The 72,089-nt window shown below is 38.2% G+C and overlaps 2 protein-coding genes across 2 annotated transcripts in view; both read left to right on the forward strand.

The window, feature by feature from the left end:
* LOC124156827 (protein rogdi) overlaps positions 1 to 9,342 on the forward strand; it is a 13,539-nt gene extending 4,197 nt beyond the window's left edge. The window contains exons 4-7 of the mRNA XM_046531333.1: positions 2,274 to 2,431; positions 2,653 to 2,773; positions 6,659 to 6,868; positions 8,598 to 9,342. Coding sequence (XP_046387289.1) covers positions 2,274 to 2,431; positions 2,653 to 2,773; positions 6,659 to 6,868; positions 8,598 to 8,666 — 558 coding nt within the window. The 3' untranslated portion in view covers positions 8,667 to 9,342. The remainder of the gene's footprint in view (positions 1 to 2,273; positions 2,432 to 2,652; positions 2,774 to 6,658; positions 6,869 to 8,597) is intronic.
* Positions 9,343 to 25,241: 15,899 nt separating this feature from the next.
* Positions 25,242 to 51,948, forward strand: LOC124156840. Its single transcript, XM_046531337.1, has 7 exons — positions 25,242 to 25,691; positions 25,775 to 26,016; positions 41,787 to 42,148; positions 43,506 to 43,782; positions 46,093 to 46,410; positions 47,006 to 47,170; positions 51,139 to 51,948. Exons 1-7 carry the CDS (start codon positions 25,652 to 25,654, stop codon positions 51,418 to 51,420), a joined length of 1,686 nt encoding a protein of 561 aa, XP_046387293.1. The 5' UTR covers positions 25,242 to 25,651; the 3' UTR covers positions 51,421 to 51,948.
* The last annotated feature ends 20,141 nt before the right edge of the window (positions 51,949 to 72,089 follow it).

Raw genomic sequence — 72,089 nt, forward strand, 5'->3', positions numbered from 1 at the left:
AATTCTCAACTACCGAATATCTAGTAAAAGGGAGGTTTTCTGGAATTTTGCTAACTTAACGTTTTCTGTTGCCTCGGCGAAACAAGGGATTTATGAGCCTTTAAAAAGCCTCCTATGCGCACATTTTGGATTTCGAGGTCATTCAAAAAAGTAGAATCTTATTTTAGTATGCGTACAAGTCGATGGTGATTCAACTCGATGATAACACCAGATTCGTTGTCATATATCCGCGGCCTTATGCAGGTCGAATGGAGCCGGGAGAAGTTGCTTACGCGGCGCGCTGATCACCTTGACTCCAACTCGCCTTGTTTCTCGGCAGCTTTTAATAAAATTTGGTTGGAGCTTGAATAACGATTAGCTAAACTCTGTTAAGTGAAAAGGTTTAACCTTCAACAGAACTGGATTTCATCCGAAAAATTGTCAGTGCCTCTGGAGGTTGGCAATTTCGTCAGGGTTATGATGTCGAAGTCAACCACCAACCACCTGCCGGATTTTCGTATTTTTCCGCGCTCATCTATTCTACCGTGAGTATGCGGTGATTTTTTTTCCCAGCATGAGCGATTTATTTAGAGTCATGGACCGTGATAGTTCGTCATAACTCCGATTGTCATTCTCTTTTGACATTAATTAGCACCAGATAAATATTTTTGAATCGACAGCGATATCAACCAGCCGCATGTCGATAAATTGGCTCCGGGATATCTAAATTACGATGTAAAATAATGTTATTCCGTAGGGAAAGAATGCTCTCACTCACGGTCATGACAGGGGAAACACTTCCTCTGTTCTTTCGCTGTTCCTCCGTGGAAACTGACCTTGGAATGGATTATAGAAAGAATCTTCTAGTGAACTGCGCAATTGATATTGGGCCTCCTCTTTTGAACAGAGAAAGTAGCCGACTGAAAAAATATTGGGCTAATAATCGACTGCCCGTAGGGAGTAGAGTTGAAAGGGGCATAAGCCATCAATTGAAAACATAACGAGAAAACCATTATTGTAGCGGCCCTCGGAGGATAACTCGTGTCATCAGTCGTCACGTATCATCGAAGTCAAGTTCAAGAAGTGAAGGATAAGGTAGTTCGAGGTTATTAAGGGATGACTTTGCTCCATTAGATCGGATCTAATACAAAAAGTACCTGGTGTTTGGATCAGAAGGGGAGCGAAACGTTACGAGAAGACAAACCACCCAACTTGTGAGTTGAAGGTCGCAGCGCTGCGCTCGCGGAAGAAAGCAGTTGAAGAAGCGTTCCCCGGTAGATTCTATCGACTCTTGGTAAACTTTCATGAGACTGTTCTTGTTGATGAGCATAAATTCAAAGATTTGGATGAACCGTCATGAAAAAACGTTAAATTGGGCAAAAAAATCTTGAGCGGGACAAATTTTTACGACCATAAATGCGGAAAAACGCAAAATGCGGAAACACTAAATACGGATAATTTTTACATTGTCCTAATAGGGAATGAACCGGGACCCAAAAAAATAAACGCTAAATGCGGAAAAACCTTAAATGCGAAGACCTTAAATCCGGATCCGACTGTATTTAAGGCAATCTGAGATCCTATGGCTCTGTTGGGAGTTTTATTTATGTTGTTAGCAGCTCTAGATATTGCTTATGCAAGCAGTAACTTCTCAGCTCTGGATTCAGGTAGTATGCAGCTAACAAACATGACAAACACCTTCCCTCTGATCCCTTGCTCACATATGCATTGGCATCACCCTCAGAACGAGGCATTATGGCTTCTTCTTCTTCTTTGTCCCACTGAATACAGCTTGCCACTGATACTTTGCCATTGGCATCTTTCTTCACCCTTTGCTACTTGAGAGCAAGCCACATAGGGTACCGTCTTACCTCATGACCAAATTTTTTGCATGAGTTGCTCTTCTTCTGGCTATGTTCTGCTTTCCTTTTACTTGGCGAATGGTCACCAGTTCCATTGTCATGCTTATCCTTGTTACACCATAGTCCATATCTACACAGCCCTGATGGCCAGTTGCATGGATAAGATTATGTTGGTGAAAAATTATTCTCTTAAGTGCAATCTATCTCCTCTTATTTTGTTGACATTGTTATAGAGACTCAAGTTGTAGTGTACATAATTGTCCATGCAGTGGCATGTGTCATTGGTTGAAGGAAATAAATTGATAGTCTGTGTATGCTGCTTGATGCCTTCTATTGAGATCACCCTTCTTTGCATTGTTGGACTAAATTCTAAAGTGATTTGAAATGTAAGTTTCGCAGTGTTAATTGGCATATTTTTCCTTTCCTGTTCAGGATATAAGTTTGAAAGTGCAGAAACAGCCCAATGTCATATATCGCACAAGCATCCAGCACGAAAACCCATGGAAGTTGCAGCAAGTGCAGGATGCAGGGAACCATTTGCAACAAGCTATCCTCCACATTGAGAATGTGGACAAGGACTACGTTTTCAGGTCTGTCTATCTAATGTGGATGGTTTCTATTAATATTGTTGTGCAATTGGCTGTAATTTTACAATGTTTTCTTGTTTTCTCTCTATGATTAGTTATTAGATAATAATTAGTTATAATAATATTATAATAATTAGTTATTAGGGTTTTTTAGATAATTTTCTTTGTACTTAAGTTGTAAATCAGTTAATCTTCATTTGGCTCATTACATTCAATTTTTTCAGGTCTTCTGAAGAAGTCCTTCATACTCTGGGAAATATATTAGGCTGTCTTCAAAGAGGCCGATCCAGTTTAATTGTTCCACGAAAGAAAACCATTGATGATTTGATGAACAGCCGAAATATGGTGAGACTATCATACTAATTTTATCAGGGTTGATTGATTTAAATCACTTTGATTTAAATCCCGATTTAAATCACTTGATTTTTATTTTTTTAAATCAGGTGATTTAAATCATAATGTGATCTATATCTTTGATTCTTACAGAGTCAAGAAAAGGAAGCTGTAAGTGTATAATTTGGATTTTTATTTCTTAATTAATACAATGAATCGACAGTTATCAGCACAATGGTGGCTCTTTAACACTAGAAGGACGGCAGGGGTCATTTGACCCATTTTCAGAATTCAAATTTATTTTTCTCTTATTAAAATATTTTTTTAAATTTTGAAACTTTTTGACTTTGTTCATTTTGGTCTATATTTTGATAAATTAGTGAAAACTCAACAATAATGTTTTGTTTTAAATTTTTATGACGTGTTATACCTAGAAGGACGGCTAGGGGCATTTGACCCACAACTGGTTTTCGCGCTATTTTCTTGCCCGTGGCCACTTTAGTGCCATGTATATCATATAATCAGCAACTGGCTAGTGTGGTAGATGATTTGCTTCATTTTGAATATGGAAGTACCCGGTTCAATGCCAGTTTCGTCCCAAGGGCTCCTATCTGTATGCGAAAACCTAGGCATAGCGACTTGTTGTGCACAATCTTTCGATATTTTTTGGGCAGCAAAGAGAAATAAAACCTTTTCAATCCTTGATTTGCGTAAATTCATGTAATTATGATATTTAATTTTGTTTTATTCATTGTTCAATGATTATTGTATTACCCACACCGGAAAATCGTCACGTATCCCAAGAATTGTTTTCCGTCGTCCAAGATTCAGAGCTCTTAGAGACATTATTTTCAATATCGACTCATCAGGTTTACGAATAACTTTAATTTTTCTGGCCTGACGGCACTGTCACTTGACCTAGCCCCTTTGCCGTGTGTCCAGCATTAGTGCCGCCTGACCCCATCGGGGTTTGGGGCGGGTTAACTGCACGCTGCGTCCTGGGGAAAAATCCTGTCTCTTTTTGAGAGAGCGGAGGAATGGGTGGACTGTAAAATTCTACTGTAAATACTACCCTTGGAATCCGCACGTAGGTCGGAAAAGAAGCATTACTGCAAGTTCCTGGAAGATTCAAATCAGGATACGGTTGGCGGTTGAGTCCCTGCCTTTCGAATGGCAATTAGCATTACTTCTGATAATTTTGTCCTTTTGTATGAATTTCTAATGCTCTCCAGCTCTCTATACCTCCAATGTACCTAGAGAAGATTCTACCATAATGCACTTTCGTTTGTAGATTTTTTTGCATGCATATCAGTAGTGAGTTGAGGAAGAAAGTCGAGAAATATATCAAGAAAAGAGAATCGTCGCGATTCAAATAGCTGTTGGGAATATTGAAGATCAGTCTGGAAGTGAATTGTAAACATCAGTTCAAGGACATTCTGACCAATCCATCAACATCTGCCTGTGATGGAAGCGACGAAGTCCAAGATAGTGAATCCGATGGCGACTTTGGCGTGATAGCAAATGCACAGCTCTATTCAACAAAATGCAGTTTTCCTTTTATGAGGTAAATTCCAAATAAACCAGACAAATTTGGAATCGAGTACTGGGTTTTGTCAGATGTGAAATGAAAATACAGCCTAAATGAATTACCATACTGTGGCAAAGATGATGATTGGCCATCAAATCAAGTGTTAGGGAAATAAATAGTTACTAAAGTGACCGTAACGTACAAGAATTCAGGAATAAATTTAACTTGTAACAATTATTTTCCATCCATCCAGCTGGCAGGAAGTCATAAAAAAATGGAAAACTTCTCTTGCATGGACGATCTGAAAAAAAAAGGCGTGACGCACAAATATCCATGACCCCTAAAATAGCCATGTAATCCATTCAACACGAGTGTTCAAAAATACCTTAGGCCATACTCTTACGTAGAATCAGGCAAACTAGAACAATAATGTACTTTCACTTAGCAGCATGATCTCGAACGACATTATTTCCGAAACGACTAAAAGAATACCAGAGACCATCCTATTTCATAATAAAAACAAAGTGGGAGTAGATATGATGGATAGCATGTATAAATTTATTTACGCGTCTCCAAATCCAACAGCCATATCTCCACGGGCACAAAAAAGAAAAAGGTGCCAAATACCATCAAATTGAATCATTGCACCAATTTCCTTTCCATTTTCCTAATTCCTTTTCATGTGCAAATGGCTGTTGTGCTAACACCCCCTGCCACACGCTTTTAAGCGGCTTGCGGGTTAGTTTGTAGATTTAGATGTAGATGAATAAATTGTCCAATGAACACATTCAGCGCAAAAAAATATTTTGTGGAAACAGCGCTGAAAAAATACTGTCTGTCTGAGATTTACAACAAAGTAATAATTTTTAATAATTTTAATGCAAATTTTGTAAACCCAGTACCCCTATTGTTTAAACATGTAACACAACTTTTGTATTAAGGGTATGTATTTTCATTATTTGATTTGCAATCGACTATTACATACGGTTTAATTCATGATTCTTTAAAATAATTGTTATTAACTTTTGACGATGGAAATAATATTTAATAATGCTAAATAGTGTTTTTAATGAACTGATTCAATAATTAATACGATTTAACTGAATAATGGTTGAAAATTAGGCGTTTTATTCCAAAATACATTTTAGGGGTCAAATGACCCCTAGCCGTCCTTCTAGGTAGCGCGAAACCCCTGTCCTCCTAGTGTTAAATAGAAATGATACTGTAGGAATGCATGTAACATGTAAATAAAAAAAATGGCTTTGGTTAGAATACTAGTGTATCCGTTGAAAAAAAATTGTTTTCTGATTTAACTTCTAAGCGTAGGTACCATACAAAGTTGCAATTACAGAATTTTTCTTAACTTCATATGCTTTAGAACTGCATAATATTGCACATTTGATACTTGCAATGGCAATTTTATATTATGCTGGTGTAATTTTTAATTTGATACCATTGGCATTTCCATAGTTCTCTCCCCTGATTGACTAAATGTTGTATTAAGTTTAGAGTATGTTGCCTCTTATTGTTTCTGCAAACGATCATTCTCCAATATGCTGCCCAAATAGTTAGTTTTGCAAATAACTGAATTTTTGATAAATGAAGAATTATAAAAATCTCATTTAAATCAATAAAATCCTATTTAAATCATTAAAATCTGATTTAAATAAAAAAAATCAACAAAAATGATTTTTTTTAAAATCGTGATTTTTATCAACCCTGAATTTTATGCTTTCAATTTCAATTAAAGCAGCAGTGCATACCTATCTTCTTTCTCATGGGGGTTATTTTTAAAATCCTCTTCTTGGAGATGCAGCACATATATTCTCCAATTGTTCAACTTATAAATGGGAGCCCCAGTGTTGGCCATGTAATCTCTATTTATTTAGTTCTGAATTATCGACTGTGGAAAGATTTCACATATTAGGAAGTCAAGAAGGGAATTGGCATAGAACTTAAGTATTATGAATTTTTTAATCCTTGCTGATTCATAGACTTGACTTACTCCCAGTTGCATGTGGCCATGGAGTCAGTAATGTCCGTGTAAAACTGCTACGATGCTACCAAAATTTACTGTTTGTCAAAAACACTTGGTGAAAATACTCACTTTATTCAGTAAAAAATATTGATGATGTGAAATAAATGCTCCAGCTTATATTATGGACAGTTACAAATTAGTAACACTGTTAAGATATGGATTAAAGAGCTACCAAGAGCAATGCCTCAATTCTGTTTGCCCACATTTTACCAAATCGATAACAGCTCTTTTTAGGTTCAACATATGGAGTGGAAGCTTACAGCTTTTATATAGTGGATCAATCATCACTGTTATGATGTATAAAATTTTGTATATGGTTCTCCTATTTCAGAAATCCTTGGTCCCAAATTTACCAGAGAACTTGGCAGTTAGCTTCTACATACAAAGTCATAAGCTGATATTTGCAGTCTACCACGTCGGCACTGCACATGGAGCAATGAAATTTGACACTTTCCAGTCAGAGTGTTCGCTGCCCTGGTTAAGTGAGGTCCTAGTCTTGTTTACTGTTGGTTTACAGATGTGCCAGCAACTCAAGGATAAAGTAAGTGCTCCTCTTTCTCTCTTTCTTATGTTTATGAATGCTACAGGCGTACAGATATGATCAGAAACTATATGTTTCAAACAATCTAGTCTGCACCCATTCTCTGCAACTTTTTGTATGTTGGAGGTGTATTGGAGTATGAAGAGGAAAGGAAGTTGCATTTGGGGTTCCTTAATGTTGTGAGAGTGGTATATTATTATGGATTCTACAATTAATCGTGCTGGTCCCCACTAACTGCTTAGTCTGTGGTAATTTTACTTTTTCATATCCATTATTGCTATCTTAGTTATCCTCAGAATATTTGGCAGTTATAAAATAAGCTGCAGATTAGTTATATAGGCGACTTCAATACCATTTAAACAATCAATTCTCGTATATACAAGTATTTTAATGCATTAACTGAGGTGAAATCTTCAACTATGTGACAAGGTATGTAGTGTCTGAATATGAGGTCTGATTGTACTTTATAATTTTCATCTAATATTTTGAGTATTAAAAAAGTGATTGGTCTTAAAAACAGGACAATATAAGGCCTACTGAGGGAGAGTGATGGGCCAAATTAAGAGATTGGATCTAATGAAATTGGACAAAATAAAAAGGATGGCTCTTTGGCAAGTGTAGATTAATATTCTTGCAGTATCCAATTGGCCAACTCTGAAACTTGAGCTCTTAAAAAGTGTCATGCATCCTTTCCCACTATGACCAATCCTTGACTTAGGATTGCCAGAGCAGCCAACATGATAGGTTTCTTCCTTGCAAAAGTTATCACTTCACATGCTCACCATATTCTTAAATCTTACCAATTCAAAATTTTAACTTTATTATTAATTATTTGTCCTAGCATTCACATGAGATTTGATGCTGAAACATTTGTCTCTGACATTATATCATTAAGTAGTCTCTTATTTTTTTTTAATTTAAAATGTAATTTTACATGTACACCACAAGGTGGATATGTAATACTTTTCTTCCATACATGTATTTTGTTCCATGGAATCTCCCCTCATCATGACCTCCGAGTGAGGAAAAATGCCCAATACACGGCCTAATTTAGAGGAAAAACCCAGATCCACATCATACTACACTTATCATTATTTTGCTATGGAAATACTGCACATATTGCGACTTAATAAGTGATTTTATTATGGCAATGTAAATATTACATGTTCCCCATTATTTCAGTATAAATATTCTTCATTAATTTGGTTGCTGTGCTAGAGTAAGATACTAGTAAATTCTTGAGTAGAATTTGGGATTTCATAGGATTACAGTCTTATACCTTTGTGAAGTGAAAGGGAAAATTAGGACGTAGGCAAATTTGAAAAAACAAAATGCTGCAGCTTTTGCTTCTGAAAAGGCCCTACCAAAGATCCTTTGTGAATTTGATTTAATACAAATTGATTACTGTTAGAATTCAAAGGTAATGGTTTATATCCCTATGGGCAACAGCTGATAGTCATGTGATGTCATCTCTATTGGCCACAGTTTTCTAGGAGCGTCAGATGTTTCAAAATTTGAATGGATCACGGTTTCTAGCTATCCCCTAAATGTAAATATATATCTAGTACTTTATGAGATGAATAATGCAATTGATGGCATGTGCAGTCCTTTTGGTAGTCTTTGAACTATTGAGAGTCATGAGAATATTTTGTTTGACATTTATTTTGCCTGTGCTAAACATACACAACTATTCCCAACTTCATGTTTGCTTCTCATTCATTTATTACAGATATGTGTCTTCTCTCAGTATAAGGACTTTTCTGTTGAATCAAGATCCACCTCTGCCATGTCTTGGTGAAGTAGTCTGAGGAAAAATAATATTGTGAAATATTATCCTTGTGTGAAAACTACTTTAATTCCATTTTCTGTTTTGCAATTATTTATTCTATTTATATGATTGTTTTAAAGTTTTTTAAAGCCTTGTTTCCATCAGCTACATTCCTGTCATTGATTTTTTTATGCTGGAGCAAATTATTTCATGTTTTCCAGGCACCAGTGATTATGTTGAGAGAAAAATGACTTTAGCAAACGTATCATTTAGAATCGTAATGAGCTGCTAGTCATTACTGGAAATTAAACATTTTTATGTTTTTTAATTGAAAAAATGATTAATGAATTACTGTGATGTACATTGTGACGATTTCAAAGGGCAATAATTACCTATTTGTTACCAATCCCACTGGAATATTGTTGTTATTCATAATGCAATCGAGTTTTGTCTGTAAACAAGGATGCAATGTTAGGAACAAAGTAATATTTGTTGTTTAGTCTTAGGACTGTTTAGATTCCTCTATAACCGTAACTGCTCTGTGAGCATTTTGCTAGTTGAAATATTCCTCTTAATAAATGGAAGTGTATTGACCTCTTTGTGGTTATTTGTGGACAGTCGATGTCTTTACTCCTCAAAAACAAGTGTTTGTCATTTTTGAAGCTGTTATAAATGTTGAAAGAAAATAAAGCCAAAATGCTGCAAATCCTTTGAACTTATCCCTGATCCCTTACTTCTTTTGTTAATGAGTGATATTTGTGGGTGAATTGTTCTCATCAATGAGACGACTGGTACCCTAATGTGCCAGGTGCTCTACGGACCTGAAGTGTGAATAATATGTTACATTTTTCATGTTCGAGAATGTCTCTTTTTTGATTGGTTCTGATGCATGATTGCCATGGAGATATTGGCTCAAGTGCAGTCCCCAGCCGAAAGCAAATGGTAGTTTTGATGCCATAGTGAGAGTCATTCGCTCTTTGTGCAACCATTTTGATGTTTTCCCTTAATCTGCTCACCACCAGTTTGCCCGTGCTATATTGATGACTCCACCTATGAAAGGCTTCTTGCTTAGATGGGCACTTGTGTTGTGCAGTCATCGTCTTGGCCTCAAGTGTGTGTGCAAGAGAATGCGCTGCCATTTTGCGTTGCTTGTGAGGCTCTGTGCAAATGCTGACATCTGCGTGGAAGAGCAAGAGTCTCGTGTCAGTTGGATGTTGTTTATGTACTAGCAACGTTTAATGTGACTGATCTTGAGGAATCAAATTGATGAGACCTACTTGTGCCATGATGATGAATTCACCCATCATAAATCACTGGTTTGCCAGTTTTATGTAAGGGAGCTCATAGAAGTTGTTAGCAAGGAAGTGAGATTCAAGTCCTCAGAAACCATAGGGTATATCAAATTTCAAGTCCAAGAGATGTGATGCAAGCTGTGAATTTTGTTGTATGGTTAGTTCCTTGCTTACTGACAAACTGGAAATTAGACTTTTCATGATGCAGAATAGAATTGCTTGCTTGCTTTTATACTTGTACATTATTACAACAGTGGCTTAAATGCATTAATATATGTTTTTTGCTTAACATTATTCCCCTGCTATGTATGTACTTTCAGTTGATTCCATTATTAGTTGAATTCAAAGTTCATGAGGTCTTGTGTAAGACTTCATCCATATCTATGGCTTTTTCATATCAAATTTTCATCTCCTTAGAACATTTCTAGTGCCCTTCTGAAGCCCATTTTTCATATTTCTACAGCTATTCTCCACTAATTTCTCAGTTTGATGTAATCCTATCTTGCTCTCCGCTACTTCTAGAAACGCATGTTAATTTCTTGGCTCCTTTCGTTTCCCTAATTGCCATGAGTTATTACATAACTGATTTCTTGAATTTCAGATGGCATTCCGTCGTCACTATATTGTGATCACTGTTGATATATGCCCCTAAGTAGTTTTTGCAATCCATTATCTGATTCGCAAACCTCTTCTTCATTAAAATATGGTCAAGTTAAAATCTTTTCCCTCCTGGCCTTTTTTTGCTTATTTATATCTTCTTGGCATTTGATTCTTATACTGAGTGTTGGTGTTGTTATACAGTATTTTTCTGTTATACTCCCATCCTGGTCTTTGCTGATGATAGCATTCCAATCACCTGAAACGATAAGGTTTTCTTCCCTCTTCACCTATTTGATTACTTCTGTGAGTCTTCAACTTCTTCATCCTCATAGGCATGTAAACCTGTACCGCTGTGGTATCTGCTGCTTTAGTCTCTAACTTTTACCTATTCTCTCGTAATGTAGGAAGATTTCCCCACACATTCCATCACTCATGTTGAGGATAATCCCAACCACAGCATCAACGTTTAGAGATCCTTCATGTGTATAGTCCTATCATTTCCATTCCATAAGTCTCCCTCTTCGGGCTACTTTTTGCCCCGCTCTCCCCTTTTTGTTGATTTCTGCTACATTGAGGTTCAATTTTTTGTTATCCACCTTAGGGTTTTCTAGCCTACCTTAGGTTCTAAGTAACCTCATGTTCCACCTATACTCATAACATTATCACAGTTGACAAATGTGTCCTCTTGGGTATTCCCTTCCTGTAGATCCAAATGAGAACTTGTTTACCTTTGGTATATGTTACTTGAGAGAATTCCATCATGTCTAATATTTAAAAAATTGAAGTGGATGCAAAAACTCAGGATTATAATGATTTGGCTTCCACATTGCAGTACTACAGCCATTCAAGTAAACGTTATCATGCCTGAAATGAAATGAGTGTTGCTGTACTGACCGGTGTTGTCTCCTTCACTGAAATGGAGAAGACCTGCTGCCCTCTTCCCCACATGATGACCCCATCGCCAAATCACAGCATCTTCAAAGGGTTAATTTATCACTCTTACAGCCAATCTTACCCAGGATAGACCCTTACCACCTCGGAATGCCCTCACTTTTTATCCAGATCTACTTATTCAACAAGTAAATTTACAAGCATTTTTACTTATTCAACAAGCAAGTTAACTTGCTTATATTAAAGCTAACCTCTATATCTAGAGGTCAATTCAGCATCTGAAATGTGGTGAATTTACTCTTTGATTTGAATGTTGTTTTTTAGTTGGCTTAATACGTCTTCCATTTTTTTTTGCTTTGGTAGTTCGCACTTTTGAATGAAGAAGTGTTTGGTAGCCTCACTTTTATATAGAAGTAATATTAAAATGGATTTAAAAGTAATTTAAATCATAGTGATATTCTATCTAGAAAGAAGATAATAATAATAAAGTCGAAATAGATTCAGATTCAAACTAGATCGTTTTTTCCAAAAACAGTATAAATTGCACTAAAAATTAGAAAATGAGGTTTTCATCACACTGAGAATAAAGCGTAGCTGCTAATCTTACTCACCTACCACTCTTCTGCACTCATTTCTAATTAACCAACTCAGCAACCTCCCTATATATTCTCCAAGTGATAGGCAAAACGCTTCATTTTTACTTATTAGTGCATTTTATACTGTTTTTGGAAAAGGCATGTTTTTTTTAACCTTTTTTACCATATTTTTATTTTTTTATTGCTCTATCCATTTTATTTACTCAAGACTTCATAATGTTAAATTCTACATTTGTATACTAAAAGTATAGAAAGCATTATAACTACAGAAAACATATGAACAAAAAAACTATAGAAAGCATCAGTTGTTTTTTTCTAGAAAATAAACTATATAGGCTGAATGAAGACCTAATTCCATGAATAATAGAGCCTTGAAAACCCCGTCCAGAAGTCTTTGATAGCTCAATTTTTTACGCTTTATTTTCGTCAGGTGATCTAAAAGTGAATGTGTGATTGGATAAGCCGCCTATAAAATGTTTCTCATTGGCACAATACGGGTCCATTATCTTGACCCACGTAAGGTCATCCCACGCCCTGGGAAATAGCGACAGTGAATATGTAAAGAAGGAATGGTTTGTATTATTGTTATTTAAGCGAATTTGTTATTGAAACGAGGTGGAATAGTTAAAGTAACAATAATGATTTAATTTAACAATATGAAAATAATGTATTTTAGATATAATGGGTGAAAATAAGACTTTATCATATTTGTGTAGACAAAGCTTTATTGGGTTATTCATGAATACATAAAAGCGACAAAGATTTGAAAACAAGCGTACAAGTAGAGGTAAGCAATCAATATATATGTAACGTACCATTGCAACCCGTTTACAGCAAATGTATGTTAACAATAACACTGTAATTACTAGGGCGCTATTCCAAAAACAGACCCCTTGGGAAACGAGAAATCAGGTAAACTTTGACATTGGATGTTACATAGCATAAAGACAAGGCACGAATGAAATTATTCCTTAATGGAATGGGAAATATTATAATCTGTGAAGGGGATCATTAAAAACATCGTAGTATTACGATAAAGAAACAGAAGACATTATATAAACTGGAGCGCTATCGGAATGACGCCTCGTCGAAAAAAGTGATTGCAGGCCATATGTCACTGGGTCATTCATTTGAACACCTATACGAATAATCTAAAACAACGAACTTCATAAGAAAGAAGAAATAACAAAATTTATTAAACATAGGATCCCCATAACCATTCAGCTCACATAGAAAAACCAATTTTTTTTTTTAAATAGGGCGCTATTACATTTCGACACCGAAGAAATCCTCAGTAGGGGTTAACATTTACACTGACACATTCAAAAAGGTAAAAAGCGAATTTTATTCAAAACGCAAACCTAATTGTGATATGCAATGACGAAATAAAGACACAGCCGGAGCAGTTTCTAAAATTGGAATTAACGAAGTAGGAAAATAAATAATAATAATTGACCTACCAACAAATCGAAGTAAAAGTTTCAATGGGTAATTTTTTTTAAATTGCAGGGAATTTTTTTGTCCGAACTCCTCTAAAATACGATAAAAAAACATCGAAGATTACAAAGCGTCCATAGACCAAATCGTTTAATAATAAATACAGTAACCTGGAGTCAACAAATACTAGGGCGCCCACCAGGGGCGGATCCAGGATTTTTTCCTGGGAGGGGCACAAGGATACCTCGCAATACAAAACGAATGCAATGATAATGGGACCGTATTAAAAATCTTGCATATTTTTGAGGGTCTGGGGGGGCACGTGCCCCCGTGCCCCCCCCCCCCCTGGATCCGCCTATGGCGCCCACACGAAATCACGCCCATGAAAAAGGATTGAACAGGCTTGGAAGTCATTTTTTACTAACGACTGTGACGTACCTAGAGCTGAGATAAAGCATACATAACAGAAAAGACATACGAGACCAAATGGAAAAAATGAAAAATAATCATATAACATCACTTAGCCTCTTTAAAAACTAAACTTGGGCTTGCACAACCCACAGTCTCCGCACCAAATCAAATTCAGGAACAGTAAAAATTTTTATGTCTGATTAATTTGCAGCTGCGATGAAAGGAAAAAGTATAGACACTTTAATAAAATCAAAATAATAGGACTTGAGGGTTTGAAATAACTTTCACACATAAAAGACGGAGAAATAAAATAATTTGCCAGAAAAATATTCGAGAAATGGGTTTAAATTCGTCATTTTAAAAAACCGTTAAAGCGAATTTCAGATGTAAAGTCACCAATATTACGTGTGAACACATCTAAGATTATGGGAATCCCATAACCCAAATCGTTTTAATAGAAATGGAGAAACCACGAGTAGAAAAATAATAGGGAAGCCACACCAAATCATCCATATGGAAGGGAAGTGACATGAATGAGAAAATATTTTTTTCCGACGACTGTGCCCGGCGTAAAGCCGTGAGAACACCCTAATCATAGTCAAACATTTTCAACCAAGAGATGAAAATGAACTCTCCATTCAAATTTCGTCTTTGAAATCAAGGCCTGGGATAGCCAAAAAATACAGCCTGCGACAAAAATAATGCATGAAAAAGTAATAAGTTTTTAAATTCTTTATTTTCGGTAGCAATTTGAAGAAGTTTACAGAGTCGCAAAAGAAATAAAAACACGGCGATAACACCGTTTTAAAAATTAACTGCAAAATGTAAAAAATAGAGGAAAATAATAGACCCAAAAAAATGGAAGTAAACATTTAAAACTCTAATTTTCAAAACTCTCCTTCAGAATTACGGATCGAAACTCATCTACATTTCGAGGCAACAAATCAAAGATTACGCTACACCCATAGCCCATACAGATTTACATTACATAGAGATACCACGAGACGACAAATACTTGCTCGCCCACACCGAATCAAGCGCATGGAAAATAGGTGATGCGAATGGGAATATATTTTTTCCGAAGACTGTGCCCGGCCTACAGCTGTGATGACACCCCAATCGTAGGAAAATATGTTCAAACAAGGGATTGAAATAAAAAACGACAGCGTAAGTACTTCTCCCCTTTGAAATCTAGGTCTTGGATGGCCCAACCCACAGCACTCGACGCCATCAACAAAATCTGGAAATGTGAAACATTTTAAAAATTTTTATTACCGGTAAAAGTGAAAAGAAATTTACCACAATCCCAAAGGAAACGAAAGCATGACGAAGCCTCCGTTTACAAATGCATTTGAAAAATTTACGACACTAGAGGAAAATACTTGACCCACAAAAAACTGGAAGGAAAAATGTAAATGTGACATTTTAAAAAGACTCCATCAGAATTTCGGATCGAAACTCGTCTACATTACGAGGTAACACATCAAAGATTACGTAACACACATAGCCCATACAGATTTACGTTACATAGAGATACCACGAGTCGACAAATACAAAGTCGCCCACCCCGAATCACCCGCATGGAAGGTAAGTGGTATGAAAGGTAAAATATTTTTTCCCGAAGATCGCGCCCGGCCTAAAGCTGTGATGTCAGCCTAATCGTAGAAAAACATAGTCAACCAAGGGATGGAAATGAAAAACGACTACGAAATTACTTTTCCCCTTTGAAATCTAGGTCTTGGATGGCCCAACCCACAGCCCTGGACGCCATCAAAAAAATCTGGAAGAGTGAAACATTTTTAAAATTTTTATTATCGGTAAAAATGAAAAGAAATTTACTACAATCCAAAAGGAAACGAAAGCATGACGAAACCTCTGTTTACAAATGCATTTGAAAAATTTACGACACTAGAGGAAAATACTTGACCCACAAAAAACTGGAAGTAAAAATGTAAATGTGACATTTTAAAAAGACTCCATCAGAATTTCGGATCAAAACTCATCTACACTACGAGGTAACACACCAAAGATTACGTAACACACATAGCCCATACAGATTTACGTTACATATAGATACCACGAGTCGACAAATACGAGGTCGCCCACCCCGAATCACCCGCACGGAAGGTAAGAGGTAATGGTAAAATATTTTTTTCCGAAGATGGAGCCCGGCCTAAAGCTGTGATGTCAGCCTAATCGTAGAAAAACATGGTCAACGAAGGGAGTAAAATAAAACACAACTACGTAATTACTTTCCCCCTTTGAAATCTAGGCCTGGATGACCCAACCCACAGCCCTGGACACCATCAACAAAATCTGGAAAAGTTAAACATTGTTAAAATTTTTATTTTCGGTAAAAATGAAAAGAAATTTACCGCAATCCCAGAGGAAACGAAAGCACGACGATACCACCGTTTCACAATTCAACTGAAAATTTTACGACACTAGAGGAAAATAATAGACCCAAAAAATCGAAGTAAACATTTAAATCTCTCAATCTCTCATTTTCAAAACTCTCCTTCAGAATTTCGGATCGAAACTCATCTACTTTATGAGGTAACACATCACATATTATGTAACACCCATAGCCCATACAGATTTTCATTACAAAGAGATACCACGAGTCCACAAATACTTGCTCGCCCACCCCAAATCAAGCGCATGGAAAAATAGGTGATGCGATTGGGAATATATTTTTTCCCGAAGACTGTGCCCGGCCTTCCGCTGTGATAACACCCCAATCGTAGAAAAAAATGTTCAAACAAGGGATTAAAATGAAAAACGACTACGTAATTACTTTTCCCCTTTGAAATCTAGGCCCGGAGTAGCTCACACCACAGCCTGCGGCACCAACTAAAAATCTTAAAAAAATTTTAATTCTTTATTTTCGGTGAAAATAAAAAGAAGGTTACCATAATTATTATTATTAAATGTATAGAAGAAGTAAAAACACGACGATATCACCGTTTTAACATTTAACCGAAACATTTACGGCACTGCAGGAAAATATAGAACTAAGCCAAAAAAAATCGAAGTTAATTTTAAATATGACATTTTCTAAGTTTTCCATGAGAAATTCAGATCAAAACTTATATACATTACGAGGTAAGACACCAAAGATTACGTAACACCCGTAGCCCATACCAATTTACATTGCACAGGGATACCACATGTCGACAAATACTAGGTCGCCCATCCCGAATCATGCCCGTGGAAGATATGTGATATTAACGGAAAAATATTTTTTCCCGAAGACTGTGCCAGGTCTTCTCCTTAGATAAGAGCTTAATCACAGAAGAACATATTCCACCAAGGGACGAAAATTTAAAAACCTCATCCATTAACTTTTCCTCTTCGAAATCAAGGCATGGGATGACACAACACACAGCCTGCGATGCCAACAAGAAAATCTGAGAAAGTAAAAAAATTTTAAATTCTTCATTTCGGGTAAAAATTAAAAGAAATTTATCACAATCATAGCAGAAATAAATCACGACCATATAACCGTCTAAAAATTTAAAGGAATCATAAAACGGCACTACAGAAAAATAATTGACCCACCAAAAAATCTAAGTTAATTTTACATTTGACATTGTCTAAATACTCCATAAGAAACTCAGTAAGAAACTTATATATATTACGAGGTAATACATAAAAGATTACGTAACGACTATAGCCCATACCAATTTACATTGCATAGGGATACCACGAGTCGACAAATACTAGGTCGCCCACCCCGAATCACCCGCGTGGAAGCGAAAAGACATGAACTGGAAAATTATTTTTTTCCGACAACTGTGACTACAGCTGTGATACCACATGGATCACATAAAAACGTGTTGAACGATGCGGTAAAAATCAGAAACACTCATATAACAATTTTAATCTTTAAGAAATAGGCTTGGGCTGGCATAACCCACAGTCTCCGCCACCAATTCAAAACAGGGAAAGGTAAAAATTTTATATCTTCCTTATTTTCTGAAGATTTTTAAGGAAACTTTCCACACAACTAGATGGCATAACGACACGTCACCGATGTTAGAAATTGGATTTAACCAATGGAGGATACTGAAGGAAAATATTTTACTGACAAAAAAAATCGAAGTAATTTTTTAACGCGTTATTTAAAAAAATTGGAATCGAATTTCAAAGCGTATTACAAGATAAAACATCAAAGATTGCGGGAGAACGCCATCCCAAACTTTTACTATGTATAAAGTAACTGCGAATCAATAAATATTACTAGGGCGCCTGCACGAAATCGTCCCGGCGCGGCGGATGAGAAATGGCACGTACTGGATTAAAATTTTTCCCGTCGACTCTTTTTGTGCCGATTGCTGATATTATTCCAGGATGTTTTAAATAGTAAAAGTATGTTATACCATAACGTAATAGTATATCAGAATCATTTCAATACTTTTCCGCTTTGATAAATAGCCACTGATTCGCAGTGGCGGATCCAGGATAGGGACAAGGGAATGGGGCTAAGTGGGGTCAAAAATACCAGCAGTATATTGAGGGTCGGAAATAATTACCATGCTATCTAACGTAAATTGGATTCCCAAGGAGGTTAACGTTTGCTATAGCCCCAGTAGCTCCCCATAGATCCGCCACTTCTGGTTGGTCCACCTTAAAATTAATTTTATCGTTATTTTCGGAGAATAAGAAAAGAAATTTTCCACACACTTATATTTAAAATGACACATGGTAAGAAATGTTTGCAATTTTATCTACTCTTTGTTTGAAAAATAAGAAAAGACACACGAAATAATCGAAATATAATTTTCACTGGGTCATTTACAAATAATATAAAAGCAAATTTCGAATAATCCTTTTGTCAAGATATAAAATCAAAATTGATGTAACAGGCCATCCCGAGACCCATAAATAATATTCAGAGCACATACAAGTCGCGAAGTACTACAACCCATTTCATTGATTTTTCTTCCTGAAATTATGCTTGAATCTATCTTGAAATATCTTGATATCTATGCCCACCTCATTTGCCCAGCTAGAAAATCACGATTAGGAAAAGTAAAAATTTTATAATTTTGTTATTTTCTGGAAAGTAATAAATGAAATTATTCATGATCTTAGATGCAACAATGACGCAACGCGTGAAAAATTTCATTTGGAATTTAAGACAATTATGACAATATTTAAGACAAATGTATGGAAAATATTTAACCTTCAAAATTTTAAATCATATTTTCACCGGGTAATCACGCAACAATTGAAGAAAATTTTTAAATGAAATTCAGATGGATTGATATAAAAAGAAATAATAAAATGAAAGAAAGAGAACTTCCTTAAAACCGTAATCGATGTATATTCAGGGTACTCCCGGGTCACCAAATACTAGTGCGCCAACTGGTAATCGGCCCTATGGAAAGAGAAATCATACGCATCGGAACTTATTTTGTCCCAACGAATTTGACGCGCCTAAAATTGTTATTAAATCTACATCAGCGTATAATCATCTTATCTCTAGCGTTAAAAAAACGCAAGACCCATTTCATTGCTTCTCCGCTTAAAAAATCGTTGGGCCAGTCCATCCCAATTTCATAACAGGTACTTCAGACTCAGGAAAATTAATTATAATTTAATCATGTCGTTATTTCTGGGAAATAAAATATGCAATTTTTCATAAACTTAGATAGAAGCGAGGCACAGTAAAAAAATTTTAAAACGGGATTTCAACAAAATACGACGCTAAAACAAAATAATTAGCCTGGAAAAAAATGAAAATATATCTTTCACTATGTCATTCATAAAAAATAAAGATAATTTCCATTGTAAATGCACCTCAATCTAAATATTACACATGAATAGAATGATCAACAACTTTGCTATTTTCACATAGTAATTTATTGAGGCCGACCATGGTTTCGTTACAAAGTAACATTATCAAGGTGAAAAATGCAAGTAAATTGACAGTATATATAGCAGAAGGTTGGGTAGGGAAATCTTGTGTTATAGGAAAATCTTGTAATGTATTTCCACACCCAACCCTCTGCTATACATACTATCAATTTACCTGCATGTTTCACCTTGTTATGTTACTCTGTTACGAAACCATGGTCGGTGTCAATAAACTGCTACGTGGAAATAGCAAAGTTGTAGATCCTTCTATTCCTGCGATTATGTATTTCCACCAAGTTACGCCCGCTACTATTAATAATATTACACATCATTATTTGTGAAGCAGAACATCCCCAAACCAATAAACAATATGCAGAATCTTCCGGAAATCGGCCCAGTGGAAGACTGGCATCGAAAAATGTTTTTACGGCGACTTTAACGCGCTAAAAACTGTTATTGCTCTTAGATCATCGTAAAAACATGTAATCGCGTACGTTAAAAATTCACAAGACTCATTGCAATACTTTTTAACTAGCCTTGGGCCTGCCCACCCCAATTTTCGGGCCAGATAGATATGGGAATTCGTTTTTCCCCGAACCATATAGGACTTTAATAAACGCTAGTCCGAACTTCGTTTGAGCACTTCATTTTTTTTAGCTGTAAACGGCTGGTGTCCTAACACCCTCTGCCACACGCCTTTTAGGCGGCTGCGGGGTATTATGTAGATGTAGATGAATTTCAAATCAAGGATTTCACACTCAGTACAATTGAAAATTTTATGACTCCGTGTTAACGGAAAATATTTACGAAAATTTTATGAACGTATATACAACTGAGCTGCGGTGAAACAAACATTTGACGAAAAGGCACGAAACGATCCGATTCATTTCGGACCAGGCCGGCACGAAGCTTTTCACTTTTGAAAGTTAAGGATCCCATACACTTTATTTTCCGCGTCGCATAGTCTCATGCCGTGTGGCACGAAATTATCCGAATAAGTGGTTAAAGAGCCTGACCGTGCGTGCGCACCGCGCGGGGGTTAGGAAAGGGACCGCCGAGGACACAAAAGACCAGCTTATTGGATGTCCCTCGAGCCCATGCCCTTCATAGAACTGAATGACCCTTTTCTATCCCCTCCGCGCGGTCTTCCACTGCTATTTGTAGTCTTTTTTCCGAAAATATATTCGTAGCTTATATCTGAAGTTAGTCATGAATTTTTCGTTTTTCGCTTATCACTTGGAAATTTCAATCGGAGTTCTAGCGTTAACATCAGTGGAGTTCATTTCAGTTCCAATTCAGCCAATATGGAATAAAAATATGTAGTCTAAATCCGTCAATATGATCGTAAGAACTTCGCTTAAAACTTCTTAACGCTCAGAAAAACACAAGGAATTCATTTTATATATTATTAATCCATGGGAACAACAAATATTTGATTATATATAACACGGCTAAATTTCACGGCCCAGACCTAAATTACAAAGGGAAAAAGTAATTACGTGATCGCTTTTTATTTTAATCCCTTGGTTGACCATGTTTTTCCATGATTAAGGTGTTATCACAGCTGTAGCCCGGGCTCGATCTTCGGAAAAAAATATTTTACCATTCATACGACTTCCCTTCCATGCGGGTGATTCGGGGTGGGCGACCTCGTATTTGTCGACTCGTGGTATCTCTATGTAACGTAAATCTGTATGGGCTATGTGTGTTACGTAATCTTTGATGTGTTAACTCGTAATGTAGACGAGTTTCGATCCGAAATTCTGATGGAATCGTTTTAAAATGTCACATTTACATTTTTACTTCCAGTTTTTTGTGGGTCCAGTATTTTCCTCTAGTGACGTAAATTTTTCAGTTGAATTTTAAAACGGTGATATCGTTGTGCTTTCGTTTCATCTATGACTGTGGTAAATTTCTTTTCATATTTACCAAAAATAAAATTTTTTTAAATGTTTAACTTTTCCGGATTTTGTTGATGGTGTCGTAGGCAGTGGGTTAGGCAATCCAATACCTAGATTTCAAAGGAGAAAAGTACTTACTGTGTCGTTTTTCATTTTCATTCCTTGGTTGAACATGTTTTTCTACGATTAGGGTGACATCACAGCTTTAGGCCGGGCTCGATAGTCGGAAAAAAATATTTTACCATTCATACCACTTACCTTCCATGCGGGTGATTCGGGGTGGGCGACCTTGTATTTGTCGACTCGTGGTACCTCTATGTAACGTAAATCTTTATGGGCTATGTGTGTTACATAATCTTTGATGTGTTACCTCCTAATGTAGATGAGTTTCGATCCGAAATTCTGAAGGAGTCTTTTTAAAATGTCACATTTACATTTTTACTTTCAGTTTTTTGTGGGTCCAGTATTTTCCTCTAGTGTCGTAAATTTTTCAGTCGAATTTTAAAACGGTGGTATCGTCGTGCTTTCGTTTCATCTATGATTGTGGTAAATTTCTTTTCATATTTACCGAAAATAAAGATTTTAAAAATGTTTTCCTTTTTTCAGATTTTGTTAATGGTGTCGTAGTCAGTGGGTTAGGCCATCCAATACGTAATTTCCAAGGGAAAAAGTAATTACTTTGTCGTTTTTCATTTCCATCCCTTAGTTGAAAATGTTTTTCTACGATTAGGGTGACATCACAGCTTTAGGCCGGGCGCGATGTTCGGGAAAAAATATTTTACCATTCATACCACTTACCTTCCATGCGGGTGATTCGGGGTGGGCGACCTTGTATTTGTCGACTCGTGGTACCTCTATGTAACGTAAATCTTTATGGGCTATGTGTGTTACATAATCTTTGATGTGTTACCTCCTAATGTAGATGAGTTTCGATCCGAAATTCTGAAGGAGTCTTTTTAAAATGTCACATTTACATTTTTACTTTCAGTTTTTTGTGGGTCCAGTATTTTCCTCTAGTGTCGTAAATTTTTCAGTCGAATTTTAAAACGGTGGTATCGTCGTGATTTCGTTTCATCTATGACTGTGGTAAATTTCTTTTCATATTTACCGAAAATAAAGATTTTAAAAATTTTTTCCTTTTTTCAGATTTTGTTAATGGTGCCGTAGGCAGTGGGTTAGGCCATCCAATACGTAATTTCCAAGGGAAAAAGTAATTACTTTGTCGTTTTTCATTTCCATCCCTTAGTTGAAAATGTTTTTCTACGATTAGGGTGACATCACAGCTTTAGGCCGGGCTCGATAGTCTGAAAAAAATATTTTACCATTCATACCACTTACCTTCCATGCGGGTGATTCGGGGTGGGCCACCTTGTATTTGTCGACTCGTGATATCTCTATGTAACGTAAATCTTTATGGGCTATGTGTGTTACATAATCTTTGATGTGTTACCTCCTAATGTAGATGAGTTTCAATCCGAAATTCTGAAGGAGTCTTTTTAAAATGTCACATTTACATTTTTACTTCCAGTTTTTTGTGGGTCCAGTGTTGTCCTCTAGTGACGTAAATTTTTCAGTTGAATTTCAAAACGGTGATATCGTCGTGCTTTCGTTTCATCTATGACTGTGGTAAATTTCTTTTCATATTTACCAAAAATAAAATTTTTTTAAATGTTTAACTTTTCCGGATTTTGTTGATGGTGTCGTAGGCAGTGGGTTAGGCAATCCAATACCTAGATTTCAAAGGAGAAAAGTACTTACTGTGTCGTTTTTCATTTTCATTCCTTGGTTGAACATGTTTTTCTACGATTAGGGTGACATCACAGCTTTAGGCCGGGCTCGATAGTCGGAAAAAAATATTTTACCATTCATACCACTTACCTTCCATGCGGGTGATTCGGGGTGGGCGACCTTGTATTTGTCGACTCGTGGTACCTCTATGTAACGTAAATCTGTATGGGCTATGTGTGTTACATAATCTTTGATGTGTTACCTCCTAATGTAGATGAGTTTCGATCCGAAATTCTGAAGGAGTCTTTTTAAAATGTCACATTTACATTTTTACTTTCAGTTTTTTGTGGGTCCAGTATTTTCCTCTAGTGTCGTAAATTTTTCAGTCGAATTTTAAAACGGTGGTATCGTCGTGCTTTCGTTTCATCTATGATTGTGGTAAATTTCTTTTCATATTTACCGAAAATAAACATTTTAAAAATGTTTAACTTATCCAGATTTTTTTGTTGGTGTCCGGATAGCGCCTTAGTTTTTGAACATGCGTAGTATAGCGCCTTAGTTTTTGAACATGCGTAGTTTATGCTGTATATATTGTCGGAGTTGGGAATGATATGTTACCATATGTTTGATTCTTTGTGTTTCATTTACAATTCCCTGTTGTAGATATGTCGCATAGGTGAAATAATAAATGTCCAGGTTACATATACACTGCAATCTCTTATTGCGGCTTGCCCACCTCTCGATAGCGCCTAAGTATTTCATGTTATGAGGTTTATTAACGGATAAATTAAGGTCCCTTTTAATGTCTTTTTCAGTGATACTGAAGTTTATCGTTAATTCTAAGGTGGATTTAGTCGGTTTTTCGCTGTAATTTTTCGTAAAAGTCAGTGTCAAAAGTTGCCTTTACTAGCGCTCTCCACGGGACGCATCAGGATAGCGCCCTAGTATTTAACGTACCTTTTTTTTACATATTTATCCTTTATGCTGGTTGAAATGTTAAGTTACATCAATTTTGTTTACTTCTCTATACTTTTAAGGTAATTTTTTTGCTATATTTTGTTTTATGAGTTATTAAATGACCGAGTGGAACATTGCCTGTACTTATATTTTAGAGTGTTTTTCCTGCCAATATGTGATAAGAAAGAATAACTTTCTTGCTGAAAATATTAAAATTAACCGATTTTAAGGAGTAATTATAAGTTTAATTAAAAAAGCCGTCTTTATACCAGAAATATAAAGCATTATGTGTTAGCATAATTTTGTCGCTATTTCCCGGGGCGTGGGTTGACCTTTCATGGGTCAAAATAATGCGCGTCATTAATACACACCTAGTTTTCCATGTGAGGGGTGGAGGCAGGTTAGAGAAGACTTGACCGCCAAACCACTCCACCCCCCTCCACAAAACTTAACTCAGAGGAGGGGGCACTGAGTCCTATGGATGGGGGATAGGGTCTCAAGGAGGACAATACTTCGACATTAAATGTCTCTTGGCCGCCCTTTCTGTAAGACAATTTTAAATTTACATAGAGTTGGTAATTATAGAGCTTCAGTCAAAATTATGCCTCATCTTGAATGGCGTCATATATGTTTTGGAAACCCATTAATTTCGGCAGTTTTAGTTTATGTAGAACATGAATGCTTTTGGGGGTAATTTTAACGGCATCGTATTCGATTTATATGTGAAAATAAGTCCGCAATCAGCGTAATCGCTACAGGTCCTAACGTCTTACAATTAGAGTGACCGCCCAACTCAGCGCCACTTCAATTGCAGCGTCACTTTAGGGAACTATCAAGTCTCGGACGAACAGCCAACATTTGGCCCGAATATCCACTGTTTACATGATCTGAGGTTGTGACAACTTCAAAAACAGACGCCAGTCGCACACTAATGTGCACTGAAGTGGTGGTAGTGGGAATGCTTATTTTTGTCCCTTACGTAAATGAACCAGCCGAACTGAGGGAAGCTTCTCTAAGTTCGTTCCGTCAAGGGTGTTCAGGTTTTTTTTTATAAGATAAGTGACAGTCTCAAAACCAAGAAGAAAATGTGGCCACCAGCTTAAGTCAGAATTGTTTTGTGATGTTTTTTCATAAGGGTGGATGTTCTTTGTAGTTCGTCCGATATCACCACGCAAGGACTGAGTTGTAACAATTCTATTACAAGTTTAAGGTGTACTAAAAACTGTCTCGGGATGTTTCTTGGGGATTTTGTTATTCATTTCAAATAAGGAAGTTTTGGGGCTCGGTACGTTGTTCATCAGCGTGTTTAGTTGGAAAGTTGTAATTTTTCGACAACTATTATGCAGTCGGCGTCTTGGAGAGTGGACGACAACAGCGAGGGTTAGTAAAATGTTTACATAGTAGCAAACTGCCTAAGTGTTTGTTAAAGTTGTGCTACCTACCATTGCGCCCTCCTATTTTAGAATCCTTTATTGATGCCGATAGACCAGAGGATGATGATGAAGAATACAGCTTCTGGTCATTACTCCCCGACCTTATACTGGAGAAAATCTTTTCCTACTTGACAATGAGAGAACGCTACTACGCGTCAATGGTCTGCCATCGATGGAATTCTGCATTTTATTTGCCATTCGTATGGTCCAGATTTGTTTTCGAAGAGAACACCTTAACCAGGCGCAAATTTAACTATTACATGGGCTGGCAGGTATTGCTGTGTGTTGGATTGACATTTTGATTTCTACTAACACTAGCAATACCATTTCTTTGCCATTTACTTAGCGCTTAACGAGTACATTGCATCTAAGTTGAAGATCTAGAGTGAATGGGTTAAGAGAGGAGAATTGACGTACTCTCCATTAATACGCCGTAATTGCATTTGAACCATAATCGTCTTGTGTTGTATTAACAATTTGTCCGATGAAGTTGCTCATGTCGCATGCGCGAGCATTGTTTAAAGAGTGCGATTGACTCTTGTATTGAGGCATCAAAGTTTTGATCACTAATATTGAAGCTTGTATCAGTATTATACTGCCAGTATTCGTCTCAATTATGTCGAGCATGAAGGCCTGGTTATACTTAGCTATACTGGTGGCTTATGTTAGATATGTGGCCACTCGTTGTGGTAGCTGGATGAGCATTGTCATGAGTGGTGTGGTTGCCAGTAAATGTTCCAATAATAAGTCGTTCACTTTGAATGCCCTTTTTTAGTGCAGGTCAAGTAGCAGTCTGTGCATTATTACTGTGGTCCAGTTCAAGTTGCCTCTCAGCAAAAATTCCTTAGCACGAAGCTTCCTCAGGTGCATGGTGGTTGTCTTCTCCCTGCTTATTTTTAGTGGGATTGAAGACTGGTGTTATGGATTCCTACTGTGTACCCTCTCTCCTACCTTCCATTTCTGGTAGCACTCACTATCACGTACTATCCTGAAAAAAATCTCATGTCTCTTTTAAAAGTTCACCTCATTTCTCATTGCGTGATTATAATTTTCCTCCACCTGGTAAATCAGAACTTTCAAGTCTTGTTCTGAAGCTATAAGCCTTATTTATTAAGTAAATAAAGTGCTGACAAAATTGTTAGAATTTGGGTATTGACCAATAGCTGAGATAGGAACTAGTCCACAACACATTAGTTATTCTGTTATCCATACCAGCTGTATGACTTGTTTAAGATGAGATCTCATGTTTAAATTCCCATTTCAGACGGACCTTCAATGGGGGTCTTTGGGATTGCTGGTTTTCACCATAGTTTCTAGATTACAGTGATGCTCATGACATTGAGGAGAATTGAATCTTGTTGAGCATATATAACACAGGAGGCACTGTGAGATTGTAGCTCTCATTTGTGAATCCATTTAGAATTGAGTTATCAATTATAATTAGTTGTTCACCAACATGTTCATTCTATTTTTTACGTATGGTAGGAGGCCCATGTTCTAAATCAGGGAGTTAAGTCAACTTAAGGTTTGCATTACAAAATTATCACTCCCAGGAAAATGTAATATATAAACTATATCAACAGAATTTGAAGGCCATAGAAAGCTACTTGGGTTTTTCTTATACCGTTGTGACCTTATTGGGACAGTTTCAAGCCTGACAGACTTAGGTGCCACATTTTATTACCAAGGAATACAAAGCCATTTTCTGTGCAAAAATAGCATTGTAATTTTTGACAAGGTGCACTGTTTGGGGACACGAATTGGCTATTCAGATTTGCAGTTCAGAAGTATTTTGGATGACACTGGGTAATTTTTTGATTAATTTTGGTAGTTTAGAGGAAATAGGTTGATACTTACTTTCAGAGTAAACCATGTCTAACATTTGATGGTCATCCAACACTTCATCATGTATAATGGAGCAAGGTAGGTGACCCACAAAATGCATAAATTACCTCTGAAACAGGTAAGTTTATACTGACTGTCATTATTAGTCAACCATCCTAAGATTGGTATGACGCAGCTCTCCATTCCTCTCTCCCATCTGCTAGCCCTTTCACAGCAGCGTATTTCTTCTCTCTTACATCCTTTATAACATGGTCTATGCAACTCAATCGGGGCCGTCCTTCGTCTTTCTTCCCTTCCGCTTGTCCATCCATTACTGTTTTCATCATGCCTCATAATATAGCCAACTAAGTTGTCCTTTCTTCTCCTAAAAGCTTTTGGAAGAATTCTCTTTTCTCTCACTGCAACTTTCTCTTTATACTGGTTTTTAATAATTTGAACCTAAGAATTTGTAATTAAGTGGTGCCACTTTGATGGACTGGCCTCGGCTTGAAACTTAGCTGGTGTTTATGGTCACTTTGAACCATTTTAAAACCAGGCAAAAGTTTAATGGTGAAATTTAGTGGCAGCAAATTGTGCAGCAATAAGTTGCTTTTCTTAAAATAGTTCCTATTGCTACAAGTAGGACTTTTGAATCTTATGTGAGCAGACCCTATTTACTACATTCAAAGAGAGCGCAGGCCCAGCCAGGCCTGAAATGCATCACACAGTATAATTGTGGAATAGGTACGGTCCCTATTCTGTGGTATAACAATATTAGCCTCCGGATTTTAATTAGCTTACTCTGTAGCATTTGATATTTAAGATACTTTATAGTCACTGTCATTCAAATTTGGACTTTAGAAGCTCTCAGGGAGTGCATCAGCACTATTCGTATAGGGTAATTTAAAAATTCTTAATGTCCATTAAAATTTTCCTGAAGCACTGTGGGAAATTATGGGATTCCTATAACAGTTAAAAGGGGTTGATAAGTAACATTGAATCAGTGATTCCTCATGTAAATATTAAGTATAGGTGTATACTTGCAAGTAGTTCTGACAGCTGTGCTAGGACCTTAGAAAAATCCCTCATGATAGACAGGCATAGCTCAGTTGGGCAAATGCATAATCTCAAGCTTCTGGATGGTTTTTCCACAATGGCCAAATAGTTAATTTTTTGGCAATGATACTCTTTTAATCTCTAAACTGTCGTTGGTGATTTCGGGCATTGTTGTTCGTAGTTCTTCCATGTCTTGAGAAGGAATAGCATCTTCCTTGGTCTTTAATTTACATTGTATCGGAGAGCTACCCACTTCATTAAAAATAAAGCTTGGTTTTCCGAAAAAAACCTCTGCAATGGAGTGGAATTTACAATGATAACATTTGTCTACGGAGTTTCATTTGTGTTGCAATATCAGTTACGTGTGCTGCCGATGAGGGAGAGCGCCCGAGAAAGGTTTATAAATGACAAATTCACCGAATTTCCTGATGGCTCAAATTTCGTCTTCGTTCGATCAGAAAGTGCTGCAGAGGGGGCTGTTTCAGTGGCGCAGCAAGGAGGGGGGGTTTTGGGGGTTAAACCCCCTCCCCTCCAGAGCTCAGAGAATTTTTTAAGTTTAACCCATTTTACTTAATTGTATTCATATTACTAATATAATAGTGTAAGGATTAGTAAAATGTCCCGCAGAAAGCCGTAAAACTCACCATTTTGAACCGTTTATCTTAAAATTCCGCAATTTTTTAATGTCGCACATACCGCTTATCCTGGTGGGTATTCCATACCTCCACGCACCCCGGTGTTAATTGCACCTAAACCCCCCCAGCCTTATTCCTAGCTGCGCCCCTGGGCTGTTTTACCTACATTCATTCTTTTCGTTGGTATCACGTCTTGGAGAGGGATGAATAGGACACCAATTAATGTCCTCGCATTGCTAAAAAAAAATATTTTTTCCGACGATGACGACAGGGGGAGGCAAACGCTAGAATTGGAGCTTAGAACTCGACGTGTTGGAAGAGTTCGTTATTCGGATTTGGTGCTTTTCTGGCGGATAAGTTGGGTGAAGTTTCTTCGGGTTTCCATCAATTTACCTAATGTTTTGCATTTAGGAAAGAGGAGGGCTCCAAAAAGAGTAAATATTTATGTATTATTAACTGAAAGTTTAAGTCCTTGTTGACGTTGGACAAATTCATCTTGCCAATTTATTCAAGGATTATTGTGTTTGTCTTCGCATCATCAAAACACAGTCCTGCAATGACTTTTTCCTCTCTTTCATTTCATATTTCCCCCTTAATCCTTCGTCCTTGCCACGTCTTCGTAAGTTATTTCGGTCCATAATATTTTATGCGCCTTCCGATTTGAAACTTGTGGTCTCCTAAGAACATGGCGATAATTACACAACCCTTTTGACGTAATATATAAATGATACTGCGAAGTTCAGGGGCGCATTAAAATCGTTGTCAAGGGGGGAGGGGTTACCTAAGGACTTCGGTGGACTGGTTGGGTTGGTTAGGGATTTGTTGGCCCCGCTTGCGCCCAGGTGGTATGCTCTACCTCTGAGCGATTATGCGTGTGCTGAAAGAGAGGTGACTTTGGACCCTCTCCGATATTCTTCAACCATAGTTCGTCAAGTTGGTGAAACAAAAAAATGGCATTGGAGAGCCAACTAAAAGGTTACCTTCCTCCCTATTTCACCATCACCTGAGAGGGGGTCGTTTCCTCCCCTCCCCCTTAATCCTCCACTGGCCAAGTCAGTACTTTTTCAAATTTAAAAATTCTGTGCATCTTAGTTATCACGGCATAGTTGTTCAAATTAAACCTAATATTACTGCAAAGATTCTTCGTCCAATACACAAAAAACCGAGTTTTAATTTTATAATGATTACAAAAAAATCTCGTTGATGGAAATGACAATTCGAGGAGGGAAAATGGACCCCAGTTCTAGAAAAAATCAATCGACCTAAATTTTCTAGAAATGTTGGTGTTGAACGTGAACTTTTTTCATCGGTGTTGGGCGTAGGACGTCTGACACTAATCCCTGAAGAGGTGTCTTTTATTGACTTAATGCACTTTTATTCAAAAGTCTTGAAAGATGACAACAGTCCAGTAAGCTTGTGATATAACAGAGGGCTTAAACTAGAAAAGCAGAAATGAACACTGAGAAATTCAGAGGATGAGCATTTGATAAAGGAATCCTATCATCAACAGAAGGCTTTTACTGCTAATAGTGTGTGAAAACCATATTTTTATTTATCAATGGTGCCCTAAGCATGAATAACTAAATTTTATTAATGAAAAAATTACTTATACAGCAAACCCGAAGATAATCGTCTCATTTATAGTACAAGTTCAGTTAGTTTTCGTATTCATAGTTAATTTCAGATGACAAACAGATTAATTTGGAAGTAAATTTATTTGCAAACAAGGTGAAGTATATTTCAGGTTGGTTTAAATGAAAATATATATTTTTTAATCAAAATGCAAAATATTTCTCTTGATTCATCGTTTTTGTCGAACCTGGAAATGTAGTGAGGTTCTAATATGATGTTCTCCGTGTCTCTCTGCAAGATATCCCCTTTCTTCAATGCTAAGGCAATCAACAAGCATTGCTCTTTGCCCGGGAGTCTCTAGTTGCACCAGAGAGGAGTTCGGTTGCACTCAGCCGAATTCTTTTAACATCTGTGTGACGCTTTCGGTGCGCCTGTTACAGTTTTTGATGAAACGCGCAGCATTCCTTTGCAATTTCCGTTGGAATGAGCCGCCGTGAATTTCCTCTGCGTAAATTACAATTCCCCATTATTGACTCCACGGATGATTGTTTAGTTACGATGATGTAATTCCACAGAGTGGTCACTAACTTCTCGATAGATGACAGTTTAAGCCATGGGCGTACCCAGCAAGGGGCAGCTGCCCCCCCCCCCCCCCCCCCCAAGAAGTAAAAATCGCAAATGTCTGAAGAAAATAATATTTTTTCAAGCAAATAATTTTAAAAACTAATAAAGAGCTGTTACAGTTTCCTTAAAACGTTGGTTTCATTCACCTTTTCCATGCTTTAATCTTACCTATAACTTGAACAACCATGGCTTGCCCCCCCCCCCTAGTTTTGATCCTGGGTACGCCCTTGGTTTAGGCAGCAAATATACGTATTTTACTGTTGAATCGGGAGCAGAGGTCCTTAATGTATAATACTAGCATGTCACCCGTGGTTGCTCGGGAAGGATAGTATCCAGAGAAATGGGAAACTGAATTCATGGTCACTGGGTAGGATTTTTAGGTAAAGAAACAAAGCAGGTATTGTAATGGTAGACATATGTAATAGCAAACAATGGAAAAAAACGATTTCCGTATACCGTGCACGTACAGTTTTTACCCCGCTCCGCAACATTTTTTGTAATGTGTGTCTTTACGTGTGTAGACCCAAAACTTCGTGTGAACAAAAACTAAGCAAAAAGGTTTGCACCGAAAGGATTAATTGTTGAGCGCTGCATCCTCCGAGGAATGTTTTCCCTCTGACAGTGTCAAGAGGTGTGCCTATACGGCAGGATGCCCAACCACAGACGTATGACGTGACGTAACAAATGGTAATGAGAAAACGACGCAAAGGAAACGCGGGCATAGCCAGAAGTAGAATTACGGGTCTTGGATGTCTGAGATGCATCTACGCTCTAACTTTGATTGAAATCCATGTAGCCGTATGGAAATGCATTGTGGACAGACAAGCAGACATCCTCTTTAATGCATATAGATGAACAAAAGGGGACCGATTACGCTTCTTTGTAGTACCCTTGGTGTCACTTGAACTACATTGGAGGTAATTCCGTCTCGAATTACTTTTTGATTACGATCAAGATCAATTGCCCATCCTCTAGCCTCCTTTACTAGGAAACGCAATACCTAAGAGGCTTGGAAGAAATATAGTTCTACGCATGTGAAATAGGAGACGACCAATAATAATTTATATACTCGGTGGAAAGAAAATGCTTCTTACAGAATTAGCATAGGATGGCTTTGTCTATTATGTTGTACATCGATAAATTACTCTCATAAAAGGATAGGGACAAGAATGATGATTGATGCCCTCTTCCCCCTAAAGACCTTTTGCGTGAACTTCCCGAGAAGTCCTGGTTCACTATAGGATCAAAATCAGGTTATTGTGATTTCAGCATATGCTTGATTTGCAAAATATAAGCTAGTGCTGTGCCATTACTGTTACCTGACGGTATTGATGGAAAATAGCAGAATTTACAACTATTTATTCTTCCTACAAGTGCCCACATATATCAATTTACTTCCATATCTCTCATTTGCAAATTTTTATTCGACATCCCATTGCCAGAGTTAAAAAAATTGCTAATGATAGATTTTGAATTATAATTTTTTTCATTTTTGTTTCATTTTCTTCATAGCAAGGGTGAGGTTAATCATAGTACGTAGATACTTATTATGCCTGACGACTAGCTGTTGAGGAATACTAAAATGAAACGATATGCATTATATTACTACCTATGTATGAAATATATATTTCTTCTGAATGCTTTTAAAAAATTCCAACTCTTGGAAATACCGTAACAACTTTCAAGTGAAAGTAAAAAGGTAAATGAAGTAGAAAATCGGGGAATTTTCCGGTTGTTTGGTTACGTTGTACTATTTAATAGAAAATAAATGCAGAACTTGGTGACAATTTCATTAATTCTATGAAAATATAATATACTTTGATACAGACTGATATTGAGTAGTGATAAATTTCACACCAGTTGTCTCACTGCCTACTTAACTTTTAAGCAATCACCCGCAAGTGTACTTATTTCAAAAGTGAGAAAAATCATTTGCATTCTACTAGAATCGATCTGGGATATACACAATTCTGGGCGAGTGCCTATGCTAACCACTTCGATTATTCCTATCGATGAGAACTGCCTTTTTCGGATTGTGTTTTGCTAATTTAAAATTTTTAATATTTATGAGTTTTTTTTCGCTATAACACCTAAAACTAAACTACAATTATCGCAAAAATATAATAACATGTTCTATAATTTCATAAATTTCACCCGTTCGCTCACGAAGGTCGAGGGCAGCAATTAGTATTAATAATTAAGGCCAACGTTCTACATTACTTTAATCTACACTGACTTACAGAAGGCTTTACAAAGGGATGTAAGAAAATGAAAGTAACAAGAGGGATACATGAGTATGATAAATTTTCGTCCACTTAACAAAAAGTTTGAAAAGAAAAGATTATCTCATCGCCTGAAGAACATCATAGATATTATTTTGGCTACATTTTCATCTTCTTTCCCTTGGGTGTATTATGTATTAATAACAAAACGCATCGTGCGAAAATAAATTCTGCAGAAATATTGTAATGTCTTATTTAACCAATGTTCATAACTTCCACCACACGGTGCCACATATCATAAAAGATATGCTTAATATTTGATGCATATATCGGCATCGGTGAGATCAGCACGAAACATGTTTCCTCCAGGGAACCATTTAAAATTTCCTTCGCCATTTAGTATTGTGATATTTCTCATATTTGTCTGTGCCCAATGAATCTAATAATTTATGTTGTAAATGAACTATAATTTTTGTGGCAAATTAACCATAACTTGTGTTGCAATTTTTATATCACCACTAAAACTACCGCCTGTGATGTGAAAATTCGATGGAACGCCGGGAATAAAGTTTTCAAGGCTTCAAAATCACGTATTCATGGAGAAAAATGTTGATGAGCCGTCAAAAAGGAAACTTAATAAAAACTTAGTGACTTATGTGATAAGTAGCGAATAGCTTATCAATAAATTCATAATTATGCTCCAGTTTTCATCTAAGTGGGTATGCGGTGATGAGTAAGTATGAGAAAACCCAGCAATAGACTTAAGAGTTACTGTCGGGTCGGGAAATACTCTGAGGCATGCTGTAAACATTGTTTTGAAGGAGGATTTAACCGCTCATCGTCACTTGTGTATGTACTGTTATTCTTGGGTAAATTTTCCTATTGCTATGGTGCCACGATTAATGCTCTGGATATTAAAAATGCGACATCGAGATGATGAAGTACAAACGTTTTACCTCGTATGTTTCAGTAATCAGAAAAATGGATGATAACGTTGCCGCTCGTTCGAAAAGTCCACCTGAAATTGATGCCACGCCCCTCATGGAATTTGTTATGACAAATTAATGCTATACGTCGGTGGAAATACGTGACGTAAAAGAAACTTGTAATATTGGAGGATAACGATTGTAAGCTTACGAGCCGTGCTGTTGAATTTTGTAACGCTGCATTAGCGGAAAAGGTATTCCTATCCGTCCTACGGTGGTCCGATTCTCTTCCTGCTGAAAATGCTGAAAATCCATCACGAATAGTTAGCTGGAGAGCCTTAATCACAGAAAAAAAACCCTTAACTCCTATGAAAAAACAAGTAATCTGTTGCTCTGCATTCTTTTCAAGTAAGTAGCGGGGTTTGGAAAGCTAATGTCAATTCAGAGAGCACGAGAAAAGCACTTTCTATTATAATGAAAAAAAATGTTAGGCAGTTATCTATGAAATGCAATGGACAGTTAAAGAAACACTAGACATGCACTCATAATTGTGAAAAGAGACGTTTATTCCATGATAATGTGAGAGAGTTTCACCATTTCATTGGTTTCACGAGTACGAATTCACAGCAGCAGTCTGCACACAATTCACGCGTGAGATCGCGAATCGGTTCCGCTGCCAACACACACACACACACAAGCTACAACGCATTTCAATAATATGGGCAAATCCACATAAACGATATGGTGGCACATACCATAAAAATACAATGGGAAATAGGCAAATACAATTATCAAAAACTGGAAGTCACCAGCATTCTTATATTCATCACGTACGACTTACAATCATAGAGCTCGTTATGATGAAACCACTATTCATCCACTGCTTTAAAGTCTTCAATTAGCCCACGCAAGTGGTACAAGTAACTTTTCTCATTACTATTTGCTGATATACTAGACAAACAAACTTTACATACAGCTTTTATCTTGATAGCTTGATCGTGAAATGTCATATCTACGGTGAACAACGGAGGTAAACACGCCAATGACAATTTTTACATTACTGTTAGACATTTATCGATAGCTTAATAGCACTTTTTACAATTCAATCACGATGGAACGCTGATAATTACAACTCTTGGCCGATATTTTTCAGCATGTCAAACTTTGTGCAATACAGCCACTGCCACTGTGATTATCAGCAGTAGATTAACGAGAGTTGTCACGTTCAAAATTAATTCTATTTTGGCTCAAAAGTTGTTCGTAGAAATCTCCAAGCAGCGAGCAAAAGTTACATTGACTGGAATTCACCTAACAATACAAGCACAATCGGACCTAAACGACAAATTTTCCGTACCTACGAAGAAATTGATGAAATTATAGTATATAAAAGCGTAGCGGACATTATAAAACACCCAAATTGTTTGAATTACATAATTGAATGAGATGCCGCTGATAACATCTACTTACAATTAACGTATCCCCCTCCAACGGCCGTGACTCAGACTCCTACAACGGTATTATTTGGGTTTATTGGGCTCCTATTAACGGTATTATAAAATTTTTGGCTAAACTGCTTCAGTGGCACCGACTCCATGGGGCCTGAGGGGGCGCGAGCCCCCTCAAAAATTCGTTATGGGTGTGAGGAAAAAATATGCCAGGCTTATCGATTTTCTCCGTAGTGTCCAGATATCGAGATCCGAGTTATCAGGGTTCTAATGTTGATCATATAACTAATATTTTTTGTTAGTCAGCATCCCTGAACTGCTCCAGTTTTATATTTTATGCCCTTACTCAGGTATTAATATTATAATATAAATAATTAATACAAAATGTGAGGGCTTTCGAGCCTCTATCGACGGATATTTTGCTTTAATTTGAAAATAACCAAACGGTCTCACAAACGAAGCTCTCGCAACTGCTGGCAACTATTACTAACAATCACAACAATTGCTTCACGTGATGTTTCGGCACAGATGACATCATCGAGGCTTCTTCAGCAGTGGGGTGAGGGAGTTTTTGGAGTGCTTTAAAATTCGTTGTATTAATCATTGAATATCTCGCGAAGGAAAACTCGGATTTACATACAGATTTCTTTGCTGAATTCAGAGAATAATTTTGTCCGTCTGTTAAATAAAAAACATTCATGCAAGTTCCCCATTTTGGATTCTCATAGCATGATAAAACAATTGAGCCGTTTATTTTGAAAGTGGCCTAACTCCATTTATCTTCAAATTGTGATATTGAAGGGTTTGCGTTACAATCAATTTAAAAATATACTTATAGGATACTAATGAGTCATACTGATTAATTGTGTTTAAGGATGTTAAATTTATAGTTCCTAATAAAATAGTGGTAATTATTGAGTGAATAATATGCGTTTTCTTATCAAGTATGGAGTTGGGCCACTTTCAAAATTAACTGCCAGATTCATCATAAAATTTTGATGTGCCCAAGTCTATTCAATATAATTTAAGATGATTCAAATTGAAAAAAACCATGCTTAATTTATACAATTCAAAACATGTTTAACGACATAACGTACAAAACTTAAATTTATTACGAGACAATTATTGTTTTTGTGAAATAGATTTGAAGAAATCATGATGTTCCGGTGGTATATATCGTAATAGGTTAACTATGTCCTTGAATTTTGCTGTTGTAATTTGTCTGATACCTTTATACAGCAGTGTCAATACAATATTTTCGAACTTTTTGGCCTAACCCGACGTGGTAATAAGTCCAGAACTTAAAAATTTAATTCTCATTCATTGATGTCTTATAAAAAATTTTATACGGTTTATTTCTAACAGAACAAATCCAACATATTTTTAACCAGTTTATTGGTTCTCCATTAGAATTCTTTACCCTTTTGAAAATTGCGTCTTCTAATAATTTTTTTATACAAAGTCTTCTTGTCCCCTTTCATTCACAATAAAGTTGTTGCCTTTCCGACACTTTTTAATAATCTTAGAATTGGGGAACGAACAGTAAATTATTTTTCTTTAATGGCATTTCTACCACGCCAAAATCTTTATCATTTGGCAAAAAAGAATGTTTGATAGATAGAATGTCCTGATATTAAAAATATGTGATCAGTGATTTCCACATTACTTTCCAAAGTTTGGACAATTTGTAACCACATTAAAGCCACTTTAATGTTTCTATTTTGCCCGGCGCACATGTCACTGTAAGCTATAATGTGTCTTTCACTTCTTAAATTCAAATGTCCTGATATTAAAAATATGTGATCAGTGATTTCCACATTACTTTCCAAAGTTTGGACAATTTGTAACCACATTAAAGCCACTTTAATGTTTCTATTTTGCCCGGCGCACATGTCACTGTAAGCTATAATGTGTCTTTCACTTCTTAAATTCAAATGTCCTGATATTAAAAATATGTGATCAGTGATTTCCACATTACTTTCCAAAGTTTGGACAATTTTTAACCACATTAAAGCCACTTTAATGTTTCTATTTTGCCCGGCGCACATGTCACTGTAAGCTATAATGTGTCTTTCACTTCTTAAATTTTTCACATGTTTTGGGATGCATGAAACAATTTCTTGAGCACCTCTGGATGCAGTAGTTTCATCCCAAAGGTACATGTATACATTATCTTTGTGAAAATTATGAATACCCAAATTTAAAACATACATATTGCGTTTGTAATATGCTACTGAGGTAGTCAAATTAGGATAGGGCAATGCTTTTTGCAAGTCGAACGAGAAAGCGAAATAATAATCTGAATTACGCGATACTTGCTCCTGATCTTGTTTCAGTGAATTCATAGCTGATTCTGCTAGTCTTAAATAGACATCGTGTTCTCCTGTAAATTTATTATATTCTTCATCAGCATTCGAAGCTTTAATTTTGATGTTTAATAAGTTGCACATTTGACATGTGTCTTTGCGTGGTTGGTGGAAATGTAAATCAAAATATTTTTTTAATATTTTTCTGTAAGACCACTCATTAACGGCCTTTATTTTGTTTTCCTCGCAATGATGCTCGTATAAATTAAACTTTTTCCCAAGAGTTAGATCTGGAAGAAGATATCTACTATTAGGATTATGAGATCTGGTATAATGGGATTCAAATTTAGAAAAAGTTTTAATATGGTTTTGAACGTGCTTTCTCGCTTCCTCAGATAAGTTTCTTGATGATACAATCATCATCCCACGTAAATCGCCAACATTTGCAGAATTTAATACTCGTTTTAAGCGTCCTTCACGTACTTGAAAAGTATCCAGAAAGAATTTTTTACAGACGGGAACTTTTCCGTTTTTAGAATTTAACAAATACCTAAAACTCCGTTTGGCGAACCGTTTCCGTTTGTTGAACGTCTTCGTTTTATAATTTTGTGCTCAACAGTTTCGTAAAGCAATTCATTTTGTTTATGAAAATCTCCCAAACCCCAAAACTTCTTAAAAATATTCTTTCTTTCTTCTTCATCGTAGTTTTTTGGGCAACCATTCCGGCGACGGCATTCTTTGTTTTGGAACTCTTTCCTGAATTCCGTTTCATTTTTCGCACTTTTTGGGTGCATGGTCTATCAACCTTCTCTCCATTGATAATCGTATCTTCATCCTCTGAAGGCGAATAGATTTCTATTATTCTGCTTCTTTATCGAATTTTTTCAAATCATTAGTTACTATTTCTTCTTCGGTTTCTGAACTACATGGCCTCGTTCTATTATTTCCCGTGGGTGAAATAATTTCTAAAATGTAGTATGAAATTTTAAGTTTTATATTAATTAAACATACTGGTTATTTAACTAACAAAGTTGTCCAAAAACTGAGGTTAACTTGTTAAATGCTAAGAAATTAGTATTACCTTCATCTCTGCCTTCAGACATTATCAATGATGTATTATTATTATCTTGATTTAAGTATAAATGGAGTTATGCCACTTTCAAATAAAACGGTTCAATTTATGAACCAACTCTGAAAACTTATGTGTCAAGAATTATCGTATTTGCTCGGAATATGATCAACCTGAAATGCTTTACTGATAAATAACATGAAGTTGTAACATATAACCATGGCAACCGGAAAAAATTGTTGAACGGAGTTAGGCCACTTTCAAAATAAACGGCTCAATTATTGGAATGTTATTTTTGTCGTTTTTATCATTGAAATGCATATCAAACATTTAATTGACTAACACCTCTCATCAAATTAAAATTTCACAATTGAAAAAATTGAAAAATGTTTACAAATTTCCAGAATGTTAAAAGGTTAATCACAAAAAATTGTAAATTCATAATATTTGACAAATCATGCAATATGAACGCAGCGTTGAAATTAATTCAAATTAATTATTGATTGGGTGGTAACTGAGTTTCCTAGCCTCATCACTCCTGACGTCTCCTCTTCTTAAGCTTGGATTGATGACTGCATGCTTTACATAATAGCGGCGTGCACCGCGTCGGCTTCTTAAGTCGTCGTCGGCATCCTCGCTTCATTGGTGGCTGCACCCACGCCATTGCCGAAGTAGCCGGTGGATACGGCCACATTGTAATTCGTTATCTGAAATCTTACTAGCAACAATTCAATTATTAAAATATACTTTTTTCTACTACCACTGGATCGATTCTGATGGGATTAAGCGTATCCAAATTATAAATCTAATTAAGAAAATCCTACTTTTTGAGATAAATCAAATATTAAACTTGATAAACAAACTCAAATTAAACAGATATTTATTTTACAAAAATTGAGTAGAAATACGAAGTTTCTTTATTACGCCCAGTGGGCGGAAATCGGAAAAAGCCGGACAAAATTACAAAATGGCTTTTTTTTGAGTTATTTGAAAAAAACTTGAAACTTCGCAGGCATACTAAAAAATGATTGAAATATATAGATAAGTACTTCATTTGACATAGATCCCACCCGCTACTGAGATACGGAGGCTCAAACGTGAGCAAATTTCCATAAAAACGCCCGTCTTCAATTTTCTCTGAAAATCTTCCAAATGAAGTAGATGGTGATGTTATAGGTGGATTCCTGCGGAATAAAAAAAAACCACATAATCTGTTGCCATGGTATTTTTTATTTGATTTTCCGTATTGTTAAAGAATATTATTGATAAAATCTTTTCATGCAGCTACAAAATGGCGGATACTGTTTTTCGACAAAGTTTTACATTAAAGTAGAGTTTCAAATAGATTTTCGGCAAAGTCACGCAAAGCAACTTATATGAGATCATTTTTTGAAGATTTCTTGAGGTGTTTATGCAGTTATCTTTGAAATAATTTGCGACGCCGGAAATAGCATTTATTTTTCGATCGCGCGGCAGGGTTCGTCTCCGCGCGTCGGGAGTTGGATTAGCTGCAACGTGGTAAGGTTATTGAAACTGTATGGGTTTTAACGCTCAGCATTCACCGTTTTTATGTTCTGCTTCAAGACACCGATTCTCAAATAGTCTATGGTGAAGACAGTGGATGATTTTCAGCCGAGGTAAATGCACGTTTCATTGAAGTTTATTTCGTTTTCCTTGGATGCGATCGAAGACCATGCTTCTATTAAAAGCGTTCAAACCTCGAAAAAGTGAGTTGTTTTCCTGGGACTCATACAAAAAGACCTACCAGAAAGACACCAGCTGAGACTTACACCTTCTTAACTCTCCGATCCCTGACCCCCAGGATTATACTGCGAAATCGGTCGTTTTATGACACCGCGGAGCGGAGCCTTTGACGATCTTAACGGGGTATTTCCACGGGAACTTCTATATATAATAGATACCTACTTCTATGTATTCAATTCTATATATAACACGCTTTTTCCGATTTCCGCCCACTGTGCTACGCATACAGCCTTTTACCATCGCAAGTAATGCCAGTAATCCACATCTGTATCTAAATGTCGCTACTAATTAAATAATGAAATGCTCGATTTCCCACAAAATCAGAGTAATTGTATAATCGTTATTATTGTATTGCTTTTAACAACCGCTGCATCGAAAATCTTGCATTAAGCATATGCCTTCAATGAGATGTGACGAGGAACCTTATTGGATACATGAAAATTCTGAATAAACGCCTAAGTCGTAGGAGGCAAAGGCCAATGCAACCGATGCGAAATTTGTTCTAATAGATGAACAGTAACACGCTCTGCCCTGCTGACATTTCTGCAGTACATGTTACGAATTCTGTATTTACTACTCGTTCATTCTTTCTCTTGTAGCATGACCTGGATCACCTTCGAACCCAGTTATGCTTCGCTCGCATCGGCCGCCACATCCAAGCACTCGTCTTCCTGCCCATGTACAACTTTCACAACCTGTACGAGTTCATGAACATGGCGGCCTACTTCATCGAGAACAGAGGGACGTCGCGAGCAGCCTCTGGCTTCGGCGACAACATTCGCTCCCTGAGCTTCGCCTTTTCGTGCGACATGGGAGAGGGCACGGCGAGTCGCTGGGGCACGGGACCTGGAGGACACGACGTGTCCGAGGCCATGTTAGCTGCGGCAGCCGCTGCCTCTCCAGTCGTTGAGGAGAAAGATCTGACGCCCAAACAGAAAGCAGCACGCCGGCGGGCCTCCAGGTGAGATCCTCCTCTGCATCTCGAATAGGAGTGCTATTCCAGACTGTTGACCCTCGATTGAAGCCATTCTATGAAGCCGCACAGATCTCAATACCGCTGAGTTCTACCCCATAATCAAGCTTAGAATTTCCGCATTCCGCCAATCTTGGGCATTGAATTCGATTTAAATTAATGGAAATGGAATAAAATTTCAGCATTTTTTTCTAGGTCGGAATAATTCGGATGGCATTGTGATTTTGAAGCTAAAGTACAGGAGTCAAAAATGTTTGCACTGCACGAACATGTGAATTTTAAGTACATAAAAACTTTTGGTTCGGAGGGCCCGGTCTGGCTTCATTGGTTCAATGCAATTGAAAGTTCCGCGTCCCTCTCCGCGGGCTTGGTTCAGCCGATTTCGATTGTGCTCGCGGGGGCATTCGCGCCGCTGGGACTATTTTTAATGGTGAAATGGGTCTCGGCTGATGAGATTATACGAATCAATCAAAAAACGGGATCACTCCCCCATGGGTGAGGCCAAGAATGACGTAGGCACGAAAGACATTATCAACCTTAATATCTGCCAATGGCTGGAGGAAGACACATCTGTAATAGTTGGTGAGTTAATTTTGTGGAAACTTGGATTCACGGTCAAATGAATTAATCGAAACTTTGTTCATTTTTTTATTTGGTACATTTCGATCAGGTTCAACGCTCAAATCAAATACTACGAGAGTATTTCTGTTAATAATGAAACCGTGTTTAAACCGCTCGGGGAAAAACAAATAAAATTTTTGTGGAATCACAATGAATTCCCAATCTCTATGTATATTTGACCATGGAGATAGACAATTTCCATTATGCTCACCTTTTTACTAGTTCTGAAGGAGAACAATGAGACGGTTACCCAGAATTTCTATGCTCAGGTATGGAAGAAAAAAATTGAAAAAAAGTTCATACATGTATCGTTGAGACCCGTAATTTTCGATTTTTTTTACTGGTTTCAGAGTCATTTCATTATTAATTTCTCTTCCTTTCGTTTAACAATGATATTTTCTACGAAGAAAGTGGAACATAACTCTTCAGATTTGTTAACTGAAGCTAAGACTCTGTTCGTTGAATGCGGCCTCTCGTCTTCTTGACCTCTCGCTCGTCGCCCTACACCTACGATGACCCACTTGAACCCTCATAGGCGCACAGTGGCGCCCCGTGGGAGTCGCGAGTTGAATCAAGCTCGAATCCGATCAGGCAAATTTGGGCGAATCCCTGACATCATGTACCGCCTTCGTGTACTACTGAATAAGATGAGGCGCCATGCCTGACTCAAGAATGGTTGGTATTATTCGAGCGAGGTGCTATTTCCTGTCATTCTCGTGTGCAGGGTGGCGGCGTTCGAGGCCCGGCGGGGACAAAGGGGCCCGGAGGTGTTCGGCACGGGCGGCCGGTTGCTGGAGGCCCTCAAACGGCTCCTGCTTGATGTGGCCCCCGGCCTGAGGACCCTGAGCTTCAGGGACCTCTTGTTGGAGGAGCGGGAGGGTCAGAGGCTGCTGGACGACGTATGCGCAGTCGCCACCACCACTCTGCGTCGCCTTACGATCGTCAACGTCACTCGACACCACAGCGAACTGCTGCACGCGGGCGTCTTCGTCAACCTACAGGTAAGGATTCACTCACGTTCAGTTCCGGAGAAGAGTCCCAAAGTAGAGAGAAAGAAGTTACAACATATATACTTTGAGACCGGTTGAGACCTTCCGCTGAATACTATCTCCGACATTCACGTGCCAGAGTTTATATTGGCCATTAAATTTCAATGGAAGAAGCGAAGTGCCCTTTCCAACTGAACCGCCTGAGTGGATGCTGTCGCGCCGCGGCGACTCTTATAGGCGGTGGGTGTTCCCCTAACAACTGGATCGCAAGGAGATGGCTATAGTCTGTAAGGTGGCTCCATGCAATAGTCGAGTACAGAGGCTACGAAGGATTTGCAGTTGACGCTCGACCTCTTCCTCCTCCTTCTTCTTCCGTCCACAAGCATTTCGAGGGTTCCATAGCCCAATCCTCAGGATTGCTACACTGCGTAGCGGCACGATCAAGAGACGGATTTTGCCAGAGCTTTTTATTTGGTCATACAAAGTTCAAAGAAAAAGGCATTGGGAAATTTTATTTTTGAATGAAAGTATAAATCTTCAAATATACGTCTCCACTTTCTCTTAAGAAGGTGATCAAACTCGAGTGACATTCATTAAACGAAACCATCTCTTTGTAGTAAAACTTATATGAAATATGTGAAATGGCAATACGTGTTAAATATAATATTTTACTCTGTTACTAAACTTCCTTGCATCACGAAATAAGAGCTACTATGTTTTAAGTTGAGGCTCAGCTGCGTATCACGGTTGCATCAAGTAGGGCCGGATCAAAGGGAGGGGCCGGGGACCTGGGCTACCCGCCAACCCTGAGCCACCCACAAAACAAGAGCCTGCCGCCAGTTTAGAGGTAAATCTCACAAAATAAGAATAACAGAAAAAAAACCACTATGTATATGGGGATTCGAAATGAGGCTGGGTTTTATTTTGTTAGCTTGTATTCATCAACATCGACGTTAATAAATGGTTAACGCTATTGATAAAAGTCACTTCATCCGTTGGCGTTGTTGATGTAGTTCTGAACGCAACCAGTGGCACGCCAAGCGGTGTCGTCAGAAACACGAGTTGCCCGCGCAGCTCTTTGTGTATTTAGGAGGTCGAAGAGCTCAATTTGGTTCATTGTTAACAAATTGACTAAAAATTGTGCTACTTGAATTTTCTATCATTACGTTACAAATTGCTAAACCTTGAAACAATGATCCTCCCGGGCTTCTACCGAGCGACCCAAATCATAAATCCGGCCCTGGCATCAAGTAATTGCCGAGGACGATTTGCATTACAGAGAGAATCCTGTTCTCTCACAGTCCCTGCTACGCTATCCCTCCGGGGCAATGTCCTAGCACGTTCACACCTCAGAGGAGGACTGCCACGATCAATGCACGCCTGTACATTAGGGACGAACTTTTACACTCTGTTTCGTGTTGTCAATGTCACGGCAAGATTTCAGAAAGGGCAAGATGGCGACTTGAACTAAACCCTTGGGGCTCCAGAGGAGACACTCCTGAGACCAAGCTCAAAAGTCAAAGACTTTTATGCCCAAACCTCTACTGTTGATGAGTGGAATAGGGAAGAAGGTGCCTCTTCGATTTAGGAGCCCGCCGCGCCGTCGCCTCCGGGGTAGGAAAAGGTTTGGATGGTAAGGGATGGAATAATTCCGCCCTGACATTAGGGCGACGAGGGCTTCAACTTACCAAACCAGATCAAGTGTTTCCAGAGTAATCGTAGATCATCCTATGAAGAAAATGATCCAGATATATTTTTGTAGAAATGACGAAACGACTATCAGTTTCTTCTCACAAATATCCTTGACTGCTGAATTGCTATCTGCGTAATCGCGCGTTTCTTCATACTTAAATCTTCTGCTATGCAGTTGTATCACCATACCCTTGTCTTTCGGGTACTGCTGCAACGTTGCATGTTGATTATGACGCCAACGCGGGCAATATCTTTTGTTTTGGATGCCAACAGTCTTCAGGAAGACCTGCGCACCCAATCAGCTTGAATCTCCTCGATTTTGGCTCCTCCGCTCACTGCCAGATGTTTTGTCTGTCATCAATGTTGAAATTTGCCTTTATTGCGGCTATTTCAATAGCCTAGATCTGAAAGACTCCAGCACTATTTTACTTCAACTTGGCTTAGACTCGTACGTCTTTATTTGATGTCCGTATTAAGAGAAGGCAAGGCTGTGACTCTAAGCACTTATTGTTCTTCTTCTTCAGTTTTCAATCTTGATAATACATTGCTTCTAGTTTTGTACGAGTCGAATAAATGTAATAACCTTTTAATACTTTTTTGGTGTGTGTGGCATTTCAATTTTTTCGTTAGGTACTGGTCATCAGCCCTCAAAACATCGGTCCAGACGTCGTGATGCTTTTGGGGAAGACCAAACTGCGCCACCTGCAAATACTTCAGAACCGCTTCTACGCTCCCGGATCAGCTCACCCCGTCCACCACCGCGTGTGGCGCCGCTGTCGCCAGGACAACCCTGCGCTGCGCGTGCACCTACGCCTTGAGGAAGGCGTCCGCAAGTGGCGTCGCCAACAAGGAGAGCCCGAAGCGGCGGATGAGGCACGCAGGAGGGAACTTCTGTGGCAAGAGGGTGCTCCCGTTGCCAGCGTCATTTATGAGTCACCGTACGCACAGGCAAGTTTCCTGTCCGCATTTCACTCACTCAGTGATCCTGCCAAAAGGATGGTTCGGCACATCCAAGCCTAAATGGTCCTGAAGAAGTGAAAATCAAACAGTCAGGGCCGATTCATTTCCCTGTCCCCTCCGCACTTTGGGCATTCTTGAATTGATAAGCCGAATACGACGGCATTCTCCTCCTTCCGGGCCACTTCAGGAGGGCAGGTAGGCATTGCCGTATGTCATCACATGCCTGTCAGTAGTCCACTAGCGAGTGGGGGGGTCCGGATTCCCCCCTGAAATATTTGAACACAATTACTTTGCTTTATAAAAGAAAACAAATTATTGAAATATCACGAATTAAAAGATTTTGTAAAATGAAGTTTTGTCGATTATGAAAAGTGTTAAAATAAATTTAAAACCCTCTTCTTAATACCCATTTTCTCCACCCCTGGTTTTGGAAGGAAATTCCTGGCTAAGCCACTGACTGATCGCATTGATAACATCGTAATGAATGGAGGCGGTAGAATGGTGTTTACCGCCGGAATTTACGAACACCGCAATCAGCCTTTCATTTGGAGGAACATTGAAGGTGTATGTTCGTTCTCTGCAGGTGTCGATCGTGCCAGTGCTGACGATGGTTGAACTCTACGGCACCAGCCTGGAAGTGTTCGGCCACACCGGACTGCCGCACTTCCGCGGCCCGCGAACTTTCCACGACAGAGCCGACTCACTTCTACTGCACGTCTGCAAGCGATGCCCCGCCCTCCACACTCTGGTACGCAGTCCAACTGTATTCACTTTCATCCGGTACTCACTGCAGCAGCTATCTTCACCATTGTACGCGGCTTCTCCCTATATCCACATTCTAACTGACATAACCATCCACTTTATGGTTTGCCTTACATGTCACTAATAAATGATAAGATTATCGAAACCATAGGGCATATTCCATGTCCACCTGTTTCCCTTTTGACTGTCTCAGCTATACACTCTGCTACGAATTCCATGTCTAATCATGCTAATTCCTACAGCAATACATCTTATACCAGATAGAGCTATCCTCTTCCTGATGCGCAGTCTTTTTCCCCAATCACCACCAGGGGCGCAGCTAGGAATTAAGGCTTGGGGGGTGGGGGTTAAGGTGCAACTAATACCGGGGTGTGTGGGGGTATGGAATACCCACCAGGATAAGCGGTAGGTGCGAAATAGTAAATCGCGGAATTTTAAGATAAATGGTTCAAAATGGTGAGTTTTCGGCTTTCTGAGGGATAATTTATTAATCCTTACACTATTCTATTAGTAATATCAATCCAATTAAGTAAAATGGATTAAACTTAAAAATTTCTCTGAGCTCTGGGGGGGGGGGGGGGTTTATCCCCCAATTCCCCCTTGTGGAGCAGCGAGGGGGGGTTTATCCCCCCCCTCGCTGCGCCACTGATCACCACAGTCAACTCATACAGAAGACCAATCCCTAGTATGGCTTCCATATCTACCTACCCCACCCCCTTTTAACTGTCTAAGCCATCCACCCTTTGCTACGTATTTCATATATTACTATCCCGATTTAACATTCATTGCTACTGACAAAATGGTAGATAACACTTCTTCAAGTGCCCTCCTTCTAAATGGTGCAGATGTCTATGTACTGGTAGGCATACCATTTTACGTATCTGTGCTCTCATTGATGCATGCAGCTGGCGACATACTGGTACGCATTCCATTGCATATTATCCCCTTTCTAAATAAGGTAACCATTAACACACTGGCACGATTTACCGTGCACTCATGCCATTTTAAATTTTACAGTTGTCCACTTCATGATCGAAATCCCATCTTTGCCTCTTGTAAATGTCATTACACTGCGCCACTGCTACGGCTTCCTTTTGTGCCTATCCCTGTCTTGAAATGAATTGCTATCAATACCCTTATGCACACTTTTGCCGATTCCAAGTATCCCCCTGAGAACTGGCGCTGGTATTCACTCCTTTTACCCATTCTATTTTCACCTCCCCACCATGTAGCTGGGGGAGAAGGTCGAGAGGTAAAATCTCGGTAGGCATGGCCTTAGCAGAGGTCCACCTGTGGTCGCATCAATCAAGTTAGTTCGCAAATCGATTGTCACATCACCCCCTACCATTTTTCATGCTATTGATTCTCTTTACTTTCGTTCAGTGATGTATTTTATGTTCCCTGTAAAAAGCCCTCCCTCATAACTCACACACCTAGTAATCGTCTGAGTTAAGATGGTTGGCAACTTAGTTTCCGTGATGATCGGTCTGGTTTCGTTGAACCGGGTATTGGAGTAAACAACAATACGGACCGTGGCAGTGCAATCTCTTTCAGAAGAACGTTCAAAACCATCTACTTGTTTGATTGCATTTGCTGCCTGTGAATACCGGCGTTTTTTGTCATCTCCTGTTTGTTGGTACGTACTGATGGTCATATCTTGCGCGGAAACCGTCCCATGCGTTATAGATTTCAGACGAAAGTCCTGGATGGGTTGACCACTGGAAGAACGCCATTTAATATACTGGTGGTCCGTATCTTGTGGATGCAACTATGTCTGTCAATACATTTTCACCGTATGAGCGACAAAAACACGTAAAATGATCCATGTAACAGTCATTTTCATTAAATTCAATGCATGTTTCGGGCCTGGGAGAAGGCAATCGTTCAAGAACATATTATTTTTGCGCATTTCAGCCGCATTAATCTACGGATTTTCTTTTAGTTTGACACCACCATGGTGAGGAGACTTTACAGGTGGACTGTTTACGCAGCAAGTCCTACCGTGCACGTTGCATATTATTTTTTTGCGTATTCTTCCATGAAAATTGTGCCATTCCTTCGTCAAAGTACCTGCATTCTTCTCTCTGTCCGCAGCAAGCAGATTCCAGCTGTTCATAGTTGGTCAGGAAAAGATATAGATCGTGAAAATTGTTGACTTACACAGTAACGACCATCAGCAGAACGGACAACATTTTTCTTATTGTAATCCTCGCACACCGCTTCATCTCATGGTAGATGGGTATTTGATGCTTCTGATTTCCAGATGTGGCGTCGATTAACAGAAATTCGACCACAGGGTGAGAAGCTCTCACTGAACCGTTGCATAAGTTCGTAGAGAGACGGCTTTTTTATCTTCCATCCCAAAGGATGCATATATTTTCAGCTGCTTGTGTGCTGTTCGAAAGCCGGGTTGATTTCAGTGCTGTCTCGTCAGCCAATAAAAAGCGCAAAGGGGTCTCAAACTAAGTTTCTATAAGAGGCTAATCGTTTATATGATGTCTACCTTGTGCGGGTACATTTTTGGAAGGGAGAAACCTTGTGATCATATTCAGCACAAGAGCGAAGGACCTAAGGTATAATAATCAGCCATTAATGGATTTCTGAGAGACATTTACTCTGACTTTACTACCGCAATTAGGGCTGGGCGGTTTTACGGTATACCCGTTCGGTTTTGTAGAATCGGTACGCAGATTCAATTTTAAAAACTTTAGAAAACAGACTTTAAAAAATCATTGCCCTTGTCAAGACCTTGTCATTTGTTGTTTATATTTTCCATTAATATATTTTACTGCAGGCTTTTATTTTCTAAATCACTTTCACTACAAAACTTTTTAGAGCCATTAGGGAGAATATTGAATTTTTCTTTGGAGCGGTGTAGCGGTTGTGAACCTTGTTCCCGTAATGAGGGCATTCATTTTCATTACTTTCATCAAGTTCAAAAATATATCGTTTTTTAAAATACGTATCAAAAATATGTTTGTCAAATTTGGGGGAAGAAGGGTTTGAAGTCCCTCTCTGAAAACGGCATTGCATGTTACCATGCCATTCCAGTCATGGAACTGCGTCCAGCGAAGTATATCGGATTCCAAAACATTCACATTCCTAGCATATGCCCTGTGGCGGATACAGATGAGGGGCGCCCCCCCTCTTTGCGGGTCCGCCCGTATTGCCGAACATTGCAAAACATAATTGTAACTCTTTTATATCGTACGATGGTATTGTCTTTTACATGTGTATAATCACTTCAAATAAAAATTTTCTTATACTCTGCCGGTGACTTGATCTTTTTTATTACGATTAACGGTAATGACAACTCAAGATATATTTTGCGCCCCCCCCCCCCCTTGAGTTTTTTTCTGTATCCGCTACTGCATATGCCTACCATCTGCCTAGAATTTACGGAAAAAATTTTATTGTGAATGTTTATGCCCAAAAAAACTGGTGCAGTTGAAAAAAATTGTAAACCACAGTGAAACGACTCTTTTTATAAACCGTGAACCAATGCAAAGTATTTCATGAACCTCCCAGCTCTAACCGCATCCATCTCTTCGCTTTTGCTATCGGTGACAATCGAATACGCCATTGCTTGCAGAAAAGTTTCTCTGGTTTTCCACCGGTTGATGTCGTCCATATCTCCCGACGTTTCGATCCGCGACTTGCTGATCATCCTCAGGGGATCTTCCGAACCGTGATGATGGAAGATCCCCTGAGGATGATCAGTTAATCGCAGATCGAAACGTCGGGAGACATGGACGACATCAACCGGTGGAAAACCCGAGAAAATTTTCTGCAACTGATACGCCGGGAAAACCTAAGATCATACACGCCATTGCTTGGTCTCTGATGCGAGTGTATGAATAGCAATACTCTTCGAGGAGCCGTTAATATTATCTTCCCATCAACAGGTCAAGCGCCCTCTGCTGAGCCTTCCTCTCTGTCTCTTCTCCTCCGCAGGTGGTTCGCGAGCGCGTGTCCACGGCGACGCTGATGCTTTTGGCGGAGACTGCGCCCTGCCTGAGGAATCTCGTGGTTCGCCGTAATGCCGTTGTGCTACGCTGTGACTGGCCTCCCGCGGCTCTTCCTGACACCCTGGTCGCGGTGCAGCGCTGCGCGCGCTCTTACGAGGCAACCGAGGAGGCGGTGTCGCGGGCCCTGGGCCGGCCCTGGCGCCTCCTCTCAGACCGTCAGTTCCACGCCGTCGCGAAGAAGCTCACTTCTGACGAGTTGCTTATTTGATCTGCGAACGCAATTATGCAATCATGCCTATTGTTTGCAGATTCCCTTTTATCGTGATTCCCTTTGCCTTTGCGGCTTCTTCATCAAATTCTATTATTTTATTTATTCTTATAACGAGATCTGTTGGCTTTACATTTCGTGGATGCCAACCGGAGTAGCTTCTCTAGAGCATGTTCTCAAAGGCAGTGATCACATTGTACGGGTTTCCAGTCTAAAATCCAAACGAATCCAGTAGCTAGTAGTCTACTCGGCCATTGAATTCGAGTATACTAACCAACTATTGAATGACCATACGGGATCGCGACTAGTAAATTGAGGTCACGTCCGAAGACTTCTGATTCGGTTGCCAATTTTATGAATCTGATTGCTCAGACTCTGTATGCTTACCGCGTAATATCTCATTGATCATGATAAATGTGTGAAAACAAATGATGACATCCACAGGAAATAAAATTGCCATAAAAAATGCAAGTTTCGCTTCACTTTGTGGGAATAAAGGTTCAATAAAAGAGAAATCATTGATCTCAAGTTCATTTTTCCTTACCATTCCAGTTGCCTTGCGGTGATGTCACAATCCTGATTGCCAATCGATGGCAACATCCGATTTAAAATACACTTTAATGATATTGCTTTCATGATTGCATAAATTTGCGTGTAAGAATGCATTCGCCATTTAGGTAATTTTGTCCATTAAATCGGGCAAGGAAAAATACGTTTAACTTATTAACAGCTCGAAATAATTTTATTAAATTAATTAACACTCATTACAATGACGTTGGAAATGACCGACGAGCAAATAAATATCTTGAAAGTTTCAGATTTCGATGGTCTTCATGATGAGCCGATGATATGGAAAACATCGAAAGTGACCTCTTATAATGCGAAACTAATTTCATCTTGTTTAAATGGAAAAGAAAATATTTTTCTCTGAAAGGCAGTAATCTATTGCTAATTGAGATTAAAAATAAAACACTTTCCCCGAATTTGATTTGTAACGAGGAGAAATGAGTGAATTTTATTGCGTTCATCAGTCTTTTATTTTCTCTCGCTCTCCATTTCGGAATTCATTTATTTCATTGCGTTTTCTTTTTACAATTTTATCCTCATTTTCGGAAATGGCTGCTAACGCGACCGACAACTTTCATAACGGCGAATAAGAGCATTAAAAGGGTGATGCTACGAAAGCTGACTCTGCAATTTGATTTTCATATTTGATTGTTAATAAGGACAAAACGAAGCATCTAGTTGTAAGCAGAAACCAAGAAATTGCCATGACTTTAAGAACACAGGAGTCAAAATAGTCGAGAGTAACAATGAAGAGACAGAAATTTAAATTACAGTGCGGTAGGGAAATTTATGTACCTAATTGGTTCTAAAAAAACTATTAAAAAATAAAATTCTCTCATGAGCACATAAAACTACAATATTACCTACTGTATTGTATGGATCACAGATCTGGACACAAAGCAAAAAATCAGAATAGAAGCTTATCGCATTCGTAAAGAAAATTCTACGTTCTAACCTTGGTCCAGTATGTGAGCAAGGCACCAGTGGCGGATCAAGGATAGGGAAAAAGGGGGGGGGCTAAGATAACGATTCTATCTAGTGTAAGTTGAATACCCAAAGTGGGGGGGGGGGGGCACTCCCAGCCCCTCTTTGGATACACCTCTGGATTGTAATATACCTAAAGTACCTCTGTAAAATAGGCCATAAGTGTAGAGATAATTTGTATTCCAATTCGTTAAAGAAGGTAAATACGTAGGTAAATACAGTGGAACTTGGTTATAATGTCATCAATTATATAATCAATCAAATATCCGAGCGACGTTATAAAAAAGCAGCCTTAAATCTGTGTGAAAGGACAAAGTAAAAAAGCAAATGTTGTACTATATACAACACTCTTTATTGAAATCTACTCGTACATTGGAATATATCCGGACACCAATTAAACAAAAGAGTTGCATCCCGTCACCAGCTCAACGTCCAGCTTGTGAACTGTTTTTGCTTTTGATGTTTCTCCACATGGTTTCTATGAACTTTGGGACATAATACAATCACTCAACCACTTTTGCAACCGAAGAATCGCAATTTTTTTTACCCGAGCGTCGCAATATTTGTTGACGATATAAACGGGTTTTCGTACATCATAAAATGTTCAAGTTTGGCTGGTCTGTATAAAATGTGACGTTAAACCCGAGTTGACGTTACAGCCGATGCCGTTATAACCAAGTTTCACTGTATAACTAAACACTTCGTTAAAACTTTCGCTGGTACTCGTCATGTTGAAAAAGAATCCCTTGGGAAAGCGACCAGCATCGGTCAGGAAACGTTGGGGCCGCCCAAAAAAAAATGACGCGGCGACATAGCCCAAAAGTTTTTATTCAACATAACTAAGCACTTTTGTGTAAAGTGGTAAACCCCAAATACTTCGATTTTACGTAGTGTGTGTTTCAACCCTATCGGGGGGGGATATAGTCCCCTTAGTCCACCCCCGTAGATCTGCCTATGCGTGGCACCTAGAGGATAAGGACCAACAAAGAAGTAAGAGTCCTCTACCAAGATCCCGACATGATTATCATAGCCCAAAATAAAAGCAGAGGATTGAGATGGACTGGCCACGTGAGCAGGAGGTGCCTGGACTCCGCACTGAGAATGGCGGCAGAAAATCTTCCACGTGTCAAACGACCATCAAGGCTACGGTTTTGCAAATATAAACAATACGAGCGTGATGCGCCCGCTCCCAGCGGGCTTCCCCCGCTCTTTTCAATGCAGGTCCACAGAGGGATAGGCGCGTTTCTAATTTTAAAATGTAGAAAAAAAGGCAGGGTCTTATGTACAAATTTAATTGGAATGTTCATGTACAAATTGAGGTCAGGGGACCTCTTTAAACACAAAATTGGAAGTAATTACACTATCCTCTGTTAATACTTGTTTAGCGTTTTCCTTAATATTTACAAAAATATTTTGAAAAGATATTACCCTAGAGAATGCTACATAAAGTTGGCCCTGAGAGAATACAGGGTCAGGCAGGAATAAGCCAGCTCTTTGCAAAGTCTGACCCTGACTCTTGTTAATAGTCATCGCATAGGAAACCTTAATGGGAAATTGTCTGCGAGTCAAATTTTAAGGCATGGTGGGATCCGACGGCGTTAACAGTATTCTTTGGATGAGGACAATCTTGCCGGAATCGATTATTTTTTTAATCGATTATTTTCTTTTTTTAATTTTTAGCAACCAATTTTAGGAAACGATAGCAATATTTAGGAAGTAAGATGTGCCGTCGCATGTTCTCTGATGAATTCTGTGCATTTTGGTACCTCATTTGTAGAGTTTGGTTGCGCATAAGTTGAGAAAAAGACATACAGTAGAAATGATATAGAGGATATTGCAATTGAACTACGAGTATTTGTACCAAGTAACTGCTAAATAACCACTACTGTTTTCCTTTGGTACAGAACAAAAATACGGCATTCAAATCGTGGAGTCGATTTTCGTAGCATCCCCTTGCTAGTGAATACGCTTATTAAATCTTAAGCATATGCCACTAAAATGACAACTTTTCTTCAATTACGGACAATTTTTTGAACCACTTGTGTGCGCTTCACGCCAAATCATCGGACAGAATCATGTTCGGAATTTATCACTAATCGCTTGAAGAATTCTAGCCTTTATCGACTCATCTATTTATATTGCCACGATCAACTTAGGACGCACAACAAATAATTTTTATCTCGACGTAGAAATAATACTGCCTGAATGGGTTAAGGTTTATTTTTTCCGAATCAAGACTGAATAAAGGAAAATGCAAGACAGTGAAATGCTAATCAGATCTAGTGTTTACAGTAGGAACCTAATATAAAATCTGATTAAGCATTTACATTAAACTTAGTTTTGAATATTAGCAGAAAAAATGCATTCATAGGAATAATATTTTCATATTTCTGAAATACCTAAGTTATGTTTAATATATTATAAATGAAGTTAAATGTATTATTTTTTAAATTAAGGTATTTGTTGTCTGAAACAATGTCAAAGTGGGTGAAGTTTCCAATCACATAGTTGATACCTGCTCGCTCAAAGCTCTCTTTTCCACCGTTCACGATAAATATCCTCGCAGAAGGCGCGAGTCAAAGCTTGCACCTGTACTATGATTGACGCCTTTATTGAATGAAATCCGAAAATTGTGGTGAATTCATTCATCATCAGTTTCTCACCTCTGTGTCAAGCTTCCATTGTCGGAGCCAATCGCCTCGGTAACTGGGGAAAATTAAAAAACTCTCCCCATCCGAGGAATGCTGCATAACACGCAAATGGCATCACTTAAGTTTCCATATCATCCGCGCAATTAATGATAGAGGAATGATTTTTACGGCAATAAATAAAATATAGAAATAAAAATTCTAAAAATTAGTTATGAAAATTTTCATGTTATCTCTGAAAATAAAATTTTTATGGTAAAAAATACGGCTTTGAAAGTTGAAAATTTCTACGTTTTTTCGGAGGTCATTGTAAAAATAAGCTTACATTATCTTTGTGGTGAGCATTTAATGAAAGGAAGCACAATTAGCACAAGTTTCAGATCCCTTCCATCACTCCGCATTACGTTATTCTGCGTTTTCACAGTAACTGCATAGTGCATCCAACAAAACGTTTAAATATGTTTCCATAGCTCAGAAACTAAGGAGTTTCCATCCCATGTTTATAGGACCAAATATTCTTAAAATTGTCTCCTCTACCACCTACTGAAGTATTGGTGATTCCTTCTGGAACATCTTGTTTTCTGAAAACGCCATTACGGAATAATTATTGATAGATTCAATGTCTACGCGGACGTCGATTACCGCAAATCATGATTCGACACTTACGCATACCCGTGCCACTTCATAACTGTTTGTTTGTTTTTTCAGATTTGTGTCACATTGAGTAGCTGTGACGAAGGCTCAACGACTTCCAAAGAATTTGCGCACGTTTGATGAAAAGAGTTTCATAGATAGATAGGTCTTCTAAAATTAACCAATGTCGATTGGAAGCAATGAAAAATAATCTGTGCTCCTTCATGTAATATACAAAATTGACTATGAGTCGAGTACGTCACAAAATGATCATTCTTTCGTCGTACTATCTGGTAACTCAACCAGTGACGTCATGGCAAAATTAGCAGTGCCGGAACGCACGTTCCTTAACTTATTTTAGAAGTGAAATATTACTTTTTTTTACAAGTTATTATTTTCACGCTTTTTGTTTTGGTTACGAATGTATACATTAGAAATTTTGAGGCAACAAAATTTGATAAAAATGATATTTGACTATCATGTCCTGTTAACCAGAGGCAGAACGGCGTTCCGGCACCATGACACCCCTGAACTCAACGGTTTCTCGATTATTAAATTTAAAGACGTCACTTACGAGGACGACTCATTGCATGCTCATATTTATCCATTCATTTATATTTGTTCATTGTGCATTTTTCTTCTACTTCATTTTATAATTTTCCACATCTTTAACTGGTTTTACTTCGCGATAACTACTTCGCGTTATTATCTTGTATGGTTGAACTACAGTAATTACAAAACATCGGCAAGTTTTGGCTTTCTGTGTGAGTGTAATTTTGTTGTGGAACTGCACGGAGCCATGCACGCTTGTTGGAAGCTCACACCACTCGAATGAATGGTTACACATTGTCTTCGTTATCATGCGTAATATCTTTATGACTGAGTGGTGTGCAGTTGGGGAGCGCTGAGATTCCCCCGACGATTGTTCAATCTCTTGGGAAGAGTCACACTATGTGCCGGTCGTATTTTGCTATTTTTATTTTCCACGGCTGAAATTCTCCCACGTAACCTCTGCGAGAGCTTTCAAGCAAAACGGTTCATGAGTAGGACAAGAATCGCATGCGACGACGCATTCGAAGATAGAATCGGAACTCTTTCCACCCTTATGGGGTGTTGCATTCACTGAAGCTATTATTCAAAATTTCGGATCCAGATCCGATGTCTTCCGCGACTTTGGATCCGATGAAGGGCATTATCCGCGGATATTTGGATCCGAGGTATCCGATCCGACCATCCCTAATTAAAACCGGCAAGATTATCACATAACATTCTGGTCTCCCCTCGCCCAAAACGCGGCACCACGCGCCGCGGCTTCCACTTCCGTAGTCGTCTGGTCATCTCATCTACGGCGACGCGACGGAGGGATGGGGGCGGTTGGGGTTTGGGAGGGGTCGCGCGCACGTCGTAAGACACGTGATTTGTGACGAGGTGGAGGGGAGTCGGTTGCTGAGGGGCTTTCGTTTGTTTGCGCCTTGGAAACGCGATCGGCGGTCGGTCACGTGCGGGCCGACGTGCTCGGTTGTAGGTGCTTGAGGAGCACTGCACGCCGTCGGGTGGCATTGCAGATGGCTTGCGAGTGAGTGCGTGTTGCTCCTTGTAATCGCTCGTAATGAAACCTTTTCCTTTGGTTTCGCTGGCGGTTCGTTAGTTGTGCCTTTTCAACTGGCGCCTTCTTCGTCTGGAAAGCCTGAGACTCGCGATCATTTTTTCCGTCCCTTCCGAGTGATAGCTCTAGTGATCCGATGGCGGATGTAAAACCTGAATCACACGATCATTTTATTCGTCATTTCCAAGTGATCACTATCGCAATCACTAAAGTGATCACTCGCAAATTATCGTCGCCGGCAATTGTTTTTCGCGATCACGATCGCGACGAGGATTCCCATCAATTCTTTCATCACACGTCGGGTCGCTTTTTCCGTAGCTAAAACCGTCACTAAAACCCCTTATCAACCAATCAGAACGCATTCCCGTATGGAGCGATAGCAGCGCAACGTTTAACAAACGTGGGAATGACATAGGTAAACAAACACGCTACATATTTTCGTTATGCGGGTCCTATGACAGCGAGCTTTGATATCGAAAGTTATGCGAAAATCGACGGTGGGAGGGACCGAGTGATTCAGAAAAATGATCACTAGAGCGACCACTTTTCCCGTCGCGAAAAGCGATCGCTCTAGTGATCACTTTTCGCGACGAAAGAACATGATCGTGTGATTCAGGCTTAAAATGACCGTTTCACACATTCTCCGCGATGGCTCCAGGGATGGAGAATTCCATCCCTTTTTCCATCATTCGGCACGTAGCATTTACCGTCACTGGTATCGTCTTTCAGCCAGTCAGAACGCCTGCTAACGGTGATTGTTACGCCACGCTTGGCTTTTAATTGATTGACAGTTGTAAATGAGGAAATCAGTGGCGCCGACTCCATGGGGCCCGAGCCCCCTCAAAAATTCGTTATGGGTGTGAGGAAAAAAAGGTGTCAGGATTGTCGATCTTCCCCGGAGTGTCCAGATATCGAGACTCGAGTTATCAAGGTTCGAATGTTGATCATACGGCTCTTGTAAAATGCATGTAAAATGTTAAACTCACTACTTATAAAATTTTCCGGGGCAAGATCCCCGGTTTTGGCCCCCTAATATTTTTTGTAAGTCGGCTTCCCTGAAGGAAATTGACGTAACTAGTGATGCCAAAAGGGACGGCGGGAATGACCCTGTGATTCAGAAACTGATGGGTCGAGCGATCAATCTTCTCGTTCCTGAAAACCTATCGCTTTAGCTATCACTCTAATCAACGGAAAAAAGTGATCGTGTGATTAAGGCTTTCCTGAAACTTTCTTAAAAGACTGCTAGATTTTGAGAAATTGCTGTGCTGTAATTCCGCATTTTGCCTTGTCATTCAGATGTATGGACCATAAAAACACTATTCACTAAAAATTTAGAGCAGTTATTATTCTGCAATAATTCACTAAATTGCAATTATACCCTTTTATCTCGCATGATTTTAAGCTACTTAACACGACTTATGAAATACTTTGGTAATTGAAAACTCCTGCTTATACTCGTATAATTCCTAGTGTACTTATTATTTTCATAGTGTTTTGGATGGTTAAACAGCTTTACGCAACGGAATGTATGCCAAGAATATAAGCAATCACTATTTTTAACTTGAAACTACAATTAATGTACATTATTCGCTCCATAAACATCTGAATAGCACTTAGCAATCTTCTTGGGAAAAAACGTGCTTCAAATTTACAATTTAGAGGGTTTTCCTGCTTTTTGGACCACAACAGTGGCGGATGCAGAAAAAATTCAAGGTTTGGGGTGCGCAAAAGATATCTTGATTTGCCTTTACTTTTATCGTAACAAAAAATAGTCATGTCACATGAAAAGTTCAAGAAAATTTTAATTAAAGTGATCATACACATATACAAGACAATGCCATACCTTATGGTGTAAAAAAGTTAAAATTGTGATTCAGCAATGTTTGTCAATACGGACGGCCCCGCAAGAGGGGGGCTCGCGCCCCCTGCGTCCCCTATATGTATCCTCCACTGGACCACAAGTGACCGAACCAATTCGCTATGAGCGGAGTGCGCGTTCAGGGAAGTCATGATAGCTGGAAAATAATTGCATAAATCCCAGGAACAAATTTCCTTGCACCAAAATTTTAATTTCCCAAAGTATAAGTTTATTACCTAGGGGTACGTATTGCAAGGCGGTGAAAAAAAAGGTGGCAATTTAGAATTGAACTTCTTAGGTATAATCTAATTTTTAATGATCAGTTATGATAATGCATGATATAAAATATATTAGGTTAATATTCAACTTCATCTTTGCTCAAAGAAAGAGTTCCAAGCTCAATCGTCGTCGTACACATCGTATGTTTATTCTCAGAAGAAAATCGTCAACTGTGAAAGGACCCTAACTTTGTCCGATTGTCATCGTACAAGGATCAGGGATTTCAACAATGGACGAGTCCGTGTAAACTCCGTTTCTTATCGGGGCGGAAATAATTTTGCGGTGCTGCACAACACCGATAGTGAAACAGGCATTGTATGCAGGAACTCTTACCTTGCATTATTTGAGAGACAGACTGAAGAATTTCCATTTGCGACCAGACAGAGCTTGCTAGTGTCACTTGCACGAATCACTGGGTCGACTCCGGGTGAGGGTGAGAAAGATAAGCCCTTATCCACTACGGATATTTCGTCTGAGATGAGGTAAGTAGTAGGAAGATAAGTTGACCATCGTCTGTTCCTGTGGCTGATTATCACGGGAGTGACCAGAAGGGGGGAGGAGGAGGAGAGGAGAGATATCGCGCCCTCTCCAGCGCCTCACCTCAATCTCAGTCCTCACCAACGGCTTCGGCCACATTGCCCGAATTGTGCCCATTTTTCCCTATCTGAATTTAAACCTACTCCATTAATTACGTGATTAGGTGATTTTGACGATTTTTGGATCCCCCTTAGAGAGATATCGTGAGATTTGGCTTGACCCCTCCCTCTAATCTCACGTGAGATTGAGATATGAAGTAAAACACTTTGCACTTTCCACATAAAAATTTATTAGACTACAGTCGACATGTTTCGCTTGATAATGCTAAGTCTTGATAATGCTGCAGTGCAGCGAAACATGTCGACTGTAGTCTAATAAATTTTTGTGTGGAAAGTGCAAAGTGTTTTACTTCTTATCTCAAAATGGATCTCCACAAAGTATCTGCCTCATCCATCCAATTCATCACGTGAGATTGTTCAAAATTCGTATTTTCAGTGAAAATACGTTAATCTATGCTTCATCACGTTATATTAATAAATAAACAATTTGTTTAATCATTTTTATTTGAGATTAGTTAAGACTAGTGTTTAATATTACTAAGATAGTAGTCTTGAATCACATTTTATACTGTTTCTTGCGGAAAAAAATTACGTGATACTTGCCACGACTCGCCCTCTCCCTCATGTGAGATTGGGTGAGAATCGGCTCGACCCTCTCCCCCCCCAAACCACAAACTCCTCACGTATTTAATATATGCTCCCTTTCCCCCACGAACCGAAACCCTCTTCCCGACAATCATCCAGTTGATAGATACACCAATCATCTGCTTTCAAAATTATCAGACCCCACATTCCATAGCTCTCTCAATCCTTCAGTAAAAATACCTTTCCACAGCAGAAAAAAACACCAGTCAGCACCATGAGAAAAAAATTCCAACATTGTCATATCATCCTCTGACAAAGGGAACACTATTGCTGTGCTCGGCTTCACCGACTATCTAAACGGAGTGCAGAGCTAACTCGCTAACTTCTCTTCATACGCACCTATCTCGCGTGGCCTTAACCCCCTATTTCACCGAAACGTCCTATCCATTTTAAAAAAAGAAAGCATCAGCAGAGGGCTTTTCCATTAGTAACATTGCATTTTTATCTCCACCCCATCCACTTCTATATTCCACCCATGATGCACAAGGCCGGAATCCTGGGCGCCCAATCGTGTCTTCTTTTCATTACCCCACAGAAGGGATCTCATAATTCTTCGACCATTACTTTCAATCTCTTCTACATTCCCTTCCTTCTAACATATATGCCTATTATTTTCTCAATCGCCTTCTTCCTACCTCTCTCTCCGTCGACAAAAATGTCGTAATAATAATAATATCGTTTATTTTCGTAGGCACTGGGGCCCATGAGAAAATATAAGTACATTTTTAGATTTCACATTGAGATAGATAAATAAAAGAAAAAAGTAAATAAATATATATACATATACAGTCAAATGTGAACAGTGCATATCGCCTAGTGCATGAAAAAAAACAATACAATATTTTCAACAAAAAAAATAAATAATCGCACTTAGATATAACACACTAATTACAAAATTTAAGGTGACAAAAAAAGAAATATGAACAAGAGATATGAACGTAAGAAAGTGAATATAAACAAGAAATATGAACACAAGAAAGTGAATATAAACAAAAAAAAATAAGAACATAAGAAAGTGAATATGAACAAGAAATATGAACATAAGAAAGTGAATATAAACAAAAGAAATTTAACTTGGGGATAAGGAGGCATTCTTCAGAAACCCATATGTGCTGTGTTTAAACCTATTGATATTTGTACTGCTTCTTATTTGGGCTGGGAGAGAGTTCCATATTCGTGAGGCGGTTACTATGAATGATTTGTTCATATGAGGCGTGTGATGTTTTGGAATATGGAGGTCAATGTTATGATTACGGGTAGGTATATTATGAACCTCAGATTTTCTAACGAATTTCTCGTACAAGTATGGCGGGTAACCGGTCGTTAAGACACTAAAGGCTAGAGTTATTATGTGAAGGGTGCGACGCTCTTTATACTTAAGCCAGTTAAGGCGGTTGTAATAGTTACTAATATGGTCCCATTTTTTTAAATCGTAAATAAACCTTACAGCTGAATTCATGGCCAATTGGAGTCGATTATTGTTTGCGTCGTCTTGGTTAGTGAATAAGGCTGTACAATAATCCAAGTGAGGGAAGACTAGTGTTTTAACTAATGAAATTCGTATGTCGGGTGTAAGTATTTCTCTGGCTCTGACAAGTTGATGCAGTGATCCCAAAATTTTACGCCTCGCATAATTTGTTTGAGGCTTCCAGCTAAGGGTTCGATCGAATATGACTCCAAGGTTTTTTACCGTTTCCTCATAAGGTATATTGTGGCTACCGAGTCTTATTTTTGGTAGATTTTCATGGTCTAATAGGGTCATAATGGTCACCATTGTCGTAATATCCTTATGTACTTCCATACCTCACGACGAAGGTGTCGCCATTGTTGCATAAATCCCCCACCGAAAACCGTAGCTATAAGAGTAATCTCGGTAGCTTGAGGATCTGCCAAGAAAGTAGAAGGTCTGCAGTTTGATTCCCGGTCAAGGTGAAATTTTTCCATGCTCATTCGGCCATCGTTCCATTTCCACGCCACCGCCGTGTCAAAGTCATCTGTTTATTTTTATTATCTCTTTGTTTCAACTTCTATCGATGCTTATGTTTATTTCTACAATATAAAACCAATTCCGACTATTGACTGACTGGCTCATACAAATGTTTGGGGCGAACGAGATGAGATACGAAGGAGTCACAGAATCGACTCCCTTTAAAATCGTTCGAAACCTCAGGAAAAACTCTCGAAACACTAAATTTTCCATCTATTACTGTGTAACCAACTGCCACTATGAGACATTCTACTTTTGGTGGCATTTGGGGGTAAAAACAATCGATGTTCAAAAACTTAATTTTTCTAATCTAGACCACGGGATACGTCGAGAAGCTAATTTCCAGACCGATTGGAGCACTTTTAACTATGGGAAAATCGTGCAATTTTACTATTTCGTTAATAATCTCATGTATTATCTCAAAAAAACGGAGGAGGAGGTGCGGTTTCGCGTCATAGGTTTCAACAAAAATTATAAGAACTGACCAGAAAAGGCCGCAGGCGAGCGAAAGCGAGTACGTAAATATACAAATGCCAAGAGAGGCCACAAAAACGAAGGCACAAATAAAATAAACACTCACACGTGCAGTTTCAAATTTCCGATCGTTTCTCGGTCTTCTTCGCGAAGGAGACGAGTGGGGACTGAAAGAATGACTGGAGGCTAGTGTAAGAAAATGAGATGGGGAGATTGGGGAGTGGTGGGAAGAGGGAGAAAGGTAGAGGGAGGAAGGGGGAAAGGGTCATAGAAATTACTAGTAGAGGCCCTGTTTACCCTTTAAAACCAAAAATGTTTCGCCGTGAATTTTATGAAAATTTTTGTTGTTAGGTTACGTAAATATAATCATTAGAATACGTTAATGCAATTTTTTATTAATTTTCCTCACACATGTAGGTTTTACACGATGTTTCTTCAGAGCAACTCTGGGCCGTTAGGGAACTTTTCCATAATTATCCGCTGTTTTAGAGACTGCCCGACCCCTGCTTGAGTGTTGTGTGAAGGACATTTCAAGCGTAACACTCCGTCCGTCGGATGGGACGTTAAGCCGTGGTCCCCTTGGCGCCTCTCGTTAAGAGCAGGCTAATGCCGACGCCGGGTTTCTCTTCACCCTTCCTTCCATACCCTACCCTCATGGCGCAAATGACCTCAGCTGTCCGTCGCCTCTTCCAAATACCATACCATACCATTGTCCGCTGTAAATGCTTATCTCATTCAAACTTCATTCTTTCAAGCTGTGTGTATTGTTAAATATTCGCATTATTAAATATATTACTTTTAATATTACTAAATTAATTTACCATGAAGGTTATATTTATAAAATATTTATTTCAAAGGTAGACTTTTTAAATAAATGAAGTCCTTTATTTGCACTGATGCAGGAGTAAAATGCACTGAGTCATCAGATATTGATCAATTAAAGCTTTTCTATAAAACCATCGAAGGCAGACATCACTATTATTTTTAATTCGCCATTTTGAACTTCGTCTTCCAGATGACTCGAGGATAGCCTCTGAGGACGTAGGACGTTTGCACATTCTACTACAGCGAATTATGCCTAGGCATAGGTAATATCCTTCGTTCCTTTAGAGCTATTGCTAGTTGAAGGGAGGAAAATCAATTATCGAAATATACTTTGATATTCCGACAACTCACTATTGAGAGCCATTACAATGTAGCACGAAATATCCAATCCTAAGTCTTCACAAGTTGCCTTCCCAGTACATATTTCAAAGTCTTAACTGAGTCCCTACTGGCCAGATCACACAAAAACTTAGAAACCCCACGTTTAAGGCTTGCCTAAGATATATTGTTTCCATTGGCTCCTCCCCTTGAAAAGAATCGTTTGCTCATCAAGGGAATGTCGCTCTTCTGGGGGTGTTTGTTTCATGTTGGTACGCATGGTATTCAAAAGAGGCCTCCATTTTTTTACAATTTGTCATGTTTATAATTCTTGCCATTTTGATGGCTGTTATTCGCGAACTGTTAATTCCGCATTAAAAACAGAAAGTGATTGCGACTCATGAAATCCGCAATAGGAGAAAACCTAGGTTCGTTCGCCTAGTAACTTCCAATGGGTGGCATTTTGATGATTCCTATAGAGTAATAGGAAAATACTATTGTGCTGTTCCATTTCCTCAAGGGAAGAGTTGAGCACCATACCATCATCTTGGTGACCGATTGTAAAGGGATGACTCTTCATTCGTCTTGGGGAAAATGTCTTAGGAGCAGAAGCATAAAAAGAACTCATATGGTATATGTGGTTCATGTGAAGGTGGTGGTAAAATACTCTTCCAAGCAGCGTCTTCCATGGAAAAATCACATTTTCGGAATGTGTATTATTCCCTTCTTCCCTTTCATCACCTCAGATGAAGTCGATGGAGTCGTTGCGTTTAGCTGGATTTCGTAAAGAACGATGAGTAAATCTGGATCCACCAGATTTACTCATAGTTCCTTGCAGACCCGTTGTTGCTTTGCAGAAACACAAATTTCGGATAAAATTTAAAAATAATAGACACCTTGTCACCAGCCTGTAGATTTTGTCATTATTAAAGTTAAGCATTTAGTTTAATAATACGTATATTGCATAAAACCTGATCGAACGTAAAGTCAATGACAAAAAAATCCTTCCAGCTACGAGGATGTCAGGAAAAATTTAAATCGTTCTGCATACCTCATTTCATTCTCCCTTATTAAATCGATATTTGCACCAAGCATCACCTTGTGGCGTAAATATTAACTCCGAAGATCAAAACATCTTTCTACCAAAATTAAAGCCGCCTTATTGCATTCTCTATGAATTTCAAGTCTTTGAAATATATGTTGCTTTTAAGCAACATTGGACGCTAAAGAGTTAAGATTAGAATGATGGAACTCTTGGAGCAACCGCATTTAAAAAAAGTATTGCCAAGCACGATTGCTCTAAAGCCGGTATTACACGATCAAATTTGTATGCAAATATTTGGACCAAAAGTTTTGGCCCAAAAAATTTGTTTACAACGGGGTGGTGTCTCCATGATACATCTCATTTGGACTAAACTATTGAAAAAAACGATGGGCAATGTTAACAAATATGGAAGCTTCTTATGTGGAGTATTATGTCTTGGCAGTTTCAGTAATCGGAATGGCTGTATGCAACCATTCTTTTCGTCCGTCCAATGTCGCACAGCAAAAAGTTTACCATGTTGTAACGATTTTGTATTGCCAACTTGCTACGTTGCAAAAAGCAAAAAACTTTGTTAATGGGTGTAACACGTTCACGTTCTCTCGTGCACATGGACTAGTTTCCTTCATAATAAATGAACAGCGAATGTTTAATGGAAAATAAATAAAATTTAGAAAAAAATAGGTTCAATTTCTTAATTGCGGATTCATTTTAAAGATTAAAAAAAAACAAAAGAAAAAATATCAGTCTGGTATTTTAAGGAAGTATAAAAATGGACCTCCGCAGTCTTTGCACAAATTATGGGCGCGTGCAATAAACCTGTTTAAGTCGGAAAATTAATACATCTATCTTCTCTTAATGCGTCATTAAGAGTGTAATTCAGGAACTGCAATTTAATTTGTTGTATGTTTACTTATCTTTTTTATTTTTTATGAGCATATTTTGAGTAATATAATTAAATACTACTTCATTTATTCACACGACGCCTTAAGCGTAAACATTCAAATAAAGTCAGAGGCAAGGAAAGAAAGGAAAAGGAACATTTAATAGAAAAAGGACGAGGACAACGGTGCAGCCGCAGCAGGTGTGGTAGATGGAAAAAGCCAGAAATCAGAGGGTAAAAATGCTACCTGAAGTTCGCAAAACCTACCTTAAGAATGGGCTAACTGTTGTACCTAATTTGCATTTCAAATTGGTCACGTTATCACCCACAATGCATCCATTCATGTTACTATGCAATTACTAAGTTTGGCAGTTGGCTCAAGTATGCAATCACGAGTCCACGTGATTGTCCAAGATTCATTTTGCGTTTATAATAAATATTATGTGAACCTACTTTGTGAATATTCAAAGTCATTGATTAATATTACGGAAATGCAACTATAAATCTTCTTGAAATGTTCATACATTTCTTTAGATTATCTTTCCTGCTCAAGGATTCTTTTCCCGTTTTCAAAACACTTAAGCTTTCCTCTACACCCGTAATTTCTCAACTGACATCCGTCTCTCGATAAAAAGTCTTTTGTTCTAAAAATAAGTCTTCCGTTTCAAGTTCGGATTGAATGAAATGACTGCCTCCATGACACATTTCTTGTTTTTTTTCTAGATAGATAGGAAGTGACGTTTCAATTTATCTGCATTTTCCCAATACTGATCTTGGATAAAGTCGCGCCATTTCACTCACTTCGGAAACATATCTTAACTTTCCTTTATCTGCTGTAACATTTCTCGCCTTTCCTCTGTTTATGCAATTATATCATCCATTGGTCTCTTTTAATTTTGTGGCTAAAATGTCCCCGGTCACATTTTCTGTGTGCCGCATCAATGAAATATCGAATGACCGAATATATCGATTATATCGGCAGTATATGATGTGGTTTGTTTTCTTTTGTTGAATTTTTAATGGTCAAAGGCAATTGCTCAAGAGACTCAAACGTTCAGACTCAGACATTCAGCTGGTCAAGAACAGCTTTCGCCGGAGAGAATGGCTGATCGAAAATAAAAAAAAGATTAAAAACTGTGGTGGTGGGTGACCTACGTCAGCCTCCCATCTTTCAGTCAAGTTTAATTCGAGTGAAAAATGAATTTCTAAAGACTTTAGGAAACATGAATAAGAAGACGAGGCACCAAGATTTGCACTGAAGCCCTTTTTAAGACCTACAAACTAACTTTTTCAGTCTCCACTATTAAGGAAAAAATATTTCTTATACTTCCAGGAATAAGGTTATATAAAAAGGAAATGGCCAATCATTAAAGCATCCACCTCCGGGAGATTAGCCGAAGAATCCATCACGAAACTTGATTCCACGATATGCACTTAATCGTATTTTCCTTCACTCCGATAATATCCACCAACCTTTAAAAATATGCACACGCAGTTCACCGGAAATGATTCACCTTGCACGCTGATGAGATAGTACGGAATTGCGTCACATACTGAAGAGCCAATAACTGAGCATTTTCGTCTGCGCAATATTGATGCGAAAATCATTCATATTAAGTATTAATTATTACACAAACTAAGCTACAATTAATGCTGTAAATTGAAAGTAATGTTATTTATGACACACTTTATCGAATCAACTGAATTTCAATCGTAATCCTCCCTAGTATAAATACTCTATTGCGTGATTTTATCAATGTCAAATGGTTTCAACACTTTGCTCAGCTTGCGGTTGCGTAGCAGCCCCTTGCCGCTACCTTGTTTGCATTTACTCTGAAGCTGCACCTGCATTAAAAGTCCCGAAGGATTAGCCGTCAGCGTGTCGCGAGATCAGTATGAGGAAGCGCTGGAAGCCGGCTCACAAAATATTCTTCCTTAGTCGGAAAATAATCCACACCAAGTTTTTACTTTAGCTAGAAAAAATATTTGTCAACAGCATATTAAAAAATGAGCGAAATGAAATGAAAGAATTTTTAAAAAGAAAGTACCTAATCTGAGGGAAATTGATCTGAAATTCTCAAGTTGAAAAGGTAACATTAAAAATACAATTTTATTCGATTTAGTGGCAATACATGACAATATACATTAATGCATCATTGATTGATCAAAGTTTATTTTGACTCCCTGGGTACAATAATTTTCGAGATATTGGGTATAAAGTAAATACATATTTATGAAAAGCTGAAATCTTATCATTCGCGACACTAAGCAAAGGATTAATATTTTTGGATAACGGTTTTGGGATATAAGTATAAGGATGGACAAGTAAGACACACCCTGAAAATTTATTCGTAATCTATGAGGTCGAGGGAAGTTTCCTTTTGGGGGCGATTTGAAGCAGAATTTCATGATTTCGATAGCCAAAGACCTTAATTTATGGCTTTAGTAACTACAGTTATATACATAGGCCCTTTTTGTGTTTATTGTTTTTTCCACTACAATGAACACAGCATACCTTCGTTTTCTTTAGAGTGCAATTATTTTTATCCAATGAGAATTTTTGTATTTCCGAATAGGTTATCTTCTTTAATATTTTTCTGGTAATCCTGAAAAAAAATCTAAATGGCAGCGTTTGCCGTAGTCTTAGCCGCGTTCTCTGTGAAGTGTAACTTTGAAGGCACCATCATTGTGATTGTTTTCTGTTACTCAAATCAAATACGCTTAAAGTTACATTCAATTTTTAAAATAGATTCAGTTGGTAAAAACTGACGCTGAGATTATATAAAACTTGTGAAAACAGGTGATGAAATGTGAACGTGTTTATCATCTGCTCATCTAATACAGCATACTGCGTATATATTGGCTTTTTAAGTGGATGTTATCGTCAGGAAGTACCTACTATAAATACAATATTTGAAATATTATTTTAGGGAGTAATTTTAACTCACCGTTCTTATGCATAGAGATTTTTTTACTGCCATGATGCTTTTGAATCTTTTTTCTTTATCTAATAGACCCAAACTCAACAGCACTTCCATTCCTACGAGCTGAGATGGGCTAAGTGTCCAAAAAACCTAATAAGACTCAATTACGGTTTGATGAAGCCAATTGCAATCAGTCGCGAGTGCCGGTGGTAATTTCAAACAGTAATTATTTTCAATTTATTTTCGATTTTTTTTAATGAAGCGCAAGGCTTGTGCTCCGCAACCGTGTCGGTTTTATTCAATTATAATTTAAGGTTTAACGACAAATCTTGCATTAAATTTCGCAGTAGAAGGGTGGAGTAAACTCTGGTATAAATATAATAGCGGAATACTTGAGTGGCCCCTGTGATTAGGTACTTTTCCTGTGTAATATAACAAGCTTGCCGTGCTAAAGGCAGTGAAATTTACATAATTAGCCATGACAAAAAATTGGAAAACCATCCGTGGTTCGACTTCTGGTCCAGGGAAATTTTTTCTGGTAAACAATCATGGAAGTTACTTTTCCAATTTCTTCCTTTCTCTGTTTCAATTTAGGCTGCAAAATCAGTGCTCGTTATCATAACTTGGCAAAATCATGCACGTGGAGATACGATCGTTTTTTTAAATACGTTTGTCTGGTAGGGTATGTGCCGAACAGTAACGCTTATTTTTTAATCAAGCAATTTTAATAAAATAAGGAGTGAGTAGGTTACAAGCAATAGCTACATTTTTTTAATGCAACGATAACATGTACGAAGTAAATTAGATGTAATCGTTAGCGGTGTTAACAACGTTACTTTTACTCATTTACTCCCCAACTCTTCCAACGAGCTACATCAGCATAATTCCATTGCCCCTTAAGGCAAATCTTAAAAGTTCACTCAATCACTCTATAATTGTGAATTTTACTATGCAAAATGAGATAAATGGAAGGAATATGGCTTGACAAGGTTAAGTTTTATTGATATGGTGTCTACTGGTTTTTCTCGTACGTAGTTATCAAACCGGCAGCCGAAGTTGACCCAATAGAGACAAGTGTTATCATTTTGATGTCGGGCTGATATCAGCAGCCGCGGGTGTCGGGTCGAATAACTTAAATCGGCCTCCGGAGTTCAGTTGTCTGGGGAGAGCTTTTTCCCGACAGGAGTCTATTGTCTCGTGTATGGAGGCATATGTGGGTTTTTTTTTAATGCTTTACGGTGTCTCGTTATGTTCAATCTCTCATATCTAAAGCGTTAAAAAAATAAACATATATTCTAGATATTGTCGAATATTTCAACCATTCATTGTGATGTAGCGGCGGTCTTGTAAATGCTTCCTTGCATAAAAAGATCTACTTATCGTAACATAAATGGGTACTCTACCATTTAGACGTAGGTACTTAATAATATTTATCCTTTTATGAGGACAATTTTACTGACAATATTTCACAGAATAACTAAGTCATTGATTACTATTTAGCGATTCCAATGAATATCTGAGACAAAGGTGTATCTCTTCATCTAACGTTTCCTATAATCCAACTTATTCACTGAAGGAAGTTTGAATTTTTCCATTCACGAACACTTGTTTTCTCCTTATCTCAGTAACATTTCCTTTTTTTAATGTGTAGCTTACTGGCTGAGTTGAGAAAACATTAAAAATCCCTAATCCACGGGCGAAGAAGATAAATTCTGAATACGAACGCAATGGAATTAATTTTTCTAGGAATTACTTTTCATTGTTTTCCGTATCCATTCATTCAACTTGTCCACATCCACTTCCGCTGTAATTCTGCGTTAACGTCGTTCTCGCCATAGCTTTACACACTCTTCCGTCAACCAAGGTCAGTGAAAAACAGTGATGAACAAAATGACCCATTTTGTAAAATGGTCGAGGAATTAATAAAAATAATTCAATCCCCTCAGTGCAAGGCCAGCGGTAAGGACTTTGTGGAACGTGTCATTCAAGATTTCCGTTTTTGATGATTGGCAATAGGTACCTGAAATAAAAATAAATCGTATATTTTTTTCATTTAAACGGAATTTTTACGCATTGAAGAAAATTTAAATAAAAGTTTTATCCATACCTTGTGGATGAAGGCCTACCATTTTTCCACAACACCATGTTTTTCAACTCTACGTCGCGATCATACAGCTGCAAGGGAATAACAGAAATTTAAATAAGCCAAAATCGTCAAATTTTGTTGTGGCTTTTAATCTGTATAAACGTTATCCAAGGAAATAAATTTATAAAAACCCACATTTGGTGTATGCTCCTGTTTAGAAGTGAGGCATGGACAATGACATCAGCGAAGAAAGCAAGGATAGAGGCTTCCGAAATGTGGTGCTACAGAAGAATGATGAGGATAAAATGGATCGG

Source organism: Ischnura elegans, chromosome 1, assembly GCF_921293095.1.
Source record: "Ischnura elegans chromosome 1, ioIscEleg1.1, whole genome shotgun sequence".
Classification (NCBI taxonomy): Eukaryota; Metazoa; Arthropoda; class Insecta; order Odonata; family Coenagrionidae; genus Ischnura; species Ischnura elegans.

What these genes read in the sequence shown, in the direction of transcription:
- LOC124156840 (XM_046531337.1), top strand. Translation starts at nt 25,652, where the DNA reads ATGCAGTCGGCGTCTTGGAGAGTGGACGACAACAGCGAGG. An exon ending in GCACGCCGGCGGGCCTCCAG is followed by an intron (nt 42,149 to 43,505) that starts GTGAGATCCTCC and finishes TCTCGTGTGCAG; the next exon opens with GGTGGCGGCGTTCGAGGCCC. An exon ending in ATGAGTCACCGTACGCACAG is followed by an intron (nt 46,411 to 47,005) that starts GCAAGTTTCCTG and finishes CGTTCTCTGCAG; the next exon opens with GTGTCGATCGTGCCAGTGCT.